This window comes from Mytilus trossulus, unplaced genomic scaffold (assembly GCF_036588685.1).
Source record: "Mytilus trossulus isolate FHL-02 unplaced genomic scaffold, PNRI_Mtr1.1.1.hap1 h1tg000244l__unscaffolded, whole genome shotgun sequence".
NCBI lineage: Eukaryota > Metazoa > Mollusca > Bivalvia > Mytilida > Mytilidae > Mytilus > Mytilus trossulus.
Window position 1 is genome coordinate 2,939,267 of NW_026963317.1, and position 53,528 is coordinate 2,992,794.

The 53,528-nt window shown below is 33.3% G+C and overlaps 1 protein-coding gene across 1 annotated transcript; it reads right to left on the reverse strand.

Moving 5' to 3' along the window:
* Positions 1-23,314: 23,314 nt before the first annotated feature.
* On the reverse strand, positions 23,315-52,279 carry LOC134701494 (uncharacterized). Its single transcript, XM_063562648.1, has 9 exons — positions 51,738-52,279; positions 47,772-47,931; positions 44,256-44,852; positions 42,579-42,671; positions 39,734-40,030; positions 27,406-27,609; positions 25,981-26,049; positions 24,613-25,586; positions 23,315-23,665 (listed from the first exon to the last, which is right to left on the reverse strand). Exons 1-9 carry the CDS (start codon positions 52,137-52,139, stop codon positions 23,315-23,317), a joined length of 3,147 nt encoding a protein of 1,048 aa, XP_063418718.1. The 5' UTR covers positions 52,140-52,279.
* Positions 52,280-53,528: the final 1,249 nt, after the last annotated feature.

A 53,528-nucleotide genomic window follows, 5' to 3' on the forward strand; every position in this document is an offset into this window, starting at 1 on the left:
TAAAGATATCTTATATAATAATATTTTTTACTTTCTAAGATATCTTATATAATAATATTTTTTACTTTCTAAGATATCTTATATAATAATATTTTTTACTTTCTAAGATATCTTATGTACTTTATAAGATATCTAAAATAGTTTATAAAATATCTCATATATTATATAAGATATCTTCTAAAGTTTATAAGATATCTTATATTTTTTTTATATAATATATCTGCTTTATAAGATATCTCATATAGCTCATAAGATATCTTATATCATTTGTAAGATATCTCATAAAGAAAATCATATGAGATATCTTATAACCTATATGAGATATCTCATAAACTATATGTGATATCTTCTAGACTTTACGAGATATATTATGAACTATTTCAGATATCTTATAAACTTTATGATATATCTTTTAAACTTTATAATATATCTTATAATGTTTTTGAGATATTTTGAAGTAAGAATAAATAGGAAAACGGATTGCCGTAAAAATATAATACAATAAAATGTGAACATCAAGTTGATCATTTTAAAAATACAAAATTAAATGTGATATAGTTTAGTGTAAACAATTAGTTGATTAATATGCTGATAATACAAGTAAAATACAGCACAGCTCATGCCTCGTACTAAATCAATGTCTAAATAATGTTGTGTCTACTTGTTTTAATATATCAAGCAAAGTCACATCCTGTCCACTAAAAGTGTTGTTTTCGTCGTTTTTTACAGCATTACCTGGCCGTAAATTTGAGGTCTAGTAACTATTGGTCCAATAAAAGAATTCATATCGACAACTTAACGGTAGACCTTGGTAATCAACTATTTCATGCTATCTACACAGATGCAATCAAGACCGTCTTCATACCAACTAATCGACAATAATTTAACTGAATCTAACCAACGATAGTCACAGGCTTCTGGTGGTCTTCATAATTAGTAATCTATTATCGCATATTGTTACTAAAATTTAATTACATCTAAACATCCGCACTCAGAGGCTTTATTCAGTACAGTCTTCATATCAAACAATTCATGATCAAAATTATCTAACAACAATTTCAGCAAATCTAACGAACCAGACTCACAGGCCTTTTTCATGGCAGTTTTAATATCAAACAATGTATTATCAACATTCTCGGTCAAATATTTCACCAAATCTAACGAACCAGACTCGCATGCCTTATTCATGGCAGTTTAATATCAAACAATGTATTATCAACATTCTCGGTCAAATATTTCACCAAATCTAACGAACCAGACTCGCAAGCCTTATTCATGGCAGTTTTAATATCAAACAATGTATTATCAACATTCTCGGTCAAATATTTCACTAATTCTACCGAACCAGACTCGCAAGCCTTATTCATGGCAGTTTTAATATCAAACAATGTATTATCTACATTCTCGGTCAAATATTTCACTAATTCTACCGAATCAGACTCACAAGCCTTATTCATGGCAGTTTTAATATCAAACAATGTATAATCTACATTCTCGGTCAAATATTTCACTAATTCTACCGAACCAGACTCACAAGCCTTATTCATGGCAGTTTTAATATCAAACAATGTATTATCAACATTCTCGACCAAATATTTCACTAAATCTAACCAACCATAGTCACAGGCCTTACTCATGACAGTCTTCATATCAAGTAATGTATGATCGACATTATCTAACAATAATTTCACTAAATCTAACCAACCATTGCCACAGGCTTCATTCACGACGGTATTCATATCAAGTAATGTATGATCAACATTATATAAAAACAGTTTCATTACATCTAACGTACCATAGTCACAGTCTACATTCATGGTGGTATTCATATCAAGCAATTTATGATCGACATTATCTAACAACCCATAGCCACATGCTTCATTCATGGCGGTTCCCATATCAAACAATGTATGATCGACATTTTTTAACAGCCATTTTACTATATCTAACCAACCGCAGTCACATGCTTTTCTCATGACAGTCTTCATATCAAGTAATGTAGGATCGACATTTTCCAGCAATAGTTGTACTACATCTAACCAACCATGACGATATGCTTCACTCATGACGGTATTTATATCAAGGACTGCGTATTTGTCCTTTTTTAACACAAATTTTACTACATCTAACCAACCATAATGACAGGCTATGTTCATTATTTCTTTCAAATCAATTATGGCGTGGTCGACTTTCTCAAGAAGTAATTTTATCAATGATTCATTTGATTTAAAATCAGAATCGGTCTTTGAATTTCCTAGCATTATCATTACTTCAACAGGCATCTCAAATTGATTGTTAAACACAATATTCATTGCGTTAATTATTTCTAATGATGAATGGTTGACATTGTCCAACAACCAATTCACACTTTCGATCCACCCAAACGTACAAGATGTTTTCATTACATAACTTACATCATATAGTTTATCATCTACGCTGTGCAAAAATACGTTTAATATGCCTACCTCTTTTTCTTCACACACTAAACGTACTGCGTCTCCGATGTTCAATCTTTTATGATCAACCTCAGACAATACAATTCTTATAAGTTCTATTTGTTTTCTTTGACATGCATTTTGAAGAACTGTGTTTACATTTAAAAGTTTGTCTGGGGCATGTTTCAGCAATATTTTTAATTCTTCGTACCTCTGGTTTTCTAATGCTACCTGAATTATGAGCATCATGTTGTTCAATTTCAATTTAACATTTAAGAAAAGCCATTCGATTAAAACTTTGTTGTTACCTTTCCAATCGCTATTTACGGCAGACATTAACACAGACGTGCAGGCCAAAAGAGTGTGATCAATTTTATCAAATAAGGTCTTTACCATTTCAATTTCTTCAGCAACACATGCCTGAATTACCATTTCAAGCGTGTTCAACTTTTCCTTTTCAACAACCGAAACTATCCATTTAAAGAATCTTTCTATGCTATGCTTTCCTTCTTTGTATATTTTAGTGAACACTAATTTAATGTCCAACATGTTGTTATCAACATTTCTTAATAAAAACTTTATATCATCGATGCATCCAACTTCAAGAACTTCACTTGTAATTTGTTTCATATCAAATAGCTGGAGGTCAATATTGTTAATCAACCATTTTGAGACAGACTCATCTGTATCATTCCAAACATTATTTATTGCTGCAACAAATGCTGCAGTAAAGTCAAGCTGATTGTGATTTATGGTTTCACATAGAAACTGTACAATGTCAAGTCTTTTGAATTCACATGCCCTTTTCAATAATTGGTTCATATCAAATATTGCTCGATCAATGTTGTTTAACATCCATTTCATCGTTGTCATAGGACAACGTGAACAAACTCTATTGATACTGCTTCTGATATATTCCGTCATCTCAGACAAATCTAAACTTCTCACTGATACCCATATATTGTCTAGCATGTTTTCATTGTTTTCCAAGTCACATACATTTAAAAAGGCATCTAATAAAGAGGATTTACAGACAAATTCAATGTCTTCTTCGCTTTTAGAGTTCATCATTAACTTTATGTGATCAACCAATAGAGTGATGCTGTCATTCATTTTGTTTTGTTGTGTAATGCGCTCTAACATCAATGCAGGTAAATAAAGTTGACAAAATTTGCACTCACCTCTGTATGTCACAAACGTTTGCAAATCGTAGTCTGATTGAAAGTAAGCATCGTGTGCTTTTTCAATCAAACAGATCATAAAACATTTATCGTTTTGTCTTATTATTTCTGATTCGAACAACATCTGAAAATTTAATGACATAGATTTTCTAAAATATTCAGACAGAATTATTTCTACAATTCGATTTGCAAGCATGGAATAATATTTGATAGATATTTCCATTACTACCTCCCCTTCTTTCACTGTATAATTTTTAAGTCTCACCATCTCTGTGATAAAATCAAAACTTAGTCTGGACAAAATTAATCCAGGGTCAATTCTGCTGTACGATATTAGAATACTCTCATATATAGTTTGATGCTGCAAGTGATATGTGCCTGTATCTAGGTTAAATATCAGATATCTACCTATCATTTCTTTTGCAGCATCTGTAATATGGCATACTGGCAACCTCTTATATAAAATCCCATAGCACGACTCCAAAATTTCATAACAAATGTTCAATTCTATATCATCTGGATCAAGGACATCTCCATTCAAAAGGATGTACACTAATGTCACATAAGACATTCGATCCTGCTCGTTGTCTTTCCCATGTTTCCTTAGTTTCTCTATTTCTTCATATAAATACTTCGATGGGTGTTTGAAAAAACTTAAACCAAGACGAGTTAATTTCCTGTTACCTGTAAACAATGAGCAAGCTTCAGGAAATCCCAAAAGCGGTTCTGATTCAACTATGTTGAGGAATGTTACTCGATTGACAGTGGCAGTGATTTTCGGATCCAGTATTGCTTCTTCAAAATAGTTTTCAGGATCATTATATCCAAGAAGCTGAAAGTTATGGGCAACAAAATATTTTAAAAGGAGCGATTCTTTTTCTGTTTTCCTCATTTCGAAATTTCCTGAACTAAGATCAACTTCGCACATACCATGAAAAAGTTTGTGTGAATTTAAAATCCAGTGACAAGACATTCTAATAGTATCTCTTATGGTCATGATGACCTTAATGTTGCCTTTATAAGTACATGCAAGTATTCTATCAACAAATTGAACAGCTGTATTTTCTGCAAACATCGTATTAGATCTACCAAAAATATCTTCAAACAATATGACTAGCTTTTCTTCGACAGGCATGAAATCTGTAAAATCATGTAAGTCTATCAGTTTAATTGTTTTATATTCAGGATATTTGACCCGGAATTGATGGAGTATTTCTAAACTATTTCTACTTTTGCCTGTACCAGCTGCCCCAGTTAATAACAGAAGTGAGTTCCTTTCCAGCAGTTTGATACATTCCTGTACAGCTGGTGTCTCCACAAAAGTGCCTGCTTTCAGATGTTCATCGATTTCTATCTGTGTTAAACCTGAAGTATATATAGAAAATCAAAGTATTCTAAAATAAATATGCAGCCAATTAAGTCGTTTGGGCTATATAGCGCACTCTTAACAGACCATTACACAACGCACAAAAAACTATTGACACTTGAAATCACAACCAATCGATAAGGTGCTCGTCCTGTGAGGACCCACCAGGCAGGTGTAGTGCCGGTTTCCCTGTCTCGAAAGAACCCACCAAATACTGCTGGAGGTACCTTTGTTTCTTCTTGTGGAGTCAGGGGACGAACAAGGAGACTACTTGCCGGAGAAACATCAAGCCAAAGTTGAAAGAACAATCAGTCATTAACATCATGCACTGGAATTCAGAAGGGGCATCTAACAAAAGAGATAAACTGCAGCATTTTCTACATGAAAATAACGTTAACATCTGCTGTATTCAGGAAACACACTTGCAAGAAGGAAAACCTATTAAAGTCAGAGAAAACCAAGTTTTCAAGAGTGACAGAAACGAAAGAAAGAAAAGAGGTGTTATGATCTTAGTTAGACACAACATAAATGCCAGGGAGATTAAAACATATATAGAGGAAGCAGAATATCTTGAAAGCGAAGTCACCATTGGGCAAAGCTCTTATAACATTGTCAACTTGTCTACTTTCTAAATGATAGGCAAAAACTCTCCTTATATACCATACAGATATCAGACAGTAACTTTCACATAGTAGGAGATTTTAACAGTAAATCTCATAGCTGGGGATACAACACAATAAATAAAAGAGGACAAACCATAGAAGATTGGCAAGATGAACACCATTTTATTCTTGTCAATGATCTAACTGATACACCAACCGTCTATTCTCGCCACTGGCACACAACAACTACACCAAACCTAGCGTTTTGTACTGACGATATACACCAGAATATCAGTAGAAAGGTATGTGGCCAGCTAGGTGGCAGTGACCATCGCCCAGTTATACTAACCATCAGAGGAACAAAAAACACCTATTAATGCTCAATTACCAAGATGGAATTACAAGAAGGCAAACTTGGGAAAATGAACTTGCAAAGGACGTACTTACTGAAGGAAAGAACATCAACAATGTCGTCAAGACATTCAACGCAAGTATAATAAGAGCGGCAAAAGAAAGTATACCAAAGGGTGTGAGAAAAAACTACAAGCCAAATTGGACCAATGAAATTCAGGAAACACATAATGCACATACAAGAGCAAGAGAAGAGGCTGAATCAAACCCCAGCCAGGAAAATAACACCAAACTCCGACAAAGCAAGGCAAATCACCTCAAAACAAAACTGCCAGAGAAGAGGATGTGATAAACCTGACTTAGGTTTGAAGACCAGAGAAGAGGATGGAGAGAAAAAAACATAATCTTTGAATATGGAGAAGGATACAACAAAACTGTGGAACTTGACAAAAACTCTTTATGATGAGGGAAGTAAAGGACAAAAGATAAATCTATAAGTTGAAGGAAAAACAACTACAGGAAAAGCTGCTGCAAATGCATTTGCAAAAGGTTATGAGGAGGTAAGCAATACCAACATCCCAACCTTACGTAAAAAAGAGATAAGAAGGCAAATTAGAGAAAGACAGAAAACACCAGCACATGAGATCATGCAGACTGACATCACAATGTCTGAAATGAAACAATCTATAAGAAAGCTACAGAAGAAAAAGTCTCCAGGTTAAGATAACATCACAAATAAGATGCTACAACACCTAGGAAACTCATCACTAAATACTTTGCTGGACATATTTAACCTTAGCTGGAGACAAGGTGAAGTCCCACAATGCTGGAAGGAAGCAATAATGTTTCAAATACTAAAGAAAGGAAAAAACAAGTCGAAAGTCTCAAGTTATCGTCATATAAGCCTAACAAGCAGCTGTTGTAAATTGTTGGAGCGCATGATAAATAAGCGCATGCACATGTACTTAGAGTCAGAGAACATCATTGGACATGAACATGGTTTTAGAAAATACAAAAGAACAGAAGACCCGACTACACATCTTTGGCAGGTAGTAGAAGATGCCTTCCAATCAAAGAAAGTAACTTGGCTGTCTTTGTAGATCTTCAAAGAGCATTTGATAAGGTATGGAAAATGGACTCCTTGCAAAAATGCTTAGATATGACATAAGTGGAAGAATGTACAAATGGGCCAAATTGTACTTGTACAATAGAAGAGCCAGAGTGCTGGTAGATGGGCAATGTAGGCAAAAAGTACTCGTAAAACAAGGAGTCTCACAAGGAGGAGTATTACCAACAACTCTATTCATAATCTTTATCAACGACCAAGTACCAGAGCTACCAAAAGGGGTACAATCAGCACTTTATGCAGACGATCTTGTTCTCTGATGCTCAGAAGGGTATGCATCTACACCTAATACAAACAGCTTGATAGTCACAAGGGCTAAGCAGTGGTGTGTTGCAATCAACAGAGAAAAAGAAACAACCGGAACACTCTTCACACTCTCTCCCAAAACCTAATCTGTCAAACTGATTTTTGATGATACTCCACTTAAAATGGAAGACCAACAAAAACACCTTGGGGTAACTTTTGACAACAGAATGACGTGGAAGCAACATATAACGTCAGCTAAAGCTAAGGCTAGGAGAACATTGGACATCATGAGGAAACTTGCAGGAACAAAATGGGGTGCAAATGACAAAATCTTGAAATCTGTCTACCAAGGAAATGTACGACCACACCTCGAATAGGGATCTAGCGCATGGATGACTGCAGCCAAGTATCACCATCAGACTTTAGACAAAGTTCAGAATCAGGCACTACGTATAATCACAGGTGCTATGAAATCAACACCAATAAAAAAGATGGAGGATATAACAAACATACCACCGTTAAGCAAGAAAAGGGAGTGCAAAACCATGATACAGGCCACAAAATATCAGTGTTCACAAGGCCACCTAATGAATAACAGACTGAAACAACTCTCATCAGGTAGACTCTAAAGATCCAGCTTTACATTAGAGACAAGAGCCTTACAAAGAAAACACCAGGAAGCTCTACCTAAATATATCGAGCCCATAGCTTTCACAATGAATAATAACCCGTGTGAAGAAAAACTTGGAAATGTCACCATCCAGACCTCAGTTCCGCTCATTACAACCAAAGATGAACAGACTAGTAATGTTAAGAAAGCACTGACAATGCCACAACAAAAGGAGGGGCTGGTATATACATTTAGTACCCCAATGGAGATCAACAATCAGAGGAAATACCAACAGGCCTACATTATTCATACTATAAAGCCGAAGAAGAACCCCTTACTCATGCTGCACACTCTATCAAAAACAAAATCGATGGCACAACCCAAGTATTATTCCTGACTGATGCCCTCTCTGTACTACAAGCTTTAGAGAACGACAAACTACCTCAACTCCAGTCTCCAACAAGCTTTATAAAAGATCAAAAGTTTGACAACAGTAGTTCAGTGGATCCCTTCGCACTGTGGAGTTTGGGGTAATCAACAAGCCGATAAATTAGCAAAGTATGGTGCTGATACGGGGCGTGGAATTGGACTCTTGTGGTTTTGAACAAAATTCAATTTTGTCATAACAAAATCATTTTTGTCTTACAAAACTATGTGATACAGACTCGTTTTATGAGAACTTTAATTTTGGATGACAAAATTCATTTTTGTAGACAAAATTCATTTTTGTCATGACAAAATTCATTTTTGTAGACAAAATTCATTTTTGTCATTACAAAGGTCAATTTTGTCAAAAAGGTATGCAAATATAAAATTGACTTTTGTAACCTGATATGGAAAATAAAACACAAAAGTCAATTGTGTGAGACAAGATTCAATTTTGTGAGACAAAATTGACTTTTGTGAGACAAAATTGACTTTTGTGAGATAAAATTCCATTTTGTGAAATAAAATTCCATTTTGTGAAATAAAATTCCATTTTGTGAGACAACATTGACAAAATAGAGGGACAAAATTCAATTTTATGAGACAAAATAGACAAAATTGTATTTTGTATGCAAATTAGTTTAGTTGGGATTCTGTGAACTAATTTGCACACAAAATCGACTTTTGTGAGACAAAATTGACTTTTGTGAGACAAAATTGACTTTTGTCCTGAATGATAACTTTGTATGACAAAATTTTAAATTTGTAGTATGCTACAAATTTTGTTAAACTGAACTCATTTTTGTTGAACAAAACTAACTTTTGTCCGTACAAAATTGAATTCTGAGTACAAAACCTCCAGAGTCCCATTCGGCGCTCCGTAGCTGAACAACAACAGGAAGAAAATCAGTCTGCTTCACAGAGATAAAAACTATCATCAAATCTCTGTTCAAAACTCCACAGCAACAAGACAGTTACCACCAGCTAACAAGATCTGAACAAACCACCATATTTAAACTAATGACAGGACACAAAAGACTCAACCAACATCTACACAAAGTCATGAAAGTTGTTCCATCTCCAATATGTCATTGTGGAGAAGCAAAGCAGGATACGGCACACCTCTTACAGTCATGCAAGATCCATCAGGCATTGAGAGATAAGATAGTGCACTCAGAAACACCACTCAAAGAGAAAACATACGGACCAGTGCATGCCCTACAGATTTGTTGAGAAGACTGGTATTCAAGTGTAAAGGCGAACGATAATAAGAAGTAAGTCGTTTTCGATATAGTACCAATCGAGGAAGAGAGGACGAGATAATTGTTACGACAAGTGGAACAAAGTTGTTATGTGTGACACAGATATTCCATAAGGGTCGACAAAATTATGATGGTGTCCGTTAAAGAAAGGCGGAAGATACTAAAAGGGATATTAAATCGAACTCAAACTGAAAACTCCATGGTCAAATTAATACAATGCTCAACGGGTTAAGGCTTGATACGACCACAGAGTCGAACCCTGTACAGTTTGGGCAAGCGTGGACACTACATTCAACCTTGATACAGGTCTGAATTTGGATTGTGATTAAATATTTGACACATTATAGGTTAATGACTAAGAATGAATATTGAAAAAGAATTTTAAATTTTTACCTATTATGGTCCAATATCCAAAATCTAAATACACAGTTAGATTCAGTTATCAAAGTACACCAATATTTCAATTTATCTATTTATTAATTAACACTATCAGCTAGGTTTTTAAAAAAGAGTTCAATTCATCAAAAACATATCATAGATAAGTAGCATTCAAAAAAATAATTTACACAGAAAAAAAAAAACCCAACCCATTGCTACCAATTAGTTCTTATTTTTTACTACAACAAATAAAAGAAAATCAAAGAACCTTAATGAGCATGCTCACTTATCCCACGCCCCTATATTGTCACTGGACAAATAAAATAACTATAAGAAAGAAAACAAATTGAATCATAATTTCCTGTCGATATGCACATCTAAATAGTATGTCCCTATTATCTACAAAGTTTCATGAAATTCTGTTGTGCGGTTTCAGAAGAGTTGCGATGACAAACTATTGCAGTAGTATATTGGGACAAATAAGTTCAAAGGAGCGTAACTCCTAAAAAAAATGAATCATAATTTCCTGTCGATATGTATATCTACTTAGTATATCCTTATTATCTAACAAAGTTTCATAAAATTCTGTTGTGTGGTTAAAGAGGAGTTGCGATGACGAGAACAGGACTGATGGACGGACGGATGGACAGACGGACGGTTTAAAACATTAAAGACTCCACAACTTCGTTGCGTGGGGTATAATCAAATAATTTCAATATATAATTAATCATTAATACAATATCTTTAAATAAACAGCTGCGCCATGAGCGCATGATACGCCCGACGTCTTGTGTGGAAGTTTTATGCAATAATCATAAATAGTTTCTGAGAAAGTTTTAAGCAATAACCATATATTGTTTTTGAGACACGGCGGGACATGTGAAACCCCCAACCCTGTTTAAAAAAAAAAAAAAAAAAAAATATCACTAAAATAAAATTTTGAATCAAAACCAAAAAGTATACAGATCTTTAGATTAATATAACAAAGAAGTGTGTAAAGTTTTAAGCAATAATCATAAATTATTTTTTAGATACGGCGCGACATGTAAAAAAACCTCCCCTGTTTAACAAAATACTCAATAACTCCAAAATAAAGTTTTGAATCATCACCAAAAAGTATACAGATCTTTAGATTAATATAAAAAAGAAGTGTGTAAAGTTTTAAGCAATAATCATAAATTGTTTTTGAGATACGGCACAACATGTAAAAAAAAACCTCCCCCTTTTTTTACAAAATACTCGATAACTCAAAAATAAAATTTTGAATCATAACCAAAAAGTATACAGATGGGACAACATCCCTAATGCGCCTTGAAATGAGGAACTCAAAAGTCACGTGTAAAGAAAAAATCTCTGTGTAGTGATATTGGACATGTTTCTATTTTTAGCAAATGACTGAACGTAATTATTTATGGTGATTAGGAAAGTAGAGGAACATAGAATAAATGTGTAAAAACTATGGGGCTATTGGATGTGTTCAAAGTATTAAATTTTCAAAGAACTTATTGTGTTAAAAAGGGGATATTTTACCACAAGGAGCCGCATCACAAAAGGATGTTCGGGGTTTGCTAATTTACGGAAAAAGTAATCTCACTTGGTACCCCGAAAATTTAACCACATATGTTAAAATATCACAGCTTCGAAACGAGCTATCATACATATCCAAGTTAACGATATGGACTGAGCTACAGGAAAAAACGTTACCATTACGGCCTATGGAAAAACAATTAAAGATGTTAAAAAACCCTCCCCCTTTTTTACAAAATACTCAATAACTCAAAAATAAAATTTTGAATCATCACCAAAAAGTATACAGATATTAAGATTAATATAACTAAGAAGTGTTTAAAGTTTTAAGCCATAATCAAGAATCGTTTTTGAGATACGGTGCGACATGTGAAAAAAAACACCCCCCTGTTTTAGTTACAAAGTGCCGTAACTCAAAAGGTTTTGGTCTTATTTTCACCAAAAAGTATACAGATCATTTGACCATCATAAGAAACAACTATGTTAAGTTTCATGAAATTTGGATAAGTCGTTCTCAAGTTACGGTGCGACATGTTTACGCCGGACAGACAGACGGACGGACAGACGGACACCGGACATTTGTATACCATAATACGTCCCGTCAAAAGTTTGACGGGCGTATAAAAATCTACAAAACTTACTTTTTATGATTTTTCAGAATATCTATTAATGAGCAGTAGATTTTAAACTATATGTACACATCATTTCTAAAATTAGAATTTAATGCAATAAATATTTTCAACTTTGTGAATCTTCTAACAATTTTAATTAACTGTGCAATACAGCTCCGAATTTGGAATGTGATTAAATATTTGACAAAGCATAGTTTCTGATACAGAAAGAACATTGTCTAAGGACTTAGACATTTGAAATTGGGCATTTACTTATCATAGTTAATATATAATTACATATAAATAAGAAGTCACAACGTGAAAAAAGTAAACAATTATAGGTCAGATTACGACCTGTAAAACGGAGCCTTCGCTAAAATCGAACAGCAAGCTATAAAGGGCACCAAAACTGACTAATGTGAAAGAAGAAAACCAACAGTCTAACCTAAAAAAAAATAACCGAGAAACGAGAAACACTTATGAACCACACAAATAATCTATAACAACAGGCTCTTGACTTAGGACAGGTGTGTACACATGCATCATGTTTGAACGTTGTTTGAACGTTGTTTGATACACCATATCGAAATACCCCCAAACAATAGGATTTTGATAACGTCAAACAAAGTTTAATTTTGGACCCTTCAGACCTCAATGCAGGTCAATTTGATAACCGGGTACATAACCCAGAATCTTAATACAGTTTGATTGAGCATTAATCAAACAAAGTTAAATTAGACCCCAATTTGGACCAACTTGAAAACTGGCCCTTAAATAAAAATATAAATAAATTTCAGCATATCAACCAGATGCTCCGCAGGGCGCAGCTTTAGACGACCGCAGAGGTTGAACCCTGAACGGTTGGGGCAAGTATTGACACAACATTCAAGCTGGATTCAGCTCTAAATTTGGGTTGTGACTAAATAGTTTGACAGCATAGGTTTCTGACACAGAATGAATGAGGTCTAATGAACTTAATTTTTTTTTGCCTTTGAGCAATTCACTATGCTGTTGAATATTAATCCTCTCAAAAAAATGTTTGAAGAAATTTTCTTTTTATTTATGAAATCTGAAATGAGAAATATTTTACCCCCCCCCCCCCCCCCCCATTTTTTTTCACATCCCCCTTTCCCTTTTTCCAAAACGGATCTCAATTCAAATTTCTAATGGAGTTTGTATATTGTATAAAGTTGTATTAAGTTGATTCAACTACTATTCTGGACAAAGCAAGATAACTACAATTGAAAATTTCTTGCTATTGCACAATATTGTGCAATTGGATATTTCTTGCTATTGCGCAATACTGTGCAATTGAAGATTTCTTGCTATTGCGCAATACTGTGCAATTGAAAATTTCTTGCTATCGCACAATACTGTGCAATTGAAGATTTCTTGCTAGTGCTGAATACTGTGCTATTGAAAATTTCTTGCTATTGCACAATACTTAATATAATAATTTTGAATCCTAATTTGAACCAACTTGAAAACTGGGCCAATAATAAAAAATCTAAGTACATTTTTAAATTTAGCATATCAAAGAACCCCAAGGATTCAATTTTTGCTAAAATCAAACTAAGTTTAATTTTGGACCCTTTGGACCTTAATGTAGACCAATTTGAAAACAGGACCAAAAATTCAGAATCTACATTGAATTTCACAGTTAGATTCGGCATATAAAAAAACCCCAGTTATTCAATTTTTGATGAAATCAAACAAAGTTAAATTTTGGACCCTTTGGGCCCCTTATTCCTAAACTGTTGGGACCAAAAACTCCCAAAATCAAACCCAACCTTCCTTTTATGGTCATAAACCTTGGGTTTAAATTTCATAAATTTCTATTTACTTAAACTAAAGTAATAGGGCGAAAACCAAGAAAATGCTTATTTGGGCCCTTTATGGCCCCTAATTCCTAAAATGTTGGGACCAAAACTCCAAAAACCATTCTCAACTTTCCTTTTGTGGTCATAAACCTTGTGTTTACATTTCATAGATTTCTATTCACTCTTACTAAAGTTAGAGTGCGAAAACCAAGAATAATGCTTATTTGGGCCCTTTTATGGCCCCTTATTCCTAAACTGTTGGAACCAAAACTCAAAAAATCAATCCCAACCTTACTTTTGTGGTCATAAACCTTGTGTCAAATTTCATAGATTTCTATTTACTTAAACTTAAGGTATAGTGCGAAAACCAAGAAAATGCTTATTTGGGCCCTTTTTGGCCCCTTTTTCCTAAAATGTTGGGACTAAAACTCCCAAAATCAATCTCAACCTTCCTTTTGTGGTCATAAACCTTGTGTTTAAATTTCATAGATTTTTATACACTTTTACTAAAGTTAGAGTGCGAAAACTAAAAGTATTCGGACGACGACGATGACGACGCAGACGACGACGCCAACGTGATACCAATATACGACCAAAATATTTTGAATTTTTGTGGTCGTATTAAAACAAGATGTGTCAAAGCGACACAAATGGCCATGTCTCAAAAAGTTGAAAAATTTGAAATTTTAATAACACATGTGGACACAAACATAATGGTAGTCTCACTTATCAAAAATCAGCTGAAAATCTGGAGGGGTATAGAAATATAGTCTATAACTATAATTTTCAACAATTTTCAAAGTTGTAAACCCTTAATTTTGGCAAAAATTAGCGGAGCGGAACGAAACTTATACTTGATCTGTAACTCATCACGAGTAAATCACATGCCAAAAATCAGCCCAATATCTAAAAGCGTTTAGGTAAAAAGTCTGCATAACTGTGATTTTCAACAATTTATCAAATTCCATAGCCCGTAATTTTGGCAAAAATTAGCAGAGCGGAAAAACACTTAAATTTATCTGAAACTCATTTTGGTTAACTCACATGCCAAAAATCATCCCAATATCTGAATGAGTTTGGAAAAAAAGTCCGTATAACTGTGATTTTCAACAATTTATCAAAGTCCATAGCCCGTAATTTCTGCAAAAATTAGCGGAGCGGAACAAAACTTTAACTTGATCTGTAATTCATCATGGTTAACTCACATTCCAAAAATCAGCCCAATATCTGAAAGAGTTTAGAATTTTTTTTCGTATAACTGATTTTCAACAATTTATCAAAGTCTAAAGCCCGTAATTTCTGCCAAAAATAGGAGAGCGGAACGAAACTTAAACTTGATCTGTAAATCATCATGGTTAACTCACATACCAAAAATCAGCCCAATATCTGAAGGCGTTTAGAAAAAAAACCTTTGTATAATGGTTTGTTGCGGAATGACGGAATGACGGAAGTTCGGAATTACGGAATTTCGGAATGATGTTATTATTAACTCAAGAGTCTGTTCTGATAGAATTATGAAGAAACTAAGGTACAATTGATCAGTCATGAATTTTAGAATTACCTCTAAATTTTATAGATAATACAAATATTGAATCCAAATTGCAATATTGAAACATGTAAACTATTCAACACATTTAAGGTAAATGAACCATGATTAATTGTGCAGGACCAACTAACCCAATGAAAATGAGAATTGCCAAAGCTCATAAAATTATAAAATTGCATACCAAATACTATGGACTTATTATAAGTTGTTTCCTTTACCACAACCCAAACACATAAAACTTTAATTTGTAAACAATGTTAACGTTCCATAGTCAATGAATTATGCTGAAAGATTGGGCCATAATCACCATGGACAATAGAGTTAAACATGCTAATACATAATCATTGAATTAACATAAGGGTCTCCGTTTGAATTAATGTAGTCAGAGACTTAACAAATAAACTATGCAAAACATTCAATGTCAATAGACCATGACTGAGGGAGCGGAGTAAAATGTTTTCAATGGCCATGTTTATGCTTCTACCTACCAAATATCACTAATAATGAACTAACATTATCACAAACTAATATATGTTAAGTAAGATAAAGTTTCAAAGTCAATAGATCGTGACTGAGAGGGTTGGACAAGATAATATCAATAGAAATAAGATGTGCCAATGCTAATACAACTGCATACTAAATATCATTGATCTACTACTAGTATTTCCCCATAAACTGACCTTATCACAAACTAATAAATTGTTGACTGCCGACGACGCAGCCGTCGGAAACACATACCTTACTCTCAATTTTTGACTCCGTTAATGACCTTAATGCTGATCAATTTGAGAACCGTGCCCAACATCAAATATACATATTACACGGTCAGCTGATTAGATTCAGCACATAAAAAAAACAATCAACAAAGTTTAGTTTTGTACCCTCTGGAACAATTTAAAAACGAGGCCAAAAATCCAAATGTCTAAATACAAGATTAGATTCAGCATATCAAATAACCCTAATAAATTAATTTTTGGGAATTACAAAGTTTTATTTTACACACTTTGCACCTCAATGTATATCAATTGACTAATTGGGCCCGAAATCAAAAATACACAGTTAAATCCGGCATATAAGGGAACCCCACAAATTTCCGACTTTCAATTAGATCCCATCAAAATTGGCCAAGAAATAAGCAATTCATTCAAAGTATCAGAAACGTATTGTTCCTGCCCATTTTCACAAAACATAAAGGGCCATCATCCCCAAAATCAATCTCAACCATCCTTTTTTTTGGTATAGAGCATTGTGGTATATTTTCATAGATACATAAATACACTTCTTCGAAAGTTATTGTCCTAGTTTTTTGCCACTTTTGAGTCTCTAATACCCAAACGGTTTGGACCATGACCCCCAAACCAATCCGGACCTTCTTTGAGGTATGAAAACTTGTGGTAAAATTTCATAAAGATCCAAATAATTGCACACATGTTAGTGTCTTAAAGCAAGAAACATGCTTCTTTTTTGCCACTTTTACCTAAGCAGGTAAGAAAATAACCCTATAATATTCAAGACAAGCGTGTTCCGATTTTTTGCTCAATTATTTGCATGTTATATGCATGTATAGCAGATAGAATTACAACTGTGTATTTCTAAATATGTTTAATAAAATTGAAAGGACAGTGCATGTCTTCTGTATTGAGGTATGTTTTTTTTTCCATTATTCTCAACACTTTAAAACATTGCTATTAATCTTTATGGCACCAACAGTTTCTGTACCAAAATGATATGTAGAATGCTGATATAGTCATGTCAAATGCAGATACAAAATGTACATGCATTATCATGTTAAATGTAGAAAATGATTCGCCGAAAATTGCATGTTATAAAATTCATCTTACCTAATAGTCGACTTCTTTCGAACGTTTCTGAAAAAAAAGAAAAAAAAACATAATATGTTTTAGAAGAAAAATATCAAATAATGAAAGTTGGTATTACGTGTCAATTATTTGCATTCTTTTACTGTTCTCCATCAGGGTATACAGTTGAAATATATAAAAAAAAACAGAATTGAAACTCTATTACAGAGAAAACAATTTGTATAACTAGATGGTTTTCATCTCAAAGATATGTATTATAAAGACTTGGTACAGGACATTTTAAGAAAAAAATGGTGGGTTAAAACCTTATTTTAAGAAAGGTACAATAAAACTCAGTCAGAGTAACACTTATGCTGCCCAACATCATATGTTTTCTTACATCTTATGATAACTATTACGATTTTGAAAACCAGAACTATTAAAGTGCATGTTTTCGCTAAAGCATGAAACAGTCAAATGTAGTAAGCAATGAACATCTGTATCCTGACTGCAAATAAAGCTGTTTATCATTACCTCGATTTTGTTATCAAATACATCGGCTTCCAATTCGTTCGATTATCTTCTATAATTGTAACAGATGCAACATGTTCTGAACACGCCAACGGAGCGGACTCTACATAAACGAATGGAATTTAAGTTTTATTATTTTTTAAATAGGGTGTGTATAAATACAACACAACCAGAGGATCTTGAAATGTCTCTTACAAAGAAAGTAGAACTGGGCGTTGCCAGATCATGATTAGTGAACCGTCAATACATACTACAAAATCGAAGGAATTTTCGGTTCATGATGTCACAAAAAGGCAGTTGTGACATAATGAATATAATGCTTGGCTGATCGCAGCCTGATATGACTGCAGAGGTTGAACCCTGAACAGTTGGGTCAAGTTTGGACACAATATTCAAGCTGGTTATTGTCAAAATTGGATTGTGATCAAAATTTGACATAACATAGGTTTCTGACACAATATATATGTAGACAAAGATCTTAATTATCTATTGCGTAATACGGTGCAATTGAAGATCTCCCCTTCAAATTTTTTGAACCCCTCCCTTGGAGTATTTACCCATGAACTAAATCATAGCCTTACCTTTGTTGGTATGGAACCTTGTAGTACAATTTAAGAGATATCCATATACTTAAACACAAGTTATTGTACGGAAACTAGATAAATGCTTGTTTAAGGCCCTTTTTTCAACTATTTCCGGCATGTCTGAGGCAATTACCCTAAAACTTAGTGACAGCCTTCCTTTGTGATATGGAACCTTTTGATACAAATTCAGAGAGGTCCATGCACTTACACACAAGTTATTGTCCAGAAACTACAAAAATCTTCATGCCCCTAAACTGTTGGTCTCTTAACCCCATAAATCAACCTCAACCTTCATTTTGTGGTAATGAACCTTCTTAAATTTCAAAGAAATCCATTTACTTTAACTTAAGGTATTGTCCAGAAAGCAAATGTGTCTTCGGCCGACTACGGAGCCGACGAGGACGACGCCGACGACACCATAGCATTATACGAACCCACAAAAGTGTTTGCGGTTGTATAAAAAGGTGCGTCTACATGCACGTGTTTTCGGGATAAATACACAGTTTTTTTTATAATTTTTCATGTAAAAAATTGAAAACAACACGTTCAATTATATTGTGTAACTTACGGACACACAAATAGAGAGCACATGCAAGTACAGACTCAATAATTTACCACAATGCTTCTCAGAAACTCTACCTAACTGATATATTTTTCATAGTTTCCACTTTCAAACATGTGTAAAAAATCTCAAAGTTTTTCAATTGTTTGAATAAACAAAACAAATCAATTGAACCCTCAATAAAAACTGGAAAAAAGTGGTCATACCTGATTTATGCTCTATGTGTTCTTTTTCATTTGTATCTTCTTCCAAATCAATTGAACTCTTATTAAAAACTGGAAAAAAATAATACATTTAATGACCTCTCAGTCAACATCCTAATATTTTTTCTAAACTTAAATTGATTAGAAAATTGTGGATTTAGGTACGTCAGAATTATTTCATACCATAAACATTTAAGATATAAACAATAGTTTAGTAAAAATAATTCAAACTCGTAAGTTCAACGTTATGTTCGAGACCAAAGATTAGTCTGTTTCTGGAAAAAAATATACTTTTTTTATCCTGCAATTATCTAAAATGGAATCACGAAAAATTCTGGTTACACAATACACCAAATGTCAAGACATATATGCTATTCTGGTTCCCTAAATTGCTAATGATTTTTTCATTTGGTAAAGTTTGGAGTATATAAATTCCGGAATACTGTAGTAAGAGCTAGCAAAATTATTGCCTTAAATTTAACAGTTAAAATTCATTTACTCTGTAATGGCAACAGGAAAAAAAAATTCTCACTAGGGAGCTAACTTTTTATATTCACACAGTAGTGAAAAAATGCCTTATATCTAAGGGTCAAAGTACAGTAATTCTGGTAGAATCTACTTTGACAAAGTGTTATTTTCATCTTTTTTAAGTCAGAAATATAACAGTATTTATATTAGATTTACTAATGGTTGATATAGTCAAACGTTTGGCTTTGTCGGGTTTTATGGACTTTTATTATCCCAGGAATAAATTACCTTAGCCGTATTTGGCACAACTTTTTGGAATTTTGGGTCCTCAATGCTCTTCAACTTTGTACTTGTTTGGCTTTACACCTATTTTGATCTGAGCGTCACTGATGAGTATTATGTAGACGAAACGCGCGTCTGGCGTATTAAATTATAATCTTGGACTGGTACCTTTGATAACTATTTACACCACTGGGTCGATGCCACTGCTGGTGGACGTTTCGTCCCCGAGGGTATCACCAGCCCAGTAGTCAGCACTTCGGTGTTGACATGAATATCAATTATTTGGTAATTTTTTATAAATTTCCTGTTACAAAATTTGAATTTTTCGAAAAAACTAAGGATTTTCTTATCCCAGGAATAGATTACCTTAGCCGTATTTGGCACAACTTTTTGGAATTTTGGGTCCTCAATGCTCTTCAACTTTGTACTTGTTTGGCTTTACACCTATTTTGATCTGAGCGTCACTGATGAGTCTTATGTAGACGAAACGCGCGTCTGGCGTTTTAATTATAATCTTGGTACCTTTGATAACTATTATGATTAACCTTGGAGTTATTTTTATTAAAATACATTTTATATCTGCATATTATACTCATAATTCTGACTAGCGACTGGTATTAATGATAGCAATTGGTTAAAAAATCGAACAGAAAAATATGTGTTACACTTATTGCATTTTTAATAAGAATGATTGTGCTCCTTACGCAGAAACTGCTCCAACAAAGTTATGAGGAGGACAGATTAAAATTGACACTCCGTAAATTTTATGGACACCATCACGAATTGGTTGATCCATATGATGTCTCTTTAACCAAACTAGCTAAGGACATTTTTACCACATGGTAGATTGTGGTTTGTCATTATGTCGTCTAATCTTTTAATTACCAAACGTGACTTATTCCCGATTGTGACCGTTTTGCTGAATATGAATTCGCATTACTATAAGACGTGTTTCTGTACTTGTTTATCCCAAATTCATGTATTTAGTTTACATGTTTAATGTTATATTTGTAATTCTCATCAGATTTTGTCAAATGTGTTGACGTCTTCTCATTATATATTTCGGTATGACGTATAGAAAAATTAATCACCTCCTCTTTATTAATTATATTAAATTTTGTACGATTATTTACGTTTGAAGTTGGATTCATAACAAACTGGACATATATATATATTACAGTTAATTGCTATTAATAAGTATTGCAATATGCATTTTGTTTAAATAAATTATCAGTATTTAGTTCTAAATCAATCCTAATTCTATCTCATTTTTGAATGATAGTTTTTCATATGTGACGTCATGCTGTTTCTAAATTTCATAAATTCAAATGTGGCATAACGTTTCTGTCTTTTCGCCATCGTATTTGACGTCACAATTTTTTTAATTACGTTCACGCCTGGACTGATTCGGATGTGTGTCTATTTTGTGATAAACTTGGATTTAGTTTTCTGTAATTAGTTAATATTTCAGTTTCATTATGTATATCTCTTTCATATTCATTTGTTAAAATTTACTGTTTGCAATAGCATTAAGTATTCTATATAATAAGGATGTTCTTATCCCGTACATAAAAACAATGCCGTATTTGTCAAAACCTTTTCAACTTTTGATCTTCAGTGTTGTACAACTTTGTACCTTTTTCACGTTCAATCTTTTATATCTAGGCGTTATGTATTCAGGTTTAGTTTTCTGTAATTAGTTAATACTTTAGTTTCTTTGTGTATATCTCTTTCATATTCATTTGATAAAATTTACTGTTTGCAATAGCATGAATTGTTCTATATAATAAGAATGTTCTTATCCCGGGCATAAAAACAATGCCGTATTTGGCGAAACCTTTTCAACTTTTGATCTTCAGTGCTGTACAACTTTGTACTTTTTTCACTTTCGATCTTTTATATCTGGGCGTCACTGGTGGACAAGGCGCGTTTTTGGCGTATTGAATTTTAAACCTGATGCTTTTTGTTATCTATTAATCATGTTTTTCTGTGTCTAATATGTTCTCCTATTTATTTGTATTGTAGTCCTGTAATATTATGTTGTCATTTCAATGTTATATTTAACTTTGCCATTAAAGTGCGAGGTTTGGCATGCCTTAAAACCAGGTTCAACCCACCACTTTTATTCCCCTTTAAAAGTGTCCTGTACCAAGTCAGGAAGATGGTCATTGTTATAATATTGTTCGTTTCTCTTTGTGTTTCATTTTAACGTTGAGTCGTTTGTGTTTTCTCTTATTTTTGAGATATTGAGATAAGACGTGGCACGGTACTTGTCTATCCCAAATTCATGTATTTGGTTTTCATGTTACATTTGTTATTCTCGTGGTGTTTTGTCTGATGATTGGTCTGTTTCTGTGTGTGTTGCGTTTCGGTGTTGTGTCGTTGTTCTCCTCTTATATTTAATGCGTTTCGCTCGGTTTTGGTTTGTTACCCCGATTTTGTTTTTTGTCCATGGATTTATGAGTTTTGAACAGCGGTATACTACTGTTGCCTTTATTTACTGTTGTGAACTCAAGCTCTTGAGAAGCGAACCAAAAATATAAATAAAATTGAGAATGGAAATGGGGAATGTGTCAAAGAGACAACAACCCGACCAAATAAAAAACAACAGCAGAAAGTATACATCATAAACAAATAATTTTGGTATGTTTATATATGCAATGAGTTTTAGGAAAATCTAAAGAAGAAATCTGACATATATCTAAATGTAATAGACTTGAAGCATCACACGATTCGATACTTCATGATAAACTTGATATATAACTGGAAAAAAAATCAACTGCAGGTATAATGGCAAATATGAGACAATAATCCACTTATTGAGTTTCCTTAGTGAAAATCTTTCCGGTTTTATATTGTTATCATTTTAATGGGCAATGAATTGACGGTATATCAAACAAAATTTATGGTACAAAATAGATAATCATTTCAAAAATTCAATTTAAGGAAAAAGTAAAATCACAAAAATACTGAACTCAGAGGAAAATCAATTCGGAAAGTCCATAATCACATGGCAAAATCAAAAAACAAAACGCATCAAAAACGAATTGGCGATTTTTTCTGTATCTGAATATGACAACTTAAGATTCAATGTTTCAACCTTTTACCGAAAATGACAAGACAATCCTCTCTTGCCCTTATAAAGAAACATGTATAGAGAAAACATTTTTTTACAGACCTTGTCTTGATACACTTTTCTGTTTTGTCGGTATTGCTAATTCGGAAAGTCCATAATCACATGGCAAAATCAAAAAACAAAACGCATCAAAAACGAATTGGCGATTTTTTCTGTATCTGAATATGACAACTTAAGATTCAATGTTTCAACCTTTTACCGAAAATGACAAGACAATCCTCTCTTGCCCTTATAAAGAAACATGTATAGAGAAAACATTTTTTTACAGACCTTGTCTTGATACACTTTTCTGTTTTGTCGGTATTGCTACCTCCATAGAATTCAGGTCCAGGGATACAACTTGACGTGAGTTCTCCGTATTCTTTTCAAATCTTCGTATTTTTGCTGATGTATGTACAAGTGCGTTTTGAGATGATCCTTTATAACGAATATCGCTTTCTCTTATGTCAATAGGCTTAAGAAATTTTGTAAGTCTGGTTTCATCTTCATTTTTCGAATCTCCGATGTCATTGAAAGATCTCTTTTTACTTTTTTCAAATATCTTTAGTTTGGTAGTTTGTTGCTTGTTTGCATTCTGACTTGTATGTACGAGTGCCTTTACTCCTGTTGAATCCTTTGAAAAGAAAAACGTTTTATCATAAATGATTAATGATTGCAAATGCAGATTGAATAAAAAAAAAAAATGGATAAATAATTTACGGATAAGACCGAAAAAAATTAATCTGATATCAAATAAGCACTATGGTTAATGTTAAATAAATCAAAACCAACTTTTCTCTGTGTGTTCTTGACCGATAACATAAAGCATTTTGTTTATGGGTACTTTATTATTCCCCAGAAACAGAAATTATCATAAACAGTTTGCCAAGTTGATAAAGTTGGAAAGCACTCTTGCATGTATTTTGTTCCCTTTGGAACGGCTATATTTGTGATTGGGAGTAGCACTGCTTAATAACCCTGTCATATATTTCAAATGAAGCTCCGGTATGAAGAGATCATTCAGATAGATTATCCAACGATTTCACTGTGAAAATTTACGACCAAGAGAGTGAACTTCTTGTGTGTACTGTATCAAATTTTATTTTGACCTGTAACATATGTTAAATTCATGTATAACTTTCAGTACGTTACAGATTTGATTGATTGAGTTTTCGCCACTTTCAGCACTCCTAGCTGTATCAAGGGTTACAGTTTGTATTGGTGGAGGTAGCCGAAATACAAGGATAGAATCACCAATTTTTGGCAGGAAAACTGGCTATCATAGACAATATTAATAACGATATGAGTCGAAAGCACCTGTCACTAGCGGAGACAGGCTGTTGAACAATGAAGACGAATTTATTCAGGTCACTCAACCATCAAGCTCAATTGTTTGAGTCTAGAAACTTTGAAAAAGTTTAGAAAGTCAAATAGTTTTTTTGAGAACTTTGAACACCAAAAGGGACATATACGAAATAGTCAAAAACATCTTACAAATATTTTAGAAGGAGACAATCATTAATATTAGATTCAACTTTAAAAAAAAACAACAACAAAAAAACGAGCTAGTTCAAAACTTACATCTTTTCTGTTAGATAATATGTCTTTGTACTTAACCAAAAGATTGTTATCTAAACTTCTGTGCTTTAAATCATTAAAAGCCTTTTTGACCTCTTGTTCCTTGCCACAAATAATTGCTAAACTCAACACTGCGGATTCAATATCATTCTTATATGTGTTATAGTCATAATCTGTAATTTGTGCTTTTTCTATGTGTCCGTAAACATTCCTCCTGATTTTCACTAGTGTTTCCACAGATTTAAAAGTTGAGCAGCAATACTCTAGAAGCGTATGCTGTAGAACATGAGCAAGGTCAACTTGACTGATTCCAGGTTTGGCAGAGATAGAACAAATGCAATGAGTAAAAGTTGACCTTTGTCGACATGGTGTTGAGTTGGAAGACGTAGCGAACATATCTGTCCATTGTTGTTCGTTTACAATCTGGCAATTAAGTGAAGTTTGTACGGGACTTGAACACTGGCAGCATCTTGTGTTGTTTTGCCAAAGATGATACAGTAGATGTTTGTTTTTGTTTAAGAAATTCTCGAAAGAGATACCTTGAAACTGCAAACAATCGTACCAGAATACATCGGCACAGAAATTGATTAGAAGACACCTAGCAAGTATCACATCGAGGACGTCAGTAGATATTCCAGATTTTGCAAAGCTGCAGCAGAAATTTGATCCATGGTTAGGTCTATGACCAGGCATCTTGTTATTTTTATCGAACAACATGTCCATGTGAATTGGGAATAAAACTCTATCGTTTTGTTTTTGTGAAAAGTCTTCTAAACAACTGCAGCATCTACCCAAATTATAGCACATATGGTAGATCTTGTGTTGATTTCGGTTAAGAAACTGTTCAAATATCAAATGTTTTTCACGTAAATGTAATGCTATAAGGGACACCAAAATAGCTTTTAAATGGTCATCAACTAAAATCGATATCTTTAAAAAGTTCTCCCAATTCTCATGTTGATCTGCTGCACTAATTTCTACAATATGAGAAAAATAAAATGTTATACTTCTAGCTTTTATGAGTCTAGCTAGACACATTAAAACTTCAAAATGCACTTTGAAATGTTGGTCATAATATGAATATGTCTTTATTTGTTATTAAAAACATTGCTGACATGAAAATGTGACATTTGTTTTATATAATCCGCATTCATCTCAACGAGATTGGTTTTTCTCGCTCGAGCCTGTACGGTAATCAGCTACCTTTAGTTTAGTGATCTTTTTTTATTTTGTTTTATGTCGGGGCCTCTTATAGCTAACTAGAAAATAGGCCAAAAGGCCGTTACATCCAAAAGAATGGACGAATATCCAGTTTTCAATTTTGAAAAATGTTTCTTTTTATTAAAACGCATTTGGGAAGAGTGGTCATACCTGATTTATGCTTTACGTGTTCTTTTTCATTTGCATCTTCTTCCAAATCAATTGAACCCTCAACAAAAACTGGAAAAAAAATAATACATTTAAAGACCTCTTAGTCAACATCCTAATATTTTTCCTAAACTTAATTTGCTTGGAAAATGAATTGTGGATTTAGGTACGTCAGAATTATTTCATACATTTCAGATATAAACAATAGTTTAGTAAAAATAATTCAAACTCGTAAGTTCAACGTTAAGTTTGAGACCAAAGATTAGTCTGTTTCTGGAAAAAATATACCTTTTTTTTATCCTGCAATTATCTTAAATGGAATCGCGAGTATTCTGGTTACACAATACACCAAATTTCAAGACCTATATGCTAACCGTACACCTCTTCAAATTCCTCTATACACCAAACACATTTTCTGTCACCATACAACATTCCAACATTGCAGCATGAACAATACACTATTTCACAATACACATTTTTTTGGAAGTTAACCCTATTCACAATGTAGAGACACCTGCTGAAGACTATTATTCACTTATTAGACGTGGTTCTCTACTTATTTATCCCACATTGTGTTATTGTTCTTATAATGTATGTATTCTTGTCTTTCATTTTTGCTAATGTGCTTTGTTTATTTCTTTGATACCTATGACGTGATTCTGTACTTATACATTCCGTCATTATGTTATTGTGCTATAATTGTACATTTTGTATTCTGGTCATTAATTTTTGCTAATATGCTTTGTCTATTTGTCTTTTTGTGCCTCGTTGTTACATATTTTTATGCCTTTAAAGGGATTAAGATAATAACACAATGTTTACTGCTGTACCCCTAATTTTTGACATTTTTACATTTTATGTCTGTTTGTTTTGTTCACACATCGTTGTCAATATATGATGGAATTTGATGAGACTGTCATACATGTGAGAGGTTTAGCTAGCTATAAAACAAGGTTAAACGACAATTTTCTGCCATTTGATTAGAGACTTTCCGTTTTGAATTTTCCTCAGAGTTCAGTATTTTTGTGATTTTACTTTTAACATTTGTTTCCCTCTAGATTTTTTTTAAGCGCATCTCTGTCTCATTGGTGTATATCATAGCATCACAACTCTTATTTTTTATGAATGGTCTGTTCAATTTTTAAACATCTTACACCAGTTTTATTTTTACTTTGGTCAATGCAATCTGTTCATGTTGTCACTTGAGTTTTATTTGTTTGGTAAGATTATACTTGTTTTCTCTTTGATCAATGTAAATGTCCTATTGCCTTCCACTTTATAATATGATGATAAAGTTCACGTGAGTCAATATAACTCAAATTGCATTTTTCTTATTATCCACGACCCTAAAAAGTTTAAAAAAAAATAGAGTTGAACGAAACATGATGTAAGATACTAGAATGATTTTATGAAATTGTAGTTGAATACCTGTTTTGATAGGTCTTATCACTGCAATTAACTCTGAGTCGTTCCCGGTCTCATTCCCTTTGTTCTTGAAAGTTAAATTGTGATGATGTTGTTCACGATGGAAACCGGCTTTGTTGACTTCAAGATTTAGAAGTACGCAACCTGCGCTATCATTCTTTTGAGGTTGATTTTCCTCTCGAATATATCGACTGTTCCAAAAGTATTCTGTTCCATATTAAAGAAAAAAAGAATGTAAAAGAATTAAAACGTGAACACGCGTACTAACGGTCTAAATCATACAATATAATAGATGAAAACAAATATGACAGACATGAACAAACGACAACCACTGAATTACTGGCTCCTGACTTGGAACAGATACACAAGGAATCTGGCGAGGCTAGGCCTGTTTAGGAGCGCCCAACCCTCTACCTAACATAAGTTGAGTGTTAAGCTCACTTTTAGATATAATGATGATGCCTTTTCATTTAAAAATCAACTTTTAAAGTGATTGCTCGAATAAAAAAAAAATCAGAGAACTTAAAGATTAAGGATACTACCCAAACGAGATCTGCTTTATATCTCGTTATGTCCTCGATCTTGATATTGACACAACTGGACGACTACACAGGCGTCAATCGATTTATTGTGAGAAATGTTCCTAAAAGAAAACTTACGGTGGTTTAGCATTGCGATTAAATCGTGAAAAATCTAATATCGGACCGTGAATGTAATTAAATATAAATTCTTCTTCAAAATCGCTTAATTTTTAAAATGCGGAACAAATCAGAAAAAAACAAATATGTCTATCAAAATGAATCAACAATATTGTGCAATAAGATAAAGAAAGTATGTAGTACTGTATGGCTGTTGTTATATTATAGTTACAGTTCGTTTCTGTGTGTGTTACATTTTAGTGTTGTGTTTCTGTTGTGTCGTAGTTCTCCTCTTACATTTGATGTGTTTCCCTAAGTTGTAGTTTGTAACCCGGATTTTTTTTCACAATCGATTTATGAATTTCAAACAGAGGTATACTACTGTTGCCTTAATTGATGAGAAAACTCAAAAGGCGCTATACATGTCTATGGGATTCATTAACAAAAACCCCACTTTTTTGTAGCTATAATGGTCATATTCTAATATATATGATTATATATTTGAAACTAAATTTTTGGTGTGTCCGATAGTACAGTTAAATAAAGTATGTTCTATCCTTGAAATCATTCATTTGTTTATGAAAACCTTGGATTTTGTTGATTTTTCATTAAACTTGATCCTGAATGATCAGGTAACGCATTGTAACTGTGCAGTTACTGAATGCAAGTTCAATATGATTACTTAACGTATACTGTAATTTACATATTGGCACCTAATTCATATTTGTACGAAAGCCGAGAAGGCTCATCTGTAATTCAGAATTCGGAATTCGGAAATCATTTTTATCAAATGTTATAACATACATTTTGTATTAATTGATATATGTTGCATCTCCCTAAAAAAATGTCCATTACACGATGATATGAATACTACCCTTCCCCACCAGACCCCATCCCCGAATGTATCTTGTTCGAAAAAAAGAAAAGCAAACAACAGTTTAACGCCAAATTAATTGGTTCTTCTTCACTATTGCTGAGAATCCAGGTGGACATCTTTACTGTAAAACCAACATATGAGTGTCAGATAAAGATATCTTTACAGTGCTGACCAAAAATCAATCATCACTTTATTGGACTCTTATATAAAACTATCATTCTGTATTCGTACAATCCATCCGCTGAAAATGTTCTATCTGTAAACATGTGTTTATAACATCCCCTGCTGTGGAAGTTATTTACTTACTTACTAACTGCCCATTACGCCCATTGGCATGTGTGGCAGCAACGAAGTTTCTCTCCACATGTATCTGTTTTGTGCCATCTTCTTCAAACTCCCCCAAGTATGTTGGAAATTTGCCATCTCAGACTCCACTGTGCGCCGCCATGTTATCTCATGTCGTCCTCTGGGGTCCAGAACATTGCTATTTTTGTTGGTTCTTGAGGGCTCTTACATAGAACATGGCCAATCCATCTCCATCTTCTCCTGCTAATGAGTAAATTGATCTCTTCTTGTTTGCATTTATTGAGGAGGACCTGGTTGGTGATTTTTTTTGTAGTCAAAATATCCATTCTCAGGATTCTCCTCAGACACTTGGTATGGAATGTAGAGAGCTTCTGTTGGTCTGCCTCTGTCCTTCGCCAACATTCAGAACCATACAACAGGATATGTAGTATACAACTGTTGTATGGTTTTAGCGTTGTCCGGATGGTGTTTTGACCAGATTTCCATACAGGCTACAGGTTATTAAATGCAGCTCTAGCTTTTGACAGTCTTTGTTTGATGTCAGTGTTGGCTTCACCATTTTATCTTACAGTACTTCCTAGGTAAGTGAAGGTATCAGTCTGTTGTAATGGTTTCCCGTTTATTATAGTTGGTGCTGGGTTGTTAATGTTTAAACTCATTACTTCAGTTTCTTGTGTGTTTATTTTGAGATCTATCTGTCCTGCATACTTTTCTATTCGACTGGACTTTTCCTGGATATGTTGGTGAGTGTAACAATATCGTCAGCAAAGTCCAAATCTTCAAGAATCTCCCCATATTATGCCTCTTGAGATATCTGCAGTTGTTTTTCAATTGGGAAATAAAGTTGTTCTTTTCCGACTTTACATTTGAAGTTTTCATAAAAAGCCTTGATTAGATGGATCAGGTGTCGTGGGATGCCATAAAGTTGTATGATTTTTCAAAGACTTTCCCTATGAATGCTATCAAATGCTTTTTCGAAGTCGATGGAATTGATGTAGAATTGCCGCTGCCATTCTGTGCATTGTTCAATGATATTTCTCAGGATGAAAATATGTTCAACGCAGCATTTTCCCCTTGATCCTGCTTGCTCTTTTCTTTATGAACTGTTGATTGATTCGGATATTCTTTTTATAATAATTTTGGACATGATATTAATAGGAATAGATATAACAGTGATTCCACGCCAGTTATTGCAGTCATTTAATGCACCCTTTTTATGAAATTAATAAGCGCAAGTTTAATGTATTTGAAATCTGCTTATTATCAAGTGACTTGTGTATTTGATGTCCAAAAGATATCACGCCTATTCGTAAGTATCCATTATAATTTATATTTAAAGCGTTAAGATAAAAATAAGAATAATGATAAAAGTAATAAGAATAATGATAATGGTATAGATAGAGCTAGTTTATATTAATTTTATCTATATTGTTTCGACTTTAAGAGTCACAAGCAGTAAATCCATTAAAAAAATCAAGTTTCAATTAATACAATCCTCTTCTGAGCATCTTAAGTTCTCCTGTGTAGGCAAAGTGTTAAACTTTGACTGGACAATTATTATGATCGTTCCAGTGTATGTGTTTGTGTAGAGGAAGTAATTAACTTGACAATGGTAATTTTATATTCCTTTATCCTTAATAGGACGCTTATTCAGAGAGTGACGACTTGTGCAACAATGTTTTCAACGTTAACCGTGCATAAGATGCAGGTTAATATCCAATAAAAAGCTTTAAAAGAAACGTTGCATTTAAGAACTATGCATTTATTTCAGCTTGTGCTTGCCTCTCTACTTATAGCAGTAGGAGCAGTGTTTAAAGATGACCACCCAATACTTAATGCTTATACGCTTATACCTATACCAAACCTATTGCAACTAAAATTTTCAATAATAAACGCGTTTTGCAGGATCTCGATATTGACGACTTCAAGTCTAAACCCTTTGATTGCACTTGTGCTAGTTCCCAATTCACATATAATCCTGCTGGCCACGTTATTACCGGTGACCTTAACATTGTTAATAACACTTCTCTACGAAATGTGTTATCGAAGGTCAAAAATATCGTGAGCCTAAATCCATCAATTGGAAATACAACTTTAAAATTTTGATGGATTCAGTCGAGGATTATGCCAGGCTATGGCTAAGCGCGAGAAGGAAGACGTAGACACTCTATCCGAATGGATTAAGACAGTGAGGTCGTTAATACAAATCAGAATTAAGAAACTGAATGTGTCCATCAATGCCCATTCTACGTCAATCTTCAAAGACCCAAATGTTGCTAAACACCTATCCGACCTTCATGATAAATATGTTGTTGTCCCCGCAGACAAAGCCCCAAATAACATCGTTTTTGTCTGTAAAAGTCATTACATTAATTGCTTGATAAACGAATTAGGTATAGACAATTCACTTGGAAACTCAACATATACCCTCACGACACTTACCAAAGAGGAAATCCTGGATAATCATAGGTCTGTTCTTTGTTCCTTTGGTATTTCAACCAAAGATGAAGAACTGGATCTTCCATCACTGTATTGGATACCTATGTTGTAAATACGGCGCGAACACACCACGGGAACGTCACTTAGGTCTTATATTGTAACGTCAAGACTTTGTGACGTGTCACTTGTATACTTGGGCATTATATAGATCGATTACATTATTAGAACATGCAACGTTTTTATTCCTTAATTCACGTATTCCCGACATAAGTGTCCTCACAAACAACGGTATATTGCTGGGTATTCCAAGTGCTCCACGAAACCCCTTTCTAAATTATTAACATCTATTTTATCAGCAATCAAAGACGGGCTTCAAAGTTATTGTGAAACTGCATATTCTAGAGGTGGCCTGAATCAGATGTGGATACTTAAATATTCCAAAGATCTTTTAGAGTACATACAATCTAACTCTCTTTCATCTTGTTACAGTATTAAAACATTTGACTTTTCTACTCTTTACACAAGTATTCCACATTCCAAACTAAAAGACAAATTAAAAGAGTTGGTATTTCTTTGCTTCATAAAAAAGAATGACCAACGTAGATACAAGTATCTTGTCTTAGGGAGGGATAAATCCTACTTTGTAAAGAATCACTCTGATTCAAACAAAAAGTTCTCTGAAACCGATTTTATCAAGATGCTTGATTTCTTGATTGACAACATATCTGTTACGTTCGGAGAACGTGTTTTTTAACAGACTGTCGGCATCCCAACTTGCTGACTTGTTTCTTTATTATTATGAGGCTGACTTCATGCAGGAACTTCTTAGGAAGAAAGATAAGAAGTTAGCAATATCCTTTAACTCTACTTTCCGCTATATAGATGACGTTCTTTCACTAAACAATTCAAAATTTGGTGACTATGTGGAACGCATCTATCCCATCGAATTGGAGATAAAGGATACTACAGATACAGTTAAGTCGGCTTCATATCTTGACTTACATCTCATCTAGAAATTGACAATGAGGGTCGGTTGAAGACAAAACTTTACGACAAAAGAGATAATTTCAGCTTTCCAATTGTGAACTTTCCATTTCTCAGTAGCAACATTCCAGCAGCACCTGCATACGGGTATATATCTCCCAATTGATACGATATTCCCGTGCTTGCATTTCCTATCATGATTTTCTTGATAGAGGGTTACTGCTCACAAGGAAGCTATTAAACCAAGAGTTCCAAATGGTGAAGTTGAAATCATCCCTTCGTAAATTTTACGGACGCCATCACGAGTTGGTTGACCGTTATGGAATAACCGTTTCACAAATGATATCGGATATGTTCCTTACGTCGTAACTACAATCCCCTTCCCTTTCATGAATTTTACCTACCGAATTTCAACCAAAGATGAAGAACTGGATCTTCCATCACTGTATTGGATACCTAAACTACATAAGTGTCCTTACAAACAACGGTATATTGCTGGGTCTTCCAAGTGCTCCACGAAACCCCTTTCTAAATTATTAACATCTATTTTATCAGCAATCAAGGACGGTCTTCAAAGTTATTGTGAAACTGCCTATTCTAGAGGTGGCGTGAATCAGATGTGGATACTTAAAAAATCCAAAGATCTTTAAGAGTACATACAATCTAACTCTCTTTCATCTTGTAACAGTATTAAAACATTTGACTTTTCTACTCTTATCACAAGTATTCCACATTCCAAACTAAAAGACAAATAAAAAGAGTTGGTATTACTTTGCTTCATAAAAAAGAATGACAAAGTATCTTGTCTTAGGGAGGGATAAATCCTACTTTGTACAGAATCACTCTGATTCAAACAAAAAATTCTCTGAAACCGATATTATCAAGAAGCTTGATTTCTTGATTGACAACATATTTTTTACGTTCAGAGGACGTGTTTTTCAACAGATTGTCGGCATCCAAATGGGAACCCCTCTACTTGCTGACTTGTTTCTTTATTATTATGATGCTGACTTCATGCAGGAACTGCTTAGGAAGAAAGATAAGAAGTTAGCAATATCATTTAACTCTACTTTCCGCTATATAGATGACGTTCTTTCACTAAACAATTCAAAATTTGGTGACTATGTGGAACGCATCTATCCCATCGAATTGGAGATAAAGCATACTACAGATACAGTTAAGTCGGCTTCATATCTTGACTTACATCTCATCTAGAAATTGACAATGAGGGTCGGTTGAAGACAAAACTTTACGACAAAAGAGATGATTTCAGCTTTCCAATTGTGAACTTTCCATTTCTAAGTAGCAACATTCCAGCAGCACCTGCATACGGGGTATATATCTCCCAATTGATACGATATTCCCGTGCTTGCATTTCCTATCATGATTTTCTTGATATAGGGTTACTGCTCACAAGGAAGCTATTAAACCAAGAGTTCCAAATCGTGAAGTTGAAATCATCCCTTCGTAAATTTTACGGACGCCATCACGAGTTGGTTGACCGTTATGGAATAACCATTTCACAAATGATATAGGATATGTTCCTAACGTCGTAACTACAATCCCCTTCCCTTTCATGAATTTGACCTACCGAATTAGACTATTTACCGGATTTGTAATCACATAAGCAACACGACGGGTGCCGCATGTTGGGCAGGATCTGCTTACCCTTCCGGAGCACCTGAGATCACCCCTAGTTTTTGATGGGGTTCGTGTTGTTTATTCTTTAGTTTTCTATGTTGTGTCATGTGTACTATTGTTTTTCTGTTTGTCTTTTTCATTTTTAGCCATGGCGTTGTCAGTTTGTTTTAGATTTATGAATTTGACTGTCCCTTTGGTATCTTTCGTCCCTCTATTAATGAACATGAATCACTTTTTCATATTGTGATATTTTGCAAGAAGCTATACAAATTGGAGATACTATCAGCTATACCACTCAGTCATGGTGTGTCGATAAGTTTAGCAGCTTTTAAAAGAATATTGAAAAAGCTTGAGCTGTATCGACGACGTGAGGACAATTCAGTAGAAACTATCGTTCAAGCAATTTTAGAAGATAAAGAAGTACACGGATGTATAGGAGGCTATGGAACGACATGGACACGTCTCAAGACTCGTTATAAGATCCATGTGAAAAGAGACACAGTAATGCGGGCATGGCGAGTAATAGACACGAATCTGTTCAAAGGAGACAAAAACATAGACTTCAGAGAAGACAATACATCAATTTGGGTCCAAACTTCCTTTGGCACATTGACGGTTATGACAAACTAAAACATTACGGGTTTGCTATACACGGCTGTATCGATGGGTATTTGAGACGAATTATATGGCTTGAGAGTTAGGACCGTCAAATAATAATCCTAATGTAATTGCAGTTGCATCATATTACTTGCAATGTCATAAAAGACTTAATGTAATTGAAAGACTCATTAGGGCAAACCGTGGTAGAGAAAACAGTTTAGTGGAAGTTTTGCAAACATATTTCAGGTTCTATGACTCTGATACAGCGTCGTGGTTTAAAATGTTCATATATAGAAAGAGTAATAGTAACCAACAGATAGAAGTTTTGTGGTGTATTCTCAGGAAACAATTCTCTGATTGGGGATTTGTTTTTAAAAAAAAAAAAAAAAAGAGATACGGGAATTTATGATGAAAATGATAATCTTCACATGGAATGCTTAAGGTTTTGTTTTACAAAAGTCATAATACAGCTTCACAGTGGAATCAACATAGATTGCAAGTAAAAAAGAATGCAGAGGGCACACCTGGTATTCCCGACATACAGTATTTTTTCCTGAGACAAGACACACGGAGAACTTTGGTGCTCATATTAGTTCCAAAGATATTGATGCCTGTACTGGAATTTTCGTTTCAAATATCCCAAATGAACTCGGGTGCAGTGAAAATCTTTTGCAAATAGTAGTTAGTTAAACCAAATTATACTGAACCTAGAACACCCGGTGAAGCTCTGCTATTAATCACAGACCTAAATAATGAGATCGAAAGGTGTCTACAATAGAATATTTGATTTTGCAGAAAGCCCCTTCCTTAGAATTTCGCTAAGAATGAGTTGTTGACTTTCAATTTAGTTTTGAGTCAGTTTTATAATGAAATATTTATTCATACGTGGCTAAGTAAAGTATATAATTCAGTTGACATTCGTTTGACTTTTAATTTCCCCCTTAGACCGATAGGTATAGTTAGCGAATAAATATATACAAAGAGTCTTTTTTTTACAAGATTATCGTTTACAAAATAATTTCGACATGAGTATCCATTTGCTCCATTTCGCCTTTTGTTTAAAATAACGTATTTTCGGGGTTCGATGAACATGTTTCTAGAGAGTAAATAAAAACAGGGAATAGAAACAGCGTAGAGGTGTATGATGGGAAGGTTATGAGGGTGGAAGTTTCAACCATAGACTTAGAGTCGATTTCAATCCAGCTAAAGCACAAAGATGAAATGAAAAGCAAACCCTCCTCTATAGCTTATGCCATGGACAAATAAATAGATTTCTTTGTTTAAGAAGGAGTAGATGATATGGAGACAGTTATTAAAAATGTTTATATCATAAAGAAAACAAATAGTAATTATTAAAATAATAACAGAGTTTATAACATTAAAAAGAATAATAATTCTGAATTCCTTATTCTGAATGCTGAATTCTGAATTATAGGTGAGCCCTTTCGGCTTTCGTATATTATTTGTTTTACATTTTCTTAGATATTTATGTTCTCATTTACAACTGTTGAATCTGATCAGCTGTATTCATCAAATAAAATTAAGTTGTTGGATTTTCTTCAATACATTTCGGATTATTCACTAAAACACACTACAAACAAACGCTAAGCAATAACACATGACAAAAAAGACGCACGAAGTCAATGATGAAGGCCGTACTTTGAACTATAATTAATCACTTTATATACATTGTGACTTGAATGGAGAGTTGTCTTATGGCACTCAGATCCCTTCTTCTTATTTTAAATAAGCATGCATGGAGGGATATGTATGGTAAATTGTGCGATTGCAATAGATACAAGAATGTGGTATAAGTGCCAATAAGACAACTCTCCATACAAGTCACAATATGTAAAAGTTAACCATTATAGGCCAAAGTATGATTCCAACACGGAGCCTTATTTCACACCGAACAGCAAGCTATAAAGGGTTATTCAAACAGACAAACCAACGGTCGTTCTAATCTATACCAAAAAAATGAGAAAAAAGAATTACTTATGAACCACATTAACTACCACCGAACATCAGGTTCATGACTTGATAGCTTTTTTGTCCTAAGTTTAAATAAAGTAGCAAACCTCTACCTTATTCCGGAGTTACATTAGTGTTGAATTCTCGATAAAATAATAAAGGGATGTGGTCTGATTCCAAATAAAACAACAATTCACCACTGATCAAGTGAATGTGTGAATTTCACGAAATATATCATCTACCATGATTTTTTTTGTGAAAAAATATAAACTGTTTATGGAGGTGACTTTCTTCGACTTCCCATCTTCGTGAGTGGTTTTTGTTTAAACATCGAATGCATTCATCGACAAGAAGACCAATCTCTGTTTTCGGTATTACTTTATGCAAAATGTTGAATTACCTGTTTTTAACAGTTTATAGTCTATGTTACTCAAACTGACAAACATATGCATAGTTTGAATAAAATGCTTCGGCGAGTGCACCATGATACAATTGAAGAGATCGAACCCTGAACAGTTTGTGCAAGTTTGGACAGAATATTCTGTATAACTGTCTGAATTTGGATTGTGGTCAACTTTTTGACATGATATAGGTTTCTGACACAAAATTAATTTTCTTAATTTTTTTAAATGGGACATTTAATTTACCAAGTATCGTTTGATATATATTAAACCAAAGTTAAAACTATTTTTTTTTTAACTTCCCTAAACATATAACACCCCCCCCCCCTTTTTAGTAATGTAACCCAAACTCAATCCCAGCCTTCCCGTTGTTGTTATAAACCTTGTAGTTCAAGTTTAGATAGATCTATAGACTTTAACACAAGTTATTGTCTTGAAATTAGAAAATTGTTTGTACTTGATCCTTCGAAGATAGGGGGACTAATAAGGGTCTTTAAAACCAAAATCCATTTCTTCTTTCTCTTACCTTGCTGAAAATACATCAATTCGCTGCAGATCTAGTCCGATCACCCTACATTGCGCATTGTATTCCTATAAACGTTAATATTCCAGTTTGATATGTGGATAAAGATTTAATCAAGATGTAGATATATCTCAATCTGATGAAAGTTTTTGTCCCCAATCAGATTTGCTCTAAATGCTTTAGTTTCAGAGATATAAACCGAAAACTGCATGTTACCCTATTTACTATGTTGAGCCATGTCTGCCATCTTGGTTCAGAGATAACACAAGTTATTGTCTTGAAATTAGAAAATTGTTTGTACTTGATCCTTCGAAGATAGGGGGACTAATAAGGGTCTTTAAAACCAAAATCCATTTCTTCTTTCTCTTACCTTGCTGAAAATACATCAATTCGCTGCAGATCTAGTCCGATCACCCTACATTGCGCATTGTATTCCTATAAACGTTAATATTCCAGTTTGATATGTGGATAAAGATTTAATCAAGATGTAGAGGGGAATTTACAATTAGTTTTAAAAAATCACATTTTAAAATTACAGATGATTCAAAACTAAAGGCTTTCAAGAGCCTGTGTCGTTCACCTGTATTTACTGATGCTTTGGAAATCATGTTAAATAAGGTTAAAATCATACTTGATAGTATAAGATATCATTCATTAAATACTATAGTAATATCTAAGATAATAGCAAAATTTCCATAAAATTACTAAATCAGGGGCAGCAACCCAACAACTGATTGTCAGATTTGTCTGACAATATCAGGGCAGATATACCTCAATCTGATGAAAGTTTTTGTCCCCAATCAGATTTGCTCTAAATGCTTTAGTTTCAGAGATATAAACCGAAAACTGCATGTTACCCTATTTACTATGTTTAGCCATGTCTGCCATCTTGGTTCAGAGGCGAAGATTTTTGTAAAAAGTAAAATCACAAAAATACTGAACTCAGAGGAAAATCAATTTGGAAAGTCCATAATCACATGGCAAAATCAAAAAACAAAACGCATCAAAAACGAATGGACAAGAACTGTCATATTCCTGACTTGGTACAGGCATTTTCAAATGTAGAAAATGGTGGATTAAACCTGGTTCTATAGCGCTAACCCTCTCACTTTAATAACAGTCTCATCAAATTCCGTTACATTTACATGATGCGTTAAATAAACAGTCACAATCAATAAAATAGTCAAAATATGGGAACATCAGTCATCATCGTATAACAATTTAACAGGACACAACAACATCTACTATCTATGAACACATGGATTGATTTGAGTGTCTGAATAAAAGATTACAAAAATTTAAGAAAAATTAGTAAAATTGACAATAAAGGGCAATAACTCCTGAAGTGTCAACTGACCATTTTGGTTAATTGACTTATTTTTCGATCTTACTTTGCTGAACATTATTGCTGTTTACAGTTTATCTCTATCTATAATAATATTCAAGATAATAACCAAAAACGGCAAATTTTCCTTAAAATTTTGAATTTAGGGGCAGCAACCAAACAACAGGTTCTCCAATTCAGAGCAGATAGATATTGACCTGATAAACATTTTACTTCATATCAGATTTGCTCTCAATGCTTTAGTTTCAGAGATATAAGCCAAAATCTACATTTTACCCCTATGTTCTATTTTTAGCCATGGCGGTCATATTGGTTGGTTGGCCGGGTAACCGGACACATTTTTTAAACTAAATACCCAAATGATGATTTTGGCCAAGTTTGGTTAAATTAGGCCAAGTAGTTTCAGAGGAGAAGAATTTTGTAAAAGTTAACGACGACGATGAGGCCGGACGCCGGACGCAAAGTGATGAGAAAAGCTCACTTGGCCCCTTGGGCCAGGTGAGCTTAAAAGGGTTGTTCAATAGAGAACGTTCTGGAAATATGGTGACCGGGATACAATAAGTTAAGAATTAACTCATGCAACTAAATAAAATATGTGAAACTTACCGTTTGTTATAACTACTTCAACTATATTCTTTGGTTGGCATAACCATTGCTGCAAATTTGTCACTTTGATGAAATGGTCTATAAAACTTGATATGACTTCTCTTGTCTCTATGTCACTTTTAAAGACATTGTTCTCTACACGTAGAAAAAGAATCAAACTGCCAACCGCCGCTCCATCTAGTTTGATTGGGAGAGATCTATCATTTATCTGGTCTTGTAAGGTATTGACTAAAGTAGCAATTTCTGGATCTCCTTTTATTCCCGGAAAGCGCATGGTTATTGGAGCTATTGTATTGGCTTGAAAGATAAAATTGTTGATTTTGTTATATTTGAATAGTATGAATACCGTATAGTGGGTTATTTTTTGCGGGTGTAAATTTCGCGATTTTCATTAAATATGGTATATAAATTTGTTTTATTATTATTTAGGTGGATTCAAAACTTGAATCAATACTTGTTATATAGTTGCCTTTTTAATTGGCGAAATCTGTTTTGTCTATTTTGTTTTATCCACGAAAATATGCGAAAACATTCACATCAGGAAAAAATAGCCCGCTATACGGTATTTAATGTTTTCGAAATAGGTCGTCGACAAAAGGGAATGACAAATTACAATGATCTTTTGGAACATAATAGGCTTAATATGAAAAAATTGAAAATACACATTTGCCTGATTTATAAAAAAAGACATGATCACAGAATCTGAAAATAATGTCTTCAGATATATTATCAGATTGAACAGAATTATAATGCTAAACTACCGTTTTGATGATAATATGGTTTCTATGCGTTTTTTTATTTTTTTATGATAACGGATGACATATATATATTTATACTGCAATCAGCTATTTTACTATACAGATAAAGCTATATGTATAAACGTAAGCTTTATACGTCAATGACCCCAACTAACCTATAAGCCCCGCCTCCTTATTGTATTTCATCAACAACGTCACGTTACGACCATGACAACGTAAAGTAACCATGGTCAAACTTTTATGAATTTAAACTTTTATGTCTTCAAATTGGTTATTTATATACCATGGTTATCAAATGTTATCAATTAAGTTTATTTTCCCTTTCTAATTCCTTAATATGTCAATGTTTTACCGCCTGGACTACGCTCATAGGGAAATACCCCAAAATGGTACCCGAAGGGGGAAATTCCAAACACTTTTTTTAACAATTAATGTTACATACTTTTTTCATTTTTAAATATTTGTTTTCGATTTCAGTATAAAGACAATATACTTATAGTGTCTTGAAATATGAAATTTATTTGTATTCGGCACGAAACAGGAAAATGCTCGGTAGAACCTCGCATTTTCCCGTTTCTAAGCCTCATACACATAAATTTCATATTTCCAGACACTATACGTATATTGTCTAAATATATATATATGTAAAGTCTCTGAATGATTGTATAATAAAAACTATAACACGAATTCCCATACATTTTGGCCATTACGGCCTTCTTCATTGGAATAAATTACAACATTGAAACAACAATTACTTCGCTTGGATACATGACGTTATAATAACTTCTATGACGTTCATTTGCCGCGTTTTTCGCTTTTTTAATATAAATATATTTATTATCGTTCATACATTGTGTAAATCCGTGGATCCAAGAATTCAAAAATTGCCTAGGGCTAAAAAATTGTGGAACTATCAATAATATTATTTACATAGTGTGCTATTGACCTAATACGGTATATATGGGGTCAGTAAATTCCATATGGAATTTACTGACCCCATATATATCGTATTACGTCACTAGCACACATATATGTAACGAATTTATCTTACCGACTATCTTAACTTGTAAAATTTACACTAGTGACCTATCAAAGTGAGCAAGTTTTCAATACAGTTAGCATTAACATGATTAAAAAACTACTTCCTTTGATCCTACAAAAACAGATGCCAAAAATGGCAACGTGTTAGCTTTAAATGTGTTTTATGAATTTATTTCACTTTATCATCACTTTCTTCGTCTGTTGAAACCTTTAATATTTTTTCTTAGTACTGTTTTTTTTTCTAAAGGGACGTAACACCACTACTAACAGTGTATGAAATAAGCCCCGCCTCCTTGTTACCTTATATGGAATATAAAGGGACGCAACTCCACTACTAACCGTGTATGAAATTAGCCCCTCCTCCCAACTTACCAAATATTGAATATACACGGTTTCCACGATGACGCTTTTAACCAATCATATTTCTAGAAATGTATAGGAGGTAAGATAAAGAACGTTAGTGTTGGAAGGGCCAAATATACAATTGGCAATTTATTAAGTCTTTCGTCGTATTGTCATTTAAAATCTGAAAATAAAGTTGTCTAGTGAGTTAAATACAGTATCTTTCCACGTGAAATCAGTTATAAAGCACGCCATATAGCTGACAACGGCTTATGGAGATATCGATTTCAAATGAGACATTGCCTGCAATATAATAAAATTTTAAACATCATTGAATATGCATATCATATGATAATCATATATTGATTATCTATTTCAGTTTGTTAAGGGTAGCGGTCACAAATAAAAGTATAAATTGAGAACATGATCTTATCATTTGATCTTGACGCCAATTACCTAGTTGTGACCCATCAATCACGTATCTTGTGTCCATGAACTCTACGATTTATGGTTAAAGAGTAAAGGCAACAAAATGATAGTGTAGAAGAGATAACTCTAATAGCATGTCACTTGATCGTTCTGTCAAACGTGACGGAAGCATCATCAAGATTGTACTAGCAATTCTGAAATAAAATGTGTTTGCTTTGTTGTTGTTGCCATTTTTTGGAAATTCATAAATCAGAATTAAAATCAAAGACACTTACCATCACAATCAGCCATTCGTTGAAAATAATTCTGCAGTGACTCCCCACGAAATACACTTACTTCCTTTTCTCCAGACTTAATGACAAAATAATCTACAATAAAATAATTAAAACCGAAAATATTCATATCGATATGTATTCCTCAGCTCATCTGTTGGATTTAAGAAATATCTTAATAGAGTTTTTTGTCAGGCTTATGTAAATGATTGTATTTCTTACATTGATAAAGCTTTGTATCATATATGAAACGGCATTTATGTTTTTGTGACTCACAATACATGTCCATAGTCAGTAGCCCAAAGTAACCATAACGGTTATCTTGTGTCATATTTTATAGGTTTCTGTCTTTTAGAATATATTGACAATTTTTGTATTATAAGTTAATGGGTGGTGTTTTTTTTTGTTGGTTTACTAGGTATCGACATTTAAATTTTAGAGATATATTTTATATAATTGAATAATAATATTATAAAATTATAGACGGTCTTAAGCACTTTAGTGTGTGACAATATTGTGTGAGGGAACTTGAACAAACGTTGTGATACCACAAGTGAATAAATCAAAATAAAATATATAGCAATGATTTAAGAATTGATTTCCCTATACATCCATGACTCGTGTGTTAATAACTTAACGCTTTTTTAATGTGAATTGTCTGTGTAACGATAATAACTTTGTTTACTTTTGTAACCCACACTTTCCATAGCTTTGCTCTAGAGACGTTTACATGGGTAATCTACGCCATTACATATACATATAGGTTTTTGAAACATTTCGTTGAATATGCTTTTTTCAGTAATTTTCTTAGATTGTATCATACTGGTCTCAGGTTTACCTATATATCACTTGTGAGATAAAACATAATACATTTATATTCACTATTACCTTTGACATATTTAGTAACATCTCAACGACAAGGGTACACAGAATACCGTAATACTGACATATTAAATGCAAGTATTATGAATTATAAATATAATAGTACGTAGAGGTCATAGTCTTATCCTACAAATTTATCAGTAATAAAGTAAAATAATCCTTCGTGAACTATCAAGAACATCTGAACTTGTTTTTTAAAACTAAACTGCTACAATGACGTTGTTATCGAAATATGCAGAGTTTGACATATACTATTTAATTGAGAATGGAAATCTGAATATGTCAAAGAGACAACAAACCGAACAAAGTGCAGATAGCAGATAGTATATATGAAAAGGAAGACGTGGTATGAGTGCCAATGCGACAACTCTCCATCCAGGTCAAACTGTATAAAAAAATAACAATAATATGTCAAAGAACGGCTTTGAACTCGGAGCCTTGGTTCACAACAAATAGTAAGGTATAAAGGGCCCACACATGACTAGTGTTTAACAATCCACACGGGCAAAACAATGATCATATCTATATGACAAACGACAAACCAGAAACATTTACTAACTGCATCAACAAACGACAACCACTGAACAGTAGGCTAGGTGCATACATATGTATAAGTAAATTGTTTTCAATATTCGATTTAACATCATGAATATTAGAATGATATATATGAATTCGCTTCACGATAAATGTATTGTGCACCAACGCGAGGTTAAGCAATACATAATCAATTAATACGTTTAGTTAGATTAATGCAATTATACTCTGTTGAATTAAAGTAATGTTTATCTGATATTTTACCTTTCAAACAAATTGTTTCTTCCAAGGCCTTTTCCTTCATTTCCTTGTCAATAGGACAGAGTAACAAATCGTAAATATTTTTTTGGAATGAAGTGACACAGGAATTTAGATTATGAAAATATTCATCTATTCGAGCACTTATAGCATAAATGTGTGTGAAAAACTCTTTGAACTCCCCTTTACTCAATGTTTTGGAAGGTGTAGTCCTTATTTTGTTTATCATTTTCCGCATTCGCTGTGTATCATCTCCAATGTCACAGTCGTCATGGTTAGGGTCTTTATCCCATCCTTGCTTTGGTATGGGTATAAACATATTACTGTAATGCCTTACAATATTAAATATTAATGTTACATGCAGTTTTGTGTATCCATCTTTCAAAAGACTTTGTAATCCATATGCATTCTGTTCTGTTGTGGGCATTACTTTTTTAAACGGTTCATTATTTTGTATCATTTTATACAATGTTGCTGGTGGCATAGCAGATTGCTTCATTATTTCCTGCATTATATTTGGAATTTCCTGAACAGCAACCATGGCACATCTTATAAATCTTTGTTCTGGAGAATTCTTTTTTGAAATACATTGAACATCTGTTTCTGTAAAATGAATAAAAAAGTATAAATTTGTTTATGTTTCAGTTATATTTTCTTTAATAAAAAATACGTAAACGTTAAAATAACTGATTGTAAATTAATGTTGAAGGTTATCAAACCTAAACATGCTGTTTGCACAGATCTGTATATAAAAGTCATATAACACATCAAATTTTAAAACAAAGTTTTGAATATGTTTTCTATAGATATAGGAAGATGTGGTGTGAGTGCCAATGAGACAACTCTCCATCCAAATAACAATTTATAAAAATAAACCATTATAGTTCAATGTACGGCCTTCAACACGGAGCCTTGGCTCACACCGAACAACAAGCTATAAAGGGCCCCAAAATTACTAGTGTAAAACCCTTTCAAACGGGAAAACCAACGGTTCAATATATATAAAAAATGAGAAACGAGAAACACGTAAAAATTACATAAACAAACGACAACTACTGTACATCAGATTCCTGACTAAGGACAGGTGCAAACATTTGCAGCGGGATTAAACGTTTTAATGGTACCAAACCTTCTCCCTTTTTCTGAAACAATAGCATAACATCACAACATAGAGAAACACACGATAAAATATCAATTGACAGACTTAACTCAATCAAAAAACGTAAATTAACACACTATGAAAGAATAAATTTGATCTGCGATATCTGAATGCAAATGCACAGTTAATAAAATATTAGGGACACACATTCAAGGCCAAATAGCAAACAAACAAGTCCAAACAAAGCCATGGCAAGACACCACTGCGAAATATTAAACCCTTCGAAAAAATCACTTTTGAAAAAACCGGTTTTAATAATATATACAAGTAAATTAAAAATAAAATTGTCGTTTTAGGTATACTACTTATGTGTATAAATTTTTTCCAATTAATGAGAATACCAAGAAAGTTCTGTCATATTAATACATAAAATTAACACTAGATACACATTGGGGTGAGTAATAACAATAAAACTATGCAGTTAGAGCTATCTAAAACTTCCTTGTACAGATTTAAGGTGAATAATCTTGAAGTTCATACAAATGTAGTACGAAGAAGTGAAAATTAGAAGATATTCCAAATAATTAAAGCTGGTATATCGACAAGATCCATATTATAATAAACTAACAAAAAAGCATTATAAACAGTAACAACAGGTCGAATTAACAAGAAAATACGATTTGAGAGTACTCGCAGTTACTGACAGCTAGTTAAAAGTCAAAAGCAATTAATAATAAAAAATCATGCATCAGAGACTAAAATCAACTAAAACACATCCCAGGGATTTAGTATTTTAACGTCATGAACAGTCAGAGAAGACATGACTTGTGCAATGCCAAAATAAATGTATCGACAGGTAGTAGGATTGTGAGGAGCGACTTCTATATAGATAAACATTTACGTGTTTTTGTTTCTATACATCCCGCCTCAAAAGAAGATACAATTTAGTTATGTTTTAGTTTACTAATGACAAAATCGATATTAGTGCCAATGTTAACTATATTCAGAGATCTAATACAATATTGGTACGATAACCCTTACTATAAGTTTGTTTAAAGGTTTGATGAGTTTACGCGGATCACATAGTGATTTCCTCGCTTTAAGTACAATATTACCGTAAAACTTAGGATGTGAAATACCATTTTTAATAAGTTTTCTACAGATACAGCCAAATTTACTAATCAAATTTTTGTATCTATGAAAGAATTTAATAAAAGTTTTTAGTAATTTATGGTATCAAAATCCCTGACACAATAATTTCCCAGTTATGCATTAATTACGTTCGTTAAAATCTATGACATCAGAATAAACACGGGCATACCGATCGAGTTAGGATATATAAACACCGTATGATGGAGCCAAAGGCACATCGCCGTCTAGAACTGAAGGAAAATTAACAATAGGAAATGAAAAAATCACCTCTTTTGTCGTAAATTTTAGTATGTAGTTCCTGTTTAAAATTAAATGTCTAAATCTAGAAAAGGACAACTGCTGCTGTTTATGTCAGATTTAGTTAACGTAAGTTCTTTTCGGTAAATTTCGGAAGTATATTTAGAGAACTCTGGATTATTCAACGAAAATATTTCATCCAGATAACGGTAGGTATTTTTGAATGTATCAACCAAATATAACAATGATGGGTCTTTACTGAGTTTGGTCATAAACTGAGATTCATAGCAATAAAGAAATAAATCTGCTATTAAAGGGGCACAGTTAGTGCCCATAGGAATACCTACTACCTGACGATACACTTTATCGCCAAAACGTACATAAATGTTATCTAGCAAAAAATTTAAAGCTTTAATCATATCCACACATTTCCAGTAAGTGTATCTAGCTTACTTTCCTTTTTCGTAACAGTTATTATCCGGAAACCATCCGTCTTCGGACGACTTTGACGACGACGACGGAAACATGAGACCAATATAGAATTTTTTTTTTTGACTTTTTGCTTTCCTATAAAAATGACAAAAAAATTAACAAATCCACATAATACTGCATCGAAAAACATGAACCGCACCAAAAACCAGAGGTGAACTAATGTGCTCTGAAATTGTTAAAATCTTTGTCCGTTGGTCTATGAATACTTGTGTCACTGGCAAACATATCCTTTTCACATTTTGAAATGATATGAATAAGTAAGACAAATCTGTACAAGGAAAATGCTAGTTTATGACAAACGTGTGTCATGAAACATAGGATGTTTACTGATAGTGATTTTTGTATTGCTGACTTGACTTGACTTCAACGGACCAAAAAGTTGTCTATGAAAACATCTCCTAGTGAGACTTTTGCAGTTATAAGATCAGTGACATAAATATAAATACATATGACTACACCGGCTTAAACTCTGGTAAAAATATGTCTCATTGGCAATCATAACACATCCATCTGTTTGTCTAAATTAAATCGCAACTACCTACCATATTTTGATCCGCATTCTTGAAAATGATGGGGACCCATGTTTTTTTCTAGTTTATCAGAAAAAGCGTTTAATGCTCTTGTGTTGTCTTCTTTATTCTTTTGGATGTTGTCTTCGAGTTGCCGTTGTTTAGCTTCTAGTTCTTTGAAATACGATTTAGCCTGAAAATGGATCTACGTTTTAAATTATTCACAAATCGAACATTTTAGTATTTTATAAATTGAAAATTGGAATATAAATTCCACAAGGAATTATTTTTTGCTAAAACAAATAAAGCATATACATGCTATGGTGTGTAGTTGATATGAAATAACTCGATGTTTATTTCGTTGTATGTCTTATATTTTTTATAACCTTAAAAACCAACTTGAAAAAACACGAACATAAACCACTAGGACCAAACATAAAGCCAAACTCAATATGATGGAGAAAGATTCTTATCATAGAGCGTTTTCCTAAATATAATAACAGTAAATTTCAATAAATCAATATATGTTGTTTCATGCCAAACATTGAGGTACTGCTACTAGACGGATACCCTTGGCGACTAACAGTCTCAAGTAAATTTGGATAGATGTACTCAGTATAGTAACAAAACTATTGACGAGTATTGTTCTGTAAATGAACGTCAATAATAAAGCGGAAAAAGAAATTAGAGGATAACGACAGCTTCTTTTATTTTTTATTGAGAAGTGTCTGCATACACATGAAATCCAACATTTTGATAATTAAAGTTGTTTCGTTGTATTTTCCTGCTTAAATTAGAGTGGCTTTTACATATAGATATAGGAAGGTATGGTATGAGTACCAATGAGACAACTCTTTATCCAAATAACAATTTATAAAAGTAAATCATTATAGGTAAAGGTACGGCCTTCAACACGGAGCCTTGACTCACACCGAACAGCAAGCTATTAGGGGCCCCAAACATTACTTGTGTAAAACCCTTTCAAACGGGAAACCAACGGTCTAATCTATATAAAAACGAGAAATGAGAAATACATATGAACTACATAAACAGACGACAACTTCTGTACATCAGATTCCTGACCTAGGACAGGTTCAAATATTTGCAGTGGGATTAAACGTTTTAATGGTATCCAACATTCTCCCTTTTCTGAAACAATAGTATAACATCACAACATAGAAAAACACACTATAAAATATCAATTGGAAGACATAACTCAATCAAAAAATGCCAATTAACACACAATGAACGAATACCTGAATGCAGATACATATTTAACAAAAATATAAGGGATAAATAATTAAGGTCAAAAGTAAATAAAAAGGTTTAAACAAAGTTAAAGTGAGATACCACTGTGAAATATTAAACATTTTTTAGAAAATCATCACTTTTGGAAAACCTGCGTCATATCCTACACAGGTAAATGAAAATAATTTTGTCGTTAAGTATAATTCTTCGTCTGTGTGTATAAATCTTCAGTTTAGGAATACCAAGCAATTTCTTTAATATCTATAAAACTAATCTAACACTTGGTACATATGGGGGGATTCATCTCTTTCTGAAAAAAACCAGGTATTTGTATTTTCGTTGGCATTTCAATTTTTAACTTAATTTTGATAAATGATTTCAATCAGTCTTTAAGTTTAGAACTTGCAATACTAGTGTCAAGAATAGAGAAGTTGAACATGTTTAAACGAAAGCCTGATTGTATGTACTCTTACAAACCATACCGAAATACAATACGCAATACAGTTTCACAGAATTTTCACAGTTACTAAAGGGAGCTAAAGATATCTAACCTAAATTGGATGCGTGAAATGATATTGTAAACTTCACATAAACATCGATGATCGACTTCAGCGTTGATTTTATGGATCAACGCTCTCGGGAAAATTAAAAACTCTTGCACCTATTATTTGAGTGGTCCGAATATTGCAAGCTGTTCCAAGTCTAAATTTTTGTCCTTATTCAATATACCCTCATTTTCCAGTGATATTTTAAAGTTTCACGTCTAACCGTATTGTCGACCTCCTATTGCACGACCTACCTAATATATTTAAAATGTATGTGTGATAGTAATGAACATGCATGACATATTTGCTACTGGAAGTAAAGCAATCAACAATCAATCATAATCTACTTAATTAATTTCCCTGAACTAGCACTTAACATACAAAGACAAGATCTTGTAAAATGCTGTAATGTACAATTTCCATTTAAATTCTTATGGGTGTTTTCTAAAGTCTGATCTTAACGAATCTATTTCAACTTCGTAATTTATTTGGCCCTTTTAACTTTTTAGGATTCGAGCGTCAATAATGAGTCTTTTGTAGACGAAACGCGCGTCTGACGTATATATAAAATTTAGTCTTGGTATCTATGATGAGTTTATTTTTCATGATTACTGACAGGTCAAAATTATCAAGTATATATAGCAAGAAGCTGTTGGCCAGAATATTCATTGGTCAGTTATAAATGAGGTCTGTATGGGTTTTTAATTGACTCATTTATTTAATAATAAGTCGTTATTTTGAAAAGTTGGCTAAAAAAATATAAATTTACCCCCTAATTTGGTAAAACTTTCATTTTGGTGTTTTTTTATGCTAAAAAAAATATGATAAAATCCTTTGTTTGTCTTGTATAAATTTTAATTTTAGTTTCTTGTGTATAATTCGGAGTTTAGTATGACTTCCATTATCACTGTACTAGTATACATATTTTTAGGTGCCAGCTAAAGGACAAATACGGCTGCGGGAATTCTCGCTACATTGAAGACCCGTTGGTGGCCTTCGGCTGTTGTCTGCTCTATGGTCGGGTTGTTGTGGCTTTGACACATTCCCCATTTCCTTTCTCAATTTTATTTATACGATGAAATGCCATAAAATCGGTTCGTTTTCATTGCAATTTGGTAACTGTTAATTGTATATATCAGTCTGAGTACTGTTTAACTATCATTTAAGTTGAACATATAAAGACTCGTCCAATTCAGGGGAATTAGGTTTCAACAAGTGTTTTTTTTATGTACTTTTCTTTTATTTTTGACGTTTTGTAAGTCAGTAAAAGTTCAATGATTAAGTTGATATTGACATTAAAAGACCTCCTCACAAAAATGGCTGTTCAAATCTGAACACCACTTTTGGTTTGGAGGTATTTTAATATCAATATTAACTTATCCTTGAACTTTTACTATTACTAACTAACATAATTATAGGATTGTAAAAAGAGAGGCACAAGAAAACAAAGGGATATTAAAACTTTTAAGTCAAAGACAATCTGACAAAGCAGTGCAAAAAAACCAAAACCAAAACACGACCAAAAGGCAAACAACAGTTTACAAAACTCGACTTAGAAAACAAAACAAAACACTGAGTAACAGACACCAACCTAAATCCGGAGGTGATCGTATATGCCCGTAGAATAAGTAGATCCAGCTCCACATGTGACAGCCGTCGTGTTACTAATGTTAGTCTCATTCGGTGATGACATATTTTTTAGGAAAAATCATCAAATTCACATCTTGGAACAATAAAGGTAATTCAGAGTTATTTAAGTCAAAAATGACTAATAGGCTGGGTGCGAAGATTATTGTAATTGTAAAAAAAGTATGATGATTTGATTGTGTTGTTTTTGAGGTTTTTCAATTTAATCAAAAATTCCAGTCTGATTTATACTTACCAAGAGTAAATATGACAGTAACTCCGGAGCCAGATGTTTAAAGATTGAATAGATGTTATATATTTGAGAAGAGGTTTCATGAAGAACACAAAATAAAAGTTAGATAAATGACAAAGTGCTCAAGCAAAGTTGACCTAAGACAGATTTTGCTGTTCATTTAGGTTCCTTAAATAATAAAGCTCAAAACATTTCTATGATTTATGAATCCCTGGCTTTTAAATGTTAAGGATTGAGCCTTTATGATGAAGATTAATCAAGAAAAGAGCGTAGGGCGCACGAAATTTATAGTGTTATTTTCATTTATTGTTTGATGTACCCGCTTACCTCAATACTTTCCGACAAAACGCTGGTGTACTTTAACATCAAACCATGATCTAGAGGTTTCTGCTGTACATCATTTATTGCCGCTTTCACTTGTGATTTCTTGCCACAAAACTGTCCTATATCAAGTAACGCTTTTTCAGTGTTAATCCTGATCTTTTTGTAGTCTTCATTTGATATTCTTGTGTTTTGTATGTGGCCATAAGTGTTGTGTCGGATTTCTATTAATGTTTCTACTGATTTTCTTGCTGAAACCATATATCCAAGTAGCTTTTGTTGGAGCTCAGGGTGAAGGTCATTTTCACGGATGCCCTGTTTTGCAGACATGGGACAAATGCAATTAGTATTTCCCATGTATTTTCGTTTTCGGCAAGTAGGAGGTAAGGAACAACCAGCAAACATCATTTTTAAATGTTTGTCGTTAATAACTTGCCTCGATGGTAACTGAAAACGATACGGACACGAACAACATGGAGTGCTGAATTGCCATAAATGATAAACCAAGTGAACATTGTCATTCAGAAATTTTTCCAGAGACAATCCTTGCAAACATTCCTTCCAGAAAACATCGCTACAATAATTTACAATCAGCCATCTTGAAAGTGTTATTTCAATTATTTCAGTTGAAATTCCAGATTTCACATCAATGCAGCATAAATGGGGCACATTTGCAGTTATACTACAATACGGATTGTTCTTTTTACTATACAACACGTCAAACTGTACATTAGTCAAACGTTTAGTTCTTTTGGTAGGCAAAATTCCATCAGTCAAACATTTACAGCATTTCTCATGGTAGCAGCAGTGATAGATTTCATGTTTTTTCTGATCCAAAAAATATTCAAATGTTATGTTTTTTCCTCTTAAATCTTTATTAATTATAGAGTTAAATGCATCCTTAGAATGGTCTACCACTAACATCGAATGTCTAAAATAATTTTCGCGTTCATGATGTAACTCTTCCGTCATGATCTACAATAGATGAACATAAACGTATTCTTGTCTACAAATTGAACAATAGTAATGGACCTTTTAGATTATAGCTCTTCATCTTTTATATAAGCTTTGGATTTCAAATATTTTGGCCACGATCATCACTGAAGAGACATGTATTGTCGAAATGCGCATCTGGTGCAAGAACATTGGTAGCGATAATGTTATTACTACCACTGGTTCGATGCCTCTGCTGGTGGACTATTAGTCCCCGAGGGTATCAACACCCCAGTAGCCAATACTACAGTACTGTCATGAATATACGGATTTTTTGTGTTATTATAATCTGCTGTTACAAAATGATAGAAATTATTATAAATTAAGGAATGTATCTCCCTCATGCAAGCTCTGATTCCTTTCACGGATTTGGCTATACTTTGGGACCTTTTGAATTATAGCTCTTCATCATTTATATAAGCTTTGGATTTCAAATATTTTGGCCACGATCATCACTGAAGAGACATGTATTGTCGAAATGCGCATATGGTGCAAGAAAATTGGTACCGTTAATTTTATTACTACCACTGGGTCGATGCCTCTGCTGGTGGACTATTAGTCCCCGAGGGTATCACCACCCTAGTAGCAAGTACTCCGGTACTGGCATGAAAATACGGATTTTTTTGTGTTATCAAAATTAGCTGTTACAAAATGATAGAAATTATTATAATTTAAGGAATGTATCTATCATGCAAAGCTCTGATTCCTGTCACAGATTTGGCTATACTTTGGACCTTTTGAATTATAGTTCTTCATCTTTTATATTAGCTTTGGATTTCAAATATTTTGGCCACGAGCATCACT

Bases quoted from the DNA above. Each gene is read 5' to 3' on its own strand.
- LOC134701494 (XM_063562648.1), bottom strand. From the start codon at position 52,139: ATGATGTTTGCTGGTTGTTCCTTACCTCCTACTTGCCGAAAACGAAAA. The intron at 47,932-51,737 runs GTAAGCGGGTAC...ATCCATTTTCAG, and splicing joins TTTTGTCGGAAAGTATTGAG to GCTAAATCGTATTTCAAAGA. The intron at 40,031-42,578 runs GTAAGTGTCTTT...TTATCTTTCAAG, and splicing joins ACGAATGGCTGATTGTGATG to CCAATACAATAGCTCCAATA.